This window comes from Stigmatopora argus, chromosome 20 (genome assembly GCF_051989625.1).
Source record: "Stigmatopora argus isolate UIUO_Sarg chromosome 20, RoL_Sarg_1.0, whole genome shotgun sequence".
Taxonomy (NCBI): Eukaryota; Metazoa; Chordata; class Actinopteri; order Syngnathiformes; family Syngnathidae; genus Stigmatopora; species Stigmatopora argus.
Genome location: NC_135406.1, coordinates 12,227,419 through 12,299,507, shown reverse-complemented (window position 1 = coordinate 12,299,507; position 72,089 = coordinate 12,227,419). Strand labels below are relative to the sequence as shown.

Sequence of the window (72,089 nt, the reverse complement as noted above, 5' to 3'; positions counted from 1 at the left end):
CACAGCAAATGTTTAATTAACAAGGAATAATTATAGCACTCGCGGGTGACCCGCATTGTAATCAACAGTTTGAGGAAAACAGAGTTCACCTTCAAAATTAAAGTACAATTAAGAGCACACCAACACATTTCAATGTATAAAAATGTGTGGTTTTATTAAACCCAAAGGATTCTTTAATCTCATCTCATTTTCTGAACCGTTTTATCCTCATCAGAGTCGTTGCTGGAGCCTATCCCAGCTGACTTTGGGCCAGAGGCGGGGGGGGATGGGGGGGTTGACCATGAACTGTTGGCCAGCCAATCGCAGGGCACAACAAGACAGACAACCATTCACACTCACACTCATACCTAGGAGCAATTTAGTGTCGAATCAGCCTACCATGTCTTTACAATGTGGGAGGAAGCCGGAGTACCTGGAGAAAACCCACACGCGTCAAAATAAAAAGGTAATTTTTTTTGAAAAAAAAAGCCTTTCTATAAATGGTCATTTTTTAAAGAAACTGATACTTTACTATACAGACGCTCCCCTACTTACGAACATTCAACTTACGAACAACGGTACATACGAACATGTCTGCAAATTGCGTTTAAGTCCAAAAATGTTCGCAAGTCCAATTTTGTATTTCGCGCCTTTTTCGGAGTAGTACTTCTTTCCACCGCTAATACCGACACCTGGCGCTGTGAGAGCTCAGCTCACCCAGCATCTACCTTCTTCTTCGTTGCAATGCGGAAGTGCGTGAATGTATCTCCAGTGTGCAAAGAACCTTTTTCATTTGTATCATTAAATATCTCATGCATCCAATATTGAATATGGTTGGTAAAAAGCTAAAGGCTTCTATTGAGGGAGTTGCAAGGAAGAGGCAAGCCATTTCATTTGAAACGAGTGGCAATAATAACGAAGCTTGATGCGCGTGAGAGTGGTGAGCGTTGCACATTCAACACCATTTATAAACAGAAAGATCGAGCAGCAGGACCCAAAGATTGAACGTTTCACAAAGTTTGCAAATCAATTGAATGATGCCATACAGTGCTACCGCATCATTTATGATGAAAAAAAGAAGAAAACTGTGCAATCGTCATTAGGTCGCTTCTTTTGGCCAGTTTCTAATACATAAATCTCTCTCTCTCTCTACAGTACTGTACATATTCTCTCCATTTTATTAAATGTTTTTTTTCAGTACAAAGCAACGCGTGTTACTTATACAAGCCTTAAACATACAAATGCACTTATATCAACCTTCAATATACTTATATCAGCCTTAAACAAATTATAATACAAAATATAGCACTGAATCAACTTACAAACAAATTCAACTTATTAACAATCGCTCGGAACCAATTGCGTTCGTAAGTAGGGGAGCGTCTGTACATCAGGGGTCTCAAACTCGCGGCTCGCGGGCCAACTGCGGCCCCCCGGACGATAATTTGCGGCCCCCGTCTTAATATGAAAGATTAATGTTCGTGCGGCCCGCAAGATTGAAATGAATGACATTTGTTGTGTTCGGAGCTGAATGAACCAATCACGGTGAGGTATACGGCTCTGGAGGGCGGGACATCGGCCGGGCTGTCCAGTGCGTCGCTCACTCACTCATTCATTCCTCCAATCAGCTGGGCGGAGGAGAAGCCGTGAAGCCGATCACTCTGCTCTGCGCGCACAGTCCTCCGCAGCTCTCAGCATAGAACTGAATGAGGCGCTATGATCCGTGATCCATCCTGTGTCTGTAGCCATCTCCACAAGTGAAACTGAAACTTAACAGTAAGTGCGTTAACATGACACTTGAGAAATTCTGAGAACTGCCTTAATCCAATATGATCGGCGAGCTGAAGTGCGCATGCGCCACAGACCCGTGCAACTAAAAGTTAAAGTTCCACCCGAGACTCATTCCAAGTGGAAACACATATTACAGAGCCCCAGAGATGTCTCTTTCAAAGCCTGCCGTGAAGAGAAAGGTCGGTGATGAGCACAGACAGTTTCAAGAAAAGTGGGGAGTGCAATATATCTTTGTTGAGCACAGGGGCACCCCGACGTGTCTCATTTGCACTGAAAAAGTTGCGGTGCACAAAGAATACAATTTGAAACGTCATTATACTATGAGACATGCTGAGGAGTACGAAAAATACCAGGGAGATGAGAGAGCCAACCAGGTTGCCGGTCTTAAAACACGTCTTCTGAGGCAACAGGATTTCTTCAAGAAGGCTACCAAAGACAGTAATGCAGCATTCAAAGCTAGCTACGCCATTTGTGAGTTCATTGCTAAAGCAGGAAAGCCATTCACAGAAGGTGAATTTATCAAAAAGTGCATATTATTATTATTATGTGAGAAAGCACAATGTTTCAGTGTATATTCAGTGGCTCTTGATGAGACCACAGACATCACAGACACTGCCCAGCTCGCAATATACAGACGCTCCCCTACTTACGAACGCAATTGGTTCCGAGCGATTGTTTAATATGGGGATGTGCTCTACTTCACTGAGGTACGTTGGCTCAGCAGGGGAAACGTGTTGAAGAGATCTTTTGAGTTGAGAGCAGAAGTAAAAGACTTCATGGAGATAGACGGGGTTGCTGTTCCTGTGCTAAGTGATCCCAAATGGCTCATGGACTTGGCTTTTCTTGTTGATATCACACATGAGCTTAATGTACTGAACAAGAAGCTACAAGGCCAGGGGCAACTTGTCAGTGCTGCCTATGACAACGTGAGAGCATTCTGCACTAAACAGCTCTCTCAGACAAACCTTTGCCATTTCCCAGCATGCAAGGCTCTCGTGGATGCAGGCACACCATTCAGTGGTGATAAGTATGTTGAGGCCATTTCGAAGCTACAGGAGGAATTTGATCACAGATTTGCAGACTTCAAGACACACAAAGCCACATTTCAAATTTTTGTGGACCCCTTCTCCTTTGATGTGCAAGATGCCCCTCCTGAGCTTCAAATGGAGCTCATTGACCTGCAGTGCAACTCTGCACTCAAAGCCAAGTTCAGGGAGGTGAGTGGAGAAGCAGACAAGCTTGGGCAATTTTTGAGAGAGTTGACCCCCAGCTTCCCTGAACTTTCCCGAATGTTCAAGCGGACCATGTGCCTTTTTGGGAGCACATACTTGTGTCTTCTCCACCTTGAACTTCAATAACTCCAAGTACAGGTCCAGACTTACTGATGAGCATCTTCAAGCTCTACTGAGGGTCTCCACTGCTTCCTCCCTCAAGCCAAATGTGACTCAGCTATGTGAGAAGAAGCGCTGCCAGGTCTCTAGCAGCAAGAAGTAGGCAAGAGAAGCCGTGTTCAGAATATTTCATGTTCAATGTTCCATTCAAGTTCAGAAAGTTAAAGGTTAAAGAGCTGTTAACAGACAATTGAAACGGAATAAAAATAATTCATTTTCTCTACTTAGCCAGTCAGTGTATATCTACTGTATGTATCTCATTATTATTATTTTATTTTTGTATTACTGATTGATTTATTTTTTATCAATCTTTAAGTTAATTTATTTAATTCATTATTTTTTGTTAAAAAATAAAGATATTTGATAACGTTGGAATGTTTTATCAGCGCTTTTCTTGTGGAAATCCTGATGCGGCCCAGTCTCACCCAGACTCTGCCTCTAGCGGCCCCCAGGTAAATTGAGTTTGAGACCCCTGCTATACATGGTCTTTTTTATTATTAAAAAAAGCCTTACTATGCAAGTCTTTGGAGTGTGGGAGGAAAACCGGAGTACCTGGAGGAAACCCACACAGGCCTGGGAAGAACATGCAAACTCCACACAGGTGGACTTGACCTGGATTTGAACCTAGGACCCGAGAGCTGTGAGGCCGATGCGCTAACCACTCGCTCCTCTGGGCCGGTTTTCACATTTTTATGAATTTATAATTTAAAAAAAATCTCGTGCTGAGTCCTAGTAGCAAGCGGAAGACATGGGAGTTGCTTCCGCTTGAAAAATTATTTAAAAAATAAACATTTTCCCCAGAAAAATCTGCGATGTAGTGAAATGCTGAGGGATTACTGTACTTGAATATGCAATTGCAGCGCACAAAAAAGCACTTCTACAATTACCATTAAGCCTTAATGATGAAGGGAATATATAGATATAAAAATGGACCCACCTTCTATTCTGTGAAGGACAACTTTTGCATGGATTATTTTGCAAAATGTCGAGTTTTCCTCGTGGAACTTTGCTGCTCTTTTCCCACACGTAAATTCTGATGGAGACGCCATTGATAGCTGCTAGCTAGGCTAAGTTAAAGAGGGCGCAAAGCTTCAAAGTTCTTCGACGACTTGAAGAGTTGATCCTTTGATATAACAGGCTGAGCTAAAGTAGGCCGCAAAGCTTCAACGAGGTCTTGAAAATGATTTTGGCTGATATTTAAGGTCATAAAGTAGCTGAAGCTAGACACGACGGGGACCCATAGGTTAAGCTAGTTGGCGAAAACTGCGCATGCGCGGTGGCAGCGTCACTTCCTTCGATTTATAAATGTAAGAGAGTCGGAAATAGGAAATAATTAATCTTCAAATGTTCTGACGTGTGGTTTGAGCAATAAATGTTTGCGCATGTTTTAATTAAATTGAAAATTAAATTAAACATAAATAACTTGAAGATTGCGTCTCAAAAGGAGGCGTCGCAAAACGCGCATGCGCAGAGAAAAATCGTCCTTGATAATGGAGCTGTTGCTGTTTCGCCGATTGGCATCATGGGAGAAGTAGTTCTTCAATGAAACGGTTTGAACTTCCAGGAATCAGTCTCTTATTTAGGTAACGCTCTCTCGTGGTCAGGAGAAAATTTGTTTAATTTTAATTTCAGTATTCGTGGACATTGTACACAATAATTAAGACACTGTCAATCACAAGTTATCGAAGAAGCGCAGAAATTATATCAGAAAATTTGCAATTTCTCAAAGGTGTCTTAAACCCAAAAGGAAAAGTTTGTTTTTTCTTTTATTAACATTATTCCCTCAATCTGGACCAACCACTAGATGTAAATTATATTTCTTGATTTTCCCACTTTTGACGAATATTTGCAATTTTTTCATCCTTATATTTTTCTTTGTGTTTTAGTTCAATGAGTATTTAGTAAAATGTAAAAATAACTATATAAAAATATTTTCTGTTTTCCACTTTAATTTTGAACATAAAAACATATTTCGTTTCCTTTTGAAATTAAATTATTAAAAGACATCTTCCCTCTGTAAGAAAAAAAGCTAAAATAAACATAGTTTTAGATCTATAAAAAATGTAAAATGCAAGGCTTGTCATTCAGTTCTTTGTTCATTTGGAATTAATAGGTAATGAAGCTATAATTTAAATTGTGCCATACTGTTTGGACCGAGTGCACTTTCCCCCAGTCTTCCTGTCGGGGCCAGTCAATTGTCTTCATAACTATGGACTGAACAGGACAACAAGTTCCAGGCCAGACGGATGATCTACAAGGACTCTTAAACTGCTTTGTCTCGGAATCTTGCAGATGGCGATAAATCGAAACAAACTTCCGAGAATACTCGCATTATTGTTCAAATATACTGTTGCTCTGTTTACCTTATAAAGAAATTATTATGCTTATTGGTGCAAATTCTAATGCCGTTGTTTTGATTTACGATCCGCTCGGGTCACTTTTTATGCTTATTGTGCAAATTCTTACGCAGGTGTTCCGATAAAAACAGATTGTTGTGACAGTTGTTTTTATAACCTTTATGATGTTATTCGGTTAAGCTTATACAATTGTTCAAAACAGTTGAGACAGTTGTTTTTGCTTATGCTATGTTTAAATCAGATTACCTTTGAATGTTTTGGTAATGTGCCGCTAAATGGACCGAAGAGTATGCCGCTCGTCAGAATCCTTTTGCGAACGCAGACGCGTTGGGAGTGATTTCTCCTTGCAAGTTGTAAGCAGTTATGTTGAAAGATGTCTTCCAATTTTAATTAAATATTACTAATAATGATTTAAGGGTATTAATCATTATTCCAACTATATATATATAAATATATATATATATATATATATATATATATATATATATATATATATAGAGAGAGAGAGAGAGAGAGAGAGAGGGAGGGAGGGAGGTAGGGAGGGAGGGAGGGAGGGAGGGAGGGAGGGAGGGAGGGAGAGGCAAAGAGGGTGAGGGAGGGAGAGATGGAGAGAGGGAGAGCAAGAGAGCGAGATTAAATCGGATTTAAAGAACTGGATATAAAGCCTTAAATATTTTTCATAGATCTAAAATAATGTTTATTTGAGCTTTTATTCTTTATAAGGGTGTTGGAGTAATCATTATTATAAATGTGTTTGCAATGGTTATTTAGGAATATAAAGCCTTCTAATATACATGCTCACTATATTAATCAATATAATGCTTATTAGGAATAGTAATGCTCATCCTAAATGTGTAACTATATTAAACAATATATATATATATATATATATATATATATATATATATATATATATATATATATATATATATATATATATATATATGTATATATTGTTGATCGCTTTTATGTTAGAGTTAGAATTAATATGTGTTTTCAACGAAGACAAACGCTTACTCCAAGGCCCACAGCTCGAGGACACATTGTTTTCGGACACTCTTCAGCAGAACCCAACGAGAATGTTTTGACGGGACTCCAGCAGCAGATTTGAAAATACTGCTTTGTTTACATTAAACTGCTTTGCTCTGTTTACCTTATAAAGAAATTATTATGCTTGCTGGTGCAAATTCTAATGCCGTTGTTTTGCTTATTGTGCAAATTCTTACGCAGGTGTTCCGATAAAAACAGATTGTTGCGACAGTTGTTTTTATAACCTTCATGATGTTATTCGGTTAAGCTTATACAATTGTTCAAAACAGTTGAGACAGTTGTTTTTGCTTATGCAATTGTTTAAATCAGATTACCTTTGAATGTTTTGGTTATGTGCCACTAAATGGACCGAAGAGTATGCCGCTCGTGAGAATGCTTTGTGGACTGAGACGACGTCACAAGGTATCTCCTTCGAAGTTGTAAGCAGCTATGTTGAAAGATGTTTTCCTATTTTAATTAAATATTACTAATAATGATTTAAAAGGTTTGAATCATTATTCCAACAAAGGGAAGAATCATTTGTTGAAAATATCTCTATATAGTTATTTTTACATTTTACAAAATACTTATTGAACTAAAACACAAAAAGAACAAAATTGGAGGGAAAATTGCAAATATTCGTTAAAAATGGGAAAATCAAGACATAATTTACATCTAGTGGTTGGTCCAGATTAAGGGAATAATGTAAATAAAAGAAAAAACAAACTTTTCCTTTTGGATTTAAGACACCTTTGAGAAATTGCTAATTTTCTGATATAATTTCTTAAAATGTGCTTCTCCGATAACTTTTGATTGACAGTGTCTTAAATATTGTGTACAGTGTCCACGAATACTGAACTTAGAATGAAACAATTTTTCTCCTGACCACGAGAGAGCAGTACGTAAATAAGAGACTGATTCCTGCGAGTTCAAACCGTTTCAATGAAGAACTACTTCTCCCGTGATGCCAATCGGCAAAACAGAACAGCACCATTATCAAGGGCGATTTTTTTCTGCGAATGCGCGTTTTGCGACGCCTCCTTTTGAGACGCGATCTTCAAGTGATTTATGTTTAATTTAATTTTCAATTAAATTCAAACCTGCGCAAACATTTTTTTGCTCAAACCACATGTCAGAAAATTTGAAGAATAATTATTTCCTATGTCCAACTCTCTTACATTTATAAACTTAATGCATCGAAGGAAGTGACGCTGCCACCACGCATGCGCAGTTTTCGCCACCAAACTTAACCTATGGGTCCCCGTCGTGTCTAGCTTCAGCTACTTTATGACCTTAAATATCAGCCAAAATCCTTTTCAAGACCTCGTTGAAGCTTTGTTCGCTACTTTAGCTCAGCCTGTTAGCATATATCAAAGGAACAACTCTTCAAGTCGTCGAAGAACTTTGAAGCTTTGCGCCCCCTTTAACTTAGCCGAGCTAGCAGCTATCAATGGCGTCTCCATCAGAATTTACGTGTGGGAAAAGACCAGCAAAGTTCCACGAGGAAAACTCGACATTTTGCAAAATAATGCATGCAAAAGTTGTCCTTCACAGACTAGAAGGTGGGTCCATTTTTATATCTATATATTCCCTTCATCATTAAGGCTTAATGGTAATTGTAGAAGTGCTACATCTGTGTGCTGCAATTGGAAATTCAAGTACAGTAATCCCTCAGCATTTCACTACATCGCGGATATTTTCTGGGGAAAATGTTATTTGTTTTTTAAATTATTTTTCAAACGGAAGCAACTCCCATGTCTTCCGCTTGCTACTAGGACTCAGCACTGAAGATTTTTATTTTATTCTAAGTTCATAAAAATGTGAAAAGTGGCCCAGAATTTACTTTTTTATTTTGACGCATGTGGGTTTTCCCCGGGTACTCCGGCTTCCTCCCACATTCTAAAGACATGGTAGGCTGATTGGACACTCTAAATTGCTCCTAGGTATGAGTGTGAATGGTTGTGTCTTGTTGTGCCCTGCGAATGAATCAGGGTGCCCCGCCTCTGGCCTAAAGTCAGCTGGGATAGGCTCCAGCACCCCCCACGACTCTGATGAGGATAAAGCGGTTCAGAAAATGAGATGAGATTAAAGAATCCTTTGGGTTTAATAAAACAAAACATTTTTAAACATTGAAATGTGTAGGTGTGCTCTTAATTGTACTTTAATTTTGAAGGTGAACTCTTTTTTTCCTCAAACTGTTGATTACAATGCGGGTCACCCGCGAGTGCTATACTTATTCCTTGTTAATTAAACATTTGCTGTGGCAGCCAGCATATTTCTGGAATACCTTGACATACGAGTGTCCCAATTTACGGAAAATTTAAGAAACGAGCTACATTCCGAGCAATTTTTTTCCTTGACATATGAGACAAATTGGAGATACGAGCTTATTGAGATGGTTCCGGGTGGTCAAATATGTGTGGGTGTGTATAGTCATTTGAGTTGATTTCAGTTAAATTTCAAGTTAATGTCATGTTACAAACCTAACCACCGCCGATATAAGACTTTACATTCCCAGTCTAACCTAAAGGACTTCTCGTCAGATAGACAGATTATGAAACATATCATTTATTTTCGTGTCTTTGCAGGTTTCAGAGAATATCTTGGTCCTGATGGGAAAGAGTCTGTTGGCCTTAAAAAGGAACTTGAGCTCCCCCAAATTAAAGAGGAGGGGCCAGAGTTCCCTCAACAACAAATGAGATACGAGCGACTTCCAATCAAGAAGGAGGAAGATGATGAAGAGGGAAGAGGATCTGGGCGTGACCAGCAGAGGGGCGGAGCCTGCACACACCTTAACATTACCCCAAATTAAAGAGGAGGAGCCAGAGTTCCCTCAACAGCAAATCAAAAAGGAGGAAGATGATGTCACTGTGTCAACTGGTGAGCCTTTCAAGAGTGAAGATGATCTGGGCGTGGCCGGCAGAGGGGCGGAGACTCCGAACGGCAGCTCAGCAGAAGGGCAAGCAGACAATTTAATTGCTCCGTTATCAGATACCGAAGACTTGCTTTATGACAATGAAGGTCTTAAGGGCGGCAAACTCTGGAAATGCTCTCAGTGTGGAAAAACCTTTGGGAAAAAGTCTACTTTGAAAACACACACAAGAACCCACACTGGTGAAAAACCATTCTCGTGTTCAGTTTGTGGTCAAAGATTCACACAGAAGGGACACGTAAATAGTCATGCAAGAACCCACACTGGTGAAAAACCATTTTCGTGTTCAGTTTGCGGTAAAGCCTTTTCTCAACAGCATTACTTAAAATCGCACACAACCACCCACACTGGTGAAAAACCATTTTCGTGTTCAGTTTGTGGTAAAATGTTTACACACAAGCAAAACATAAAAAGGCACACAAGAACCCACACTGGTGAAAAAACATTTTCGTGTTCAGTTTGCGGTAAAGCCTTTTCTCAACAGCATTACTTAAAATCGCACAGAAGCACCCACACTGGTGAAAAACCATTTTCGTGTTCAGTTTGTGGTCAAAGATTTACAGAGAAGGGATCCTTAAAAAAGCACACAAAAACCCACACTGGTGAAAAACCATTTTCGTGTTCAGTTTGTGGTCAAAGATTCACACAGAAGGGACACTTAAATAGTCATGCAAGAACACACACAGGTGACAAACCATTTTCGTGTTCAGTTTGCTGTAAAGCCTTTTCTCAACAGGCACGCTTAAATAATCATGCAAGAATACACACAGGTGAAAATACATTTTCGTGTTCAGTTTGTGGTAAAAGATTTACAGAGAAGGGATCCTTAAAAAAGCACACAAGAATCCACACTGGTGAAAAACCATTTTCGTGTTCAGTTTGTGGTAAAAGATTTACAGAGAAAGAAAGCTTAAAAATACACACAAGAATCCACACTGGTGAAAAACCATTTTCGTGTTCAGTTTGTGGTCAAAGATTTACAGAGAAGGGATCCTTAAAAAAGCACACAAGAACCCACACTGGTGAAAAACCATTTTTGTGTTCAGTTTGTGGTCAAAGATTCACACGGAAGGGACACTTAAATAGTCATGCAAGAACACACACAGGTGACAAACCATTTTCGTGTTCAGTTTGCTGTAAAGCCTTTTCTCAACAGGCACGCTTAAATAATCATGCAAGAATACACACAGGTGAAAATACATTTTCGTGTTCAGTTTGTGGTAAAGCCTTTTCTCAACAGCATCACTTAAAAATACACACAAGAACACACACTGGTGAAAAACCATTTTCGTGTTCAGTTTGTGGTAAAGCCTTTTCTCAACAGCATCACTTAAAAATACACACAAGAACACACACTGGTGAAAAACCATTTTCGTGTTCAGTTTGCGGTAAAGCCTTTTCTCAACAGCATCACTTAAAAATACACACAAGAACACACACTGGTGAAAATTAATTTTCCTGCTCAGTTTGTGGTCAAAGATTTACAGAGAATGGACACTTAAATATTCATGCAAGAACACACAGGTAAAAAGCCATACTCGTGTACAGTTTGCGGTAAAGCCTTTTCTCAAAAGCAAGATTTCCAAAAACACAAGAATCCACCCTGGTGAAAAAAACATTTTCGTGTTCAGTTTGTGGTAAAACATTTACAGATAAGGGAACGATAAAAACCAACAAAAGAACCCACACTGGTGAAAAAACAATTTCCTGCTCAGTTTGTCGTCGAACATTTTCCCAAAGGAGAAGCTTAAAAGAACACTTATTAACCCACACTGGAGAACAATGTCTTCCTGCTCAATTGAAAAACCTGAAAAGAAGACTTAACAACCCGCAGTGGTGAAAAGCCCTTTCTTTGCTCAATTTGTGGTTCAACACATTGGTTAAAAATACTTAATAATACAAAGTTTGTTGTCAAGGATTTATTCATAAGACTTAAAAGACACAAAGGTGTGTGTGTGAATGTTATCTATTAATTGGCAAAAATGACGAGAACTTGTGTCATTTTTGAATCATGTTGATAAAATTAGTCTGCTGTAAATTTGTGTCTGTTTGAAAAATAGAAAAACAAATCAAATGTTGTTTTATTTCATTTATTCTTCAAAAATTTCTATTAGCTTTTGTAAACTACATTATTTTCCTTTTTTAACTATAAGAACTGACTTTGGGTTCATTTTGGAGTAGTTTTCCATTTTATATTTATCCAAACTGATTTGATTTTTTATGTAAATAGACCTGGCAGTCGGTATATGAAGTCAAATGTGAATTGTTTTTTTTAATTTTATGTTAATGTTGAACAAACAGAAAATACTCAATATTCTTATGTATAATCATTAGTATGAAAAAAATATTGATGGCTTGAAACATATCGTTGTGATTGTACATTGCTTTCACCTGTGGTCGCTTCCCCTGTGTGTCACCCACCTGTTTTCCATGTCTTGTATACCCATGACTTACTGCGTCCTGCGGCTTTTTGTTTATTTTAATTTTTTGGGGTGTAATTTTTTATTTTGGGCTCAGGTTTTCAGTTTGCTTTTTGTGTTTTTAATTAAAACTCTATGTATACCGTAATGATTGTATTGACTCACTACTAGTGATGGGTTTGTGAGCATCACTTGTCGTTTCCATACACTGACCCACTGCTTCGCAGAATACTGACACCTGGTGGACGTTAAAAATCACTGCAAGGAAACAATACAAAAAGCCCAAGGGTGCATTAACGTCAACTCGATTTCATGTGGGCCGGACTATTTTAGATATAATATTCATATATATATATATATATATATTTATTATATATATAATATATATATATATATATATATATATATATGTATTGTATATATTATATATATATATATATTTATTATATATATAAATATATATATATATATATCAGTGGCGGGCGGTGCATTTTCTGGTAGCGCCTTCAACGTATCAATCCAACCTTTAAAAACTATTTTATGGCTATAAAACCTCTACTGCAGCTACAGCTGCAACACATAAAAGAAAAGACAGCGATGAACGTCAATGGCGTACGGGCAAACATTGCCCGAAAATGGGGTAATATCCAGCCGAAAACAGCATTTATTGATTAAATACAAATACTGGAGCTTTTTAGACATCAGAACCGGGCCCGGAGTATCATTTTCCCGGTAAAAAGACAGCGATGAACGTCGATACGTCCATACGTGAAATGACAAAAAATGCACTAAAATACTAAAATTAGGTAAAATCCACTTCCTAGCATCATTTATTGATTGAATACAAATACTGGAGCTTTTCTAGACATTACAACCAGGGCAGGGGGGTGATTTTTCCCGGGAAAAGACAGCGATGGACGTCAATGGTGAAACGCCAAAAATTCAACGGGTAAAATCCACTTCCTAGCAGCATTTTGTGATTAAATACAAACACTGGATCTTAAATACAAACGCTGGAGCTTTTCAGATATCAGAACTTGGCCCACAATTGAAATATTATTTAGGAATATAGCCATATTTTACTCACCAAAAATCATTTTTACACAATATCCATTATCCTTTCTTTCTTCCTTTTTTCCTATCGCCATCAATATGGTTGGTGCTCTATATATCTTTATCTATATTTATATATATATATATATATATATATATATATATATATATATATATATTTATATATTTATATATTTATATATTTATATATATGTTGGAATAATGATTAATACCCTTAAATCATTATTAGTAATATTAAATTAAAATTGGAAAACATCTTTCAACATAACTGGTTACACTTGCAAGGAGGATACCTTGTGACGTCGTCTTAGTCCACAAGGCATTCTAAATTGTAGTAACTGAATCATTGTATTTAATCGCGACAAACATGTTATGTAATCAGTACAATAACACCCTACATCAGGGGTCCCCAAACTTTTTCCTGTGAGGGCCACATTACTTTTCCCTTCTCTGATGTGGGGCCGGTGTCAGTTTGTAACAGAAAAAGTGTGACGATCGTAGGGGAGCTTAAAAAATTTATTGTTTTCCAGAAAGCCACACATAACCAAATAACCCTTTCCAGGTTCTTTACAGAAAAAAAGTCAGGAAACAAATAATAACACTATTAATGAAATAAATAATAACTAAATAACCCTCTCTGAGTTCATCACAGAAAAAACAGGAAATAAATAACACTTTGTGAAATAACTAATAACTAAATAACTCTCTCTGGGTTCTTCATAGAAAAAAAAGCCATGGAACATAAACTTTCTGTTGTGCCATGCACAATCTTCTCCCTTTGCTCTGAAGTTTATGCACGACACCACAACCGTCATTACAGAATCCCACGTCAACATTTTGCAGGACAGTGCTTGCTGGTGAATTCGGCAGTGGACTCGTAGCGGGGCGGTGAGACCCCTTTTTTCCAACTCCCGGTTCATGCGTCCCATTATTAGACCGCAAGTTTCGGCCACCATGCTAGGAGCCCCGTCAGTCGTGATGCTAGCTAGCTTTGACCAGTCCAGGTCCAACTTCTCCATGGTTTGGCACACTGTCAAAAATATCCTCTCCTGTTGTAGTCCCTTTGAGACTTTGGAGGGCTGCCAGATCCTAGCAAATCTCAAAGTTTGCGCTAACTCCACGAATAAAAATGAGCAGTTGCGCTGTGTCTTGCACGTCCGTGCTTTCATCCAGTGCTAATGAAAAAAGTCAAATTCTTTCGTCTTCTGCTGCAACTGGGCATATACATTACTCCCGATTTCTTCAACGCGTCTGGTCATTGTACTCACCGACAGACTTACGGCATTAAATGCATCTTTCTTCTCGGGACAGACTTCCTCCATGACAACATCCATACATTTCTTAAAAAACTCTCCGTCAGTGAAAGGCTTACCGTTGCTTGCTATCAGTTTAGCAACCCGAAAGCTGGCCCAAACGGATGCCTGGTTCAGCTGAGCTTGGCGTAGAAATGTAGTCTGCTGAGATAATAGTCCAACTTTTAGCTTTGCGAGTTTGTCTGCTCGTATTTGGCCTTGCACACTATCGTACTTGTCTTTGTGACAGGATTCATAGTGCCGGCGAAGATTGTATTCTTTGAATACTGCCACCGTCTCTTGACAGATGAGACAAACAGCCTTTTCTTTGCATTGAACAAAATAATAATTGTTTGTCCACTGCAGGTTAAATACCCTGCATTCTGAATCAATTTTTCTCTTAACTCACCTTTTCGCCATTATTCCGTTCTCAAACAAGTTCAGGTTGCACAGTTTTTATATGCTTGAATAGCATCGCAATAGCGATGGCCCCAGGGCTCCGCCCTCACCTGCGATCGTCCAGATGTCTCGCTAACACTCTGCTCGCGCATGCAACGGTGGAAGTGCCCCATGCATCAAAGGGAAACACTCTCCCCGCGCATGTCACCAAAGAAGCAATGCGAAGGCCCGCTTCACTGGGATGATTTGTGGACTCAGCAGGGGTGCAATGAACCAAACACAAGATTAAAACGTCCCAGTCTTCAAGGCCAAATAGGAAAAAAATCCGATAGCGTATCTGGTATTGTTCAGAGGGCCGGTCCAAATGTGCCGGCGGGCCGGTCCAAATGTGCCGGCGGGCCGTAGTTTGGTGACCCCTGCTGTACACAATAATTAAGACTCTGTAAATCACAAGTTATCAAAGAAGCGCATTTTAAAGAAATAATTTTAGAAAATTAGCAAGTTCTCAAAGCTGTTTTGAAACCCAAAAGGAAAAGTTTGTTTTTTTCTTTTATTTATATTATTCCCTTAACCGGGATCAACCTATAGATGTAAATTATATGTCTTGATTTTCTCATTTTTAATGAATTTTTGCAATTTTTCCATCAATTCTTTTCTTTTTGTGTTTTAGTACAATAAGTATTTTGTAAAATGTAAAAATAACTATATAAAAATATTTTCTGTTTACCACTTTAATTTTGAACTTAAAAAAATATTTGGTTTCCATTTGAAATGAAAAAGAAATGATTAAAATACATATTCCCTTACTAAGAAAAAAAGCTCAAATAAACATTGTTTTAGATCTATAAAAAATGTAAAATGCAAGGCGTGTCATTCAGTTATTTAAATCCGATTTAAATATATATATATATATATACAGTGGTACCTCGTCACACGACCGCTCGACATACAAAATTCTCGTCTCACGGCGGAAATTTCGCTCAAATAATTCGCCCGTCATGCGATCAAAATTTCGTGATGCGACCAAGCTTTTTTGCATATCTTTCGTGTATAACAATATCTACGAGCACTGAACGATTAATTCAGACGAGTTTTTCGTCCTACGCATCGACCAGGAAACGCACAACGCGCATGCGCGGGCAAAAAGAGGGCTTTCTGGGTAATGAAGTATACTCGTGCACACAACGCCGATAGGCAATGGCACTCTTTCTCAGAATTAAACTTCATTACCCACAATCAATACGTGGGTAAGCTCAGCTGTTGCATTTCCTGTTATTTTTATTATCTAATACGAGGAGTATTATATTACTTCTCGTTCGCTGCTCCTAAGAACATCAGCGGCACTGGCTCGCAATTCCCTCTTTGTAATATTTCTGGTCGCAACTCTCTCTCTCTCATAGGCGCTGTTCAAAGCGGTTGCAACCAGAGCCATTTCAACGAGGGAGTTGCGAGCCGGTCTTTATGAGCAGCGGAGCGATTGCTAAAATGTACTACAAGACTATTTCTCGTTGGCAAGTGGTCGTGGGTTATCCTATTGTGAGGACATTTGTGTGAATCATTTTCGGAATACAGACGCTCCCCTACTTACGAACATACGACTTACGAACAACGGTACATACAAACATGTCTGCAAATTGCGTTTATGTCGAAAAATGTTCGTAAGTTCGATTTTGTATTTTTTTCCGAGTAGTGCTTCTTTCCGCCGCTAATACACCTGGCGCTGTGAGGGCTCAGCTCACCCGGCATCTACCTTCTTCGTTGCAATGCGGAAGTGCGTGAACGTATCTCCAGTGCGCAAAGAACCTTTTTCATTTGTATCATTAAATATCTCGTGCATCCATTATTGAATATGGTTGGGAAAAAGCGAAAGGCTTCTATTGAGGGAGTTGCAAGGAAGAGGCAAGCCATTTCATTTGAAACGAGTGACAATAATAACGAAGCTTGATGCCCGTGAGAGTGGTGAGCGTTGCACATATACAACTTGAATCGTTCGACCATCAGTACCATTTATAAACAGAAAGATCGAGCAGCAGGACCCAAATATTGAACGTTGCACAAAGTTTGCAAATCAATTGAATGATGCCATACAGTGCTACCGCATCATTTATGATGAAAAAAGAAGAAAACTGCAATCGTCGTTAGATCGCTTCTTTCGGACAGTTTCTAATACATAAATCTCTCTCTCTATATATATATATATACAGTACTGTACATATTCTCTCCATTTTATTAAATGTTTTTTTCAGTACAAACCAATGCATGTTACTTATACAAGCCTTAAACATACAAATGCACTTATATAAACCTTATACCAATATACTTATATAGGCCTTAAACATAAATTGTAATACAAAATATAGCACTGAATCAACTTACAAACAAATTCAACTTATGAACAATCGCTCGGAACCTAACTGGTTCGTAAGTAGGGGAGCGTCTGTATTTTGAAGGGAATACGTAGTACAACAGCAAACAGCCCATCGATAGCGAACGTGAGGGTGGAGGCGTGGCAAATCGCCAACCCGGAAAACGAAGGTAACAAAAGATTACAACAAAATTAGATTTCAGTTTTGTGTAAAGTTACATTAAACGTATGTTTGAGTGTCTGTATATATTAATCCAAGTTAATTTAAATTTGTTTGTTCCGTTTACGAGTGCGTTGTCGTGGGAAAAAAAAGGAACCCCCCCACGCCCCCAAACGTCTCTGTCTCCCGTCGGCGAAATCTGCCCAATTTTAGTTAGATTAAACACATTTTATTACTATTAAACTACTAGTTATGTGTTACTTTGTTAATAGATGGCGAATTAGAAGAAATAAAACATTTTTTCCAATCCAATATCCTGTTTTTGGTGTTTTTTCAGAGAGTTGGAACGAATTAATGTGTTTCCCATTCATTTCAATGGGAAACGTCCGCTGGAGTTACGAGAATCTCATCATACGATCTCAGTCCCGGAACGGATTAAGATCGTATGTCGAGGTACCACTGTATATATATATGTATATGTGTATGTGTGTATGTGTGTATGTGTGTATGTGTGTATGTGTGTAGGTGTGTATGTATGTGTGTGTGTACATGTGTGTATGTGTGTATGTGTGTATGTGTGTGTATGTGTGTGTATGTGTGTGTATGTGTGTGTATGTGTGTGTATGTGTGTGTATGTGTGTGTATGTGTGTGTATGTGTGTGTATGTGTGTGTATGTGTGTGTATGTGTGTGTATGTGTGTGTATGTGTGTGTATGTGTGTGTATGTGTGTGTATGTGTGTATGTGTATGTGTATGTGTGTGTATGTGTGTGTATGTGTATGTGTGTGTATGTGTATGTGTGTGTATGTGTATGTGTGTGTATGTGTATGTGTGTGTATGTGTATGTGTGTGTATGTGTGTGTGTATGTGTGTGTGTATGTGTGTGTGTGTATGTGTGTATGTGTGTATGTGTGTATGTGTGTGTATGTGTGTATGTGTGTATGTGTGTGTATGTGTGTATGTGTGTATGTGTGTATATATGTATATATATGTATATATATATATATATATATATATATATATATATATATATATATATATATATATATATATATATATATATATATGAAGAATGTAGTTTACAAAGCTAATAGAAAATTCTGAAGATTAAATGAAATAAAACAAAATTTGACTTATTTTTCTCTTTTTCAAACAGAGACAAATTCACAGCAGACAAATTATATCAACATGATTCAAAAATGACACGGGGGATTCTCGTCATTTTTGCCAATTAATAGATAACATACACACACACACGTTTGTTTCTTTTAAGTCTGATGAATAAATCCTTGGCAACAAATTTAGTATTATGAATTAATAAGTATTTTTAACCAATGTGTTAAACCACAAATTGAGCAAAGAAAGGGCTTTTCGCCACTGCGGGTTGTTAAGTCTTCTTTTCAGGTTCCTTTCTGAGAAAATGTTGGAAAATTAACTGCACCTGGAAAAGGTTTTTGAATTGTGTAGCTTTTTAATTGGGCTGTAGTAGCGAATCTGTGGCCACAGACTGAGCAGGAAGACATTTTTCTCCAGTGTGGGTTAATAAGTGTTCTTTTAAGCTTCTCCTTTGGGAAAATGTTCGACCACAAACTGAGCAGGAAATTGTTTTTTCACCAGTGTGGGTTCTTATGTGGGCTTTTAACGTTCCCCTTTCTGTAAATGTTTTACCACAAACTGAACACGAAAATGGTTTTTCACCAGTGTGGGTTCTTGTGTGCCTTTTTAAGGTCCCCTTCTCTGTAAATCTTTTACCACAAACTGAACACGAAAATGGTTTTTCACCCGTGTGTGTTCTTGCATGAATAGTTAAGATGTTCTTGTTTGTAAATGTTTTACCACAAACTGAACACGAAAATGGTTTTTCACCAGTGTGGGTTCTTATGTGGGCTTTTAACGTTCCCCTTTCTGTAAATGTTTTACCACAAACTGAACACGAAAATGGTTTTTCACCAGTGTGGGTTCTTAAGTGCCTTTTTAAGGTTCTCTTCTCTGTAAATCGTTTACCACAAACTGAACACAAAAATGGTTTTTCACCAGTGTGGGTTCTTATGTGGGCTTTTAACTTTCCCCTTTCTGTAAATGTTTTACCACAAACTGAACACGAAAATGGTTTTTCACCAGTGTGTGTTCTTGCATGAATAATTAAGGTTCCCTTCTCTGTAAATCTTTTACCACAAACTGAGCATGAAAATGGTTTGTCACCTGTGTGTGTTCTTGCATGACTAATTAAGTGATCCTTCCGTGTGAATGTTTGATCACAAAGTGAACACGAAAATGGTTTTTCACCAGTGTGGGTTCTTGTGTGTATTTTTAAGCTTCCTTTCTCTGTAAATCTTTTACCGCAAACTGAGCATGAAAATGGTTTGTCACCTGTGTGTGTTCTTGCATGACTAATTAGGTGTCCCTTCTGTGTGAATCTTTGACTACAAACTGAGCACGCAAATGATTTTTCACCAGTGTGGGTTCTTGTGTGCCTTTTTAAGGTTTTCTTCTCTGTAAATCGTTTACCACAAACTGAACACGAAAATGGTTTGTCACCTATGTGTGTTCTTGCATGAATATTTAAGTTTCTCTTGTGTGTAAATGTTTTAACACAAACTGTACATGATAAGGGTTTCTCCCAAGTGTGGCTCCTCATGTGAGTTTTCAAAGTAGACTTTTTCCCAAAGGTTTTTCCACACTGAGAGCATTTCCAGAGTTTGCCGTCCTTAAGACCTTCATTGTCATAAAGCAAGTCTTCGCTTTCTGATAACGGAGCAATTAAATTGTCTGCTTGCCCTTCTGCTGAGCTGCCGTTCGGAGTCTCCGCCCCTCTGCCAGCCACGTTTAGTTCCTCTTCACTTTTGAAAGACTCACCAGTTGACACGGTGACATCATCTTCCTCCTTTTTGATTTGCTGTTGAGGGAACTCTGGCTCCTCCTCTTTAATTTGGGGTAACTTTAAGGTGTATGCAGGCTCCGCCCCTCTGCTGGTCACGCCCAGATCCTCTTCCCTCTTCAGGTTTTCACCAAGTGACCAGGTGACATCATCTTCCTCCTTCTTGATTGGAAGTCGCTCGTCTCTCATTTGTTGTTGAGGGAACTCTGGCTCCTCCTCTTTAATTTGGGGTAACGTTAAGGTGTGTGCAGGCTCCGCCCCTCTGCTGGTCACGCCCAGATCCTCTTCCCTTTTCAGGAATTCACCAAATGACCAGGTGACATCATCTTCCTCCTTCTTGATTGGAAGTCGCTCGTCTCTCATTTGTTGTTGAGGGAACTGTGGCTCCTCCCCTTTGATTTGGGGGAGCTCAAGTTCCTTTTTAAGGCCAACAGACTCTTTCCCATCAGGACCAAGATATTCTCTGAAACCTGCAAAGACACGAAAATAAATGATATGTTTCATAATCTGTCTATCCAAAGAGAAGTCCTTTAGGTTAGACTGGGAATGTAAAGTCTTATACTTATATCGGCGGTGGTTAGGCTCGTAACATGACATTAACTTGAAATTTAACTGAAATCAACTCAAAAGACTATACACACCCACACATATTTGACCACCATCTCAATAAGCTCGTATCTCCAATTTGTTTCATTTCTCAAGGAAAAAAATGGCTCCGAATTTAGCTCGTATCTCAAATTTCCCGTAAAATGGGACACCCGTATGTCAACGTTTTCCGGTAATATGCTGGCTGCCACAGCAAATGTTTAATTAACAAGGAATAATTATAGCACTCGCGGGTGACCCGCATTGTAATCATCAGTTTGAGGAAAACAGAGTTCACCTTTAAAATTAAAGTACAATTAAGAGCACACCAACACATTTCAATGTATAAAAATGTGTTGTTTTATTAAACCCAAAGGATTCTTTAATCTCATCTCATTTTCTGAACAGCTTTAACCTCATCAGAGTCGTGGGGGGGGGGGGGGGGGGGGTCGGGGGTTGGTGCTGGAGCCTATCCCAGCTGACTTTGGGCCAGAGGCGGAGGGGGGGTGGGGGGTGGGGGGGGGCACCCTGAATTGTTGGCCAGCCAATCGCAGGGCACAACAAGACAGACAACCATTCACACTCATACCTAGGAGCAATTTAGCGTCGAATCAGCCTACCATGTCTTTACAATGTGGGAGGAAGCCGGAGTACCTGGAGAATACCCACACGCGTCAAAATAAAAAGGTAATTAAAAAAAAAAAAACCTTTCTATAAATGGTCATTTTTTAAAGAAACTGATACTTTACTATACATGGTCTTTTTTATTATTAAAAAAGCCTTACTATGCAAGTCTTTGGAGTGTGGGAGGAAAACCGGATTACCTGGAGGAAACCCACACAGGCCTGGGAAGAACATGCAAACTCCACACAGGTGGACTTGACCTGGATTTGAACCCAGGACCCCAGAGCTGTGAGGCCGACGCGCTAACCACTCGCTCCTCTGGGCCGCTTTTCACATTTTTAAGAACTTAAAATAAAATAAAAATCTTCAGTGTTGAGTCCTAGTAGCAAGCGGAAGACATGGGAGTTGCTTCCGCTTGAAAAATAATTTAAAAAATAAAAAACATTTTCCCCATAAAAAATCCGCGATGTAGTGAAATGCTGAGGGATTACTGTCCTTGAATTTGCAATTGCATTGCACAGATATAGCACTTCTACAATTAGCATTAAGCCTTAATGGTTTAGGAAATATATAGATATAAAAATGGACCCACCTTCTAGTCTGTGAAGGACAACTTTTGCATGCATTATTTTGCAAAATGTCGAGTTTTCCTCGTGGAACTTTGCTGGTCTTTTCCCACACGTAAATTCTGATGGAGACGCCATTGATAGCTGCTAGCTCGGCTAAGTTAAAGAGGGCGCAAAGCTTCAAAGTTCTTCGACAATTTTTAAGAGTTGTTCCTTTGATATATGCTAACCGACTGAGCTAAAGTAGCCCGCAAAGCTTCAACGAGGTCTTGAAAATGATTTTGGCTGATATTTAAGGTCATAAAGTAGCTGAAGCTAGACACGACGAGGACCCATAGGTTAAGTTTGGTGGCGAAAACTGCGCAAGCACGGTGGCAGCGTCACTTCCTTTGATGCATTAAGTTTATAAATGTAAGAGAGTCGGACATAGGAAATAATTATTCTTCAAATGTTCTGACATGTGGTTTGAGCAATAAATGTTTGCGCAGGTTTGAATTTAATTGAAAATTAAATTAAACATAAATCACTTGAAGATCGCGTCTCAAAAGGAGGCGTCGCAAAACGCGCATGCGCAGAAAAAATCGTCCTTGGTCATGATGCTGTTCTGTTTTGACGATTGGCATCACGGGAGAGGTAGTTCTTCATTGAAACGGTTTGAACTCGCAGGAATCAGTCTCTTATTTACGTACTGCTCTCTCGTGGTCAGGAGAAAATTTGTTTCATTCTAAGTTCAGTATTCGTGGACACTGTACACAATATTTAAGACACTGTCAATCACAAGTTATCGAAGAAGCACATTTTAAGAAATTATATCAGAAAATTAGCAATTTCTCAAAGGTGTCTTAAATCCAAAAGGAAAAGTTTGTTTTTTCTTTTATTTACATTATTCCCTTAATCCGGACCAACCACTAGATGTAAATTATGTCTTGATTTTCCAATTTTTAGCGAATATTTGCAATTTTTCCCTCCAATTTTGTTCTTTTTGTGTTTTAGTTCAATAAGTATTTTGTAAAATGTAAAAATAACTATATAGAAATATTTTCAACAAATGATTAAGACATCTTCTCTTACTAAGAAAAAAAGCTCAAATAAACATTGTTTTAGATCTATTAAAAAAGTTTTAAGGCTTTTCATCCAGTTCTTTTAATCCGATTTTATATATATATATGTGTATATATATATAGATATATATTTATTTGTATATATATATATATTTATTTGTATATATATATATATATGTGTATATATATATATATATATATATATATATATATATATATATATATATATATATATATATATATATATATATATATATATATATATATATATATATATATATATATATATATATATATATATATATATATATATATATATATATATATATATATATATATATATATATATATATATATATATATATATATATATATATATATATATATATATATATATATATATATATATATAAGAGGGCGCCATACATCCATTTCGTCACAATGCAGTACTTATTACTGTAGTATTCTCGTCAACAGCAACATGAGTTGAAAACTGTTTATAGGTGCATTTTTCAAAGTATGGCACTATTGGTCAGAAAAGTTTCTTCACTGGTGATGTAGCTCCTTAAAATTAGTCAAATCTTTTTTGGAGCCTTTTCATTGTAAACATTTTCTTTTATGTTTTAGATTTTAATTTAGTTAAAATGCCTTCGCTAAAGGGGAGGCATTAAAAAAGCATTATCTTTTATTCAGTAGCAGGTCTATTATTATTTGGGGGATTGAGATTGAAATAGATGTATAGTCTGATTGGACACTCTAAATTGCCCCTAGGTATGAGTGTGAGCGTGAATGATTATTTTTCTCCTCGTGCTCTGCGATTGGCTGGCCACCGATTCAGGGTGTTCCTCGCCTCTGGCCCGAAGGCAGCTGGGATAGGCTCCAGCACCCCCTGGCCCGAAGGCAGCTGGGATAGGCTCCAGCACCCCTATACACGATGTAGCATATCAGAAAATGAATGAATGAATAGAATTTATTACGTCTTTTTTCGAATGGTGCTAGTGCAAATTCATGAAAATGTACGTACGCTACTATAGTTTGGTGTCAATAGAATACCTTTAAGGGAATATATGGAAATAAAAAGTGTACCCACCATCTAGTCTATGAAGAACAACTTTTTCGTGCGTTATGTTGCAAACTGTCGATTGCTCGTGAGTTGAATGTTCCTGTTTGACCTCAAAATGTTCCTCCTGGAGCTTTGGGCGTTGTGTTCTTGCCGACATTTCCACACGTGAATTCTGATGATGATGGCGGCGGCTTTGATAGCTGCTATCTAGGCTGAGCTAAAATAGCCAGGAAACCTACAACGAGTTCTTAGTCGATCCTTTCCTTTATAGCTGCTAGCTAAGCTTAAGCATAAACAAGCACTTCAACGACTTATTTATTTGATATCTGCTAGCTATGCTGAGCTAAAATAGCCAGGAAACCTACGAGTTCTTCGTCGACTTGTTCCTTTGATAGCTGCCAGCTAAGCTAAGCTAAAGCATAAACAAGCTCTTCGACGACTTGTTCCTTTGATAGCTGCTAGCTAAATTAAGCTAAAGTATAAACAAGCTAGTCAACGACTTGTTTATTTGCTAGCTGCTAGCTGGGCTAAGCAAAAGCAGGTTTTGCTAATAAATAGCGAGGGAACGAGCGACGCTGGTGCGTCAGCACTGTGCCGATAGGTCAAGAGAGAAAGCCCGTATTGGGGCTTGTAAAGCTTTAAGAAAGAATCACGTGACCGGAACAGGAACTGTATCGTTTGGCCAAAGTGTGATAATACACAGTTTAAAGAAATAAACTGTATCGAAGTGTCGTGGGTCTGTTGGACGGACTTTGGCGTAAATATGGCTCGCTCTAAGAAGTTTTCCCCAGTGTGGAATCATTTTGATCGTGTGAGGCAAAACGAAATAATCACTTTTATTTCACATGATTTACCAGTTAACAAAAATGTTGACATAAGTTAAAAAATGTAACTCAAATTTGATTTATTTTACTTATAAACTCGGTTTGGAATTTGAAAAAAAACATGGATTTTTTTTACCTGCAATAAATTTATAACTACTGCAGGGGTCACTACGTATTTGTTTGACCAACACGGTTTCAATACAGTGCCGGCACAATGTGTCAATACAATCCTTGAGATACCATCGTCCCATCACTAAGGTATATCCTTCCAAATTCAAAGGTGACAAAAAAGAGAAGCGTTATTTGCTAAGATTTAAAACTAAGAGGAAAATAAATATTAATTTGAACAATTTGACAAATTCATTTATAAAAGATTTTCTTTCTACAAGTGTGAAAATACGGTATCTTCATGTCTGAAATTAACGGTAAATTGTTTTTATCTCTTTGATGTTGAAGGGTATGATAATTGGTAGATATGTAACTAGATTTTTATTTTGTGTGTAACTATTGGAAAAAACATTAAGACAGTTTTATTGGAGATGACAGACAAACTACAAAGGGAATGTAATGTTAAATGTTTGCAAAAAACTACTAGATTGGGGTATTATTCATTTCAAACAACTGCGCAACACACATTATTGAATGAATTTGGAGTTCTTGATTAGCATGCATTTTATGTGGCTTAATTGCTGTAAAGGGTACAGGCTTAATATATTAATCCTTGCGAACAGGGGGGAGATGGTGGTTGAATTCTATTTAAAAATATACATTTATTCATTTGTTTCTGAATGTGAATGTAACTATTGCAGGGAACAAGAAATATGTTTATGCCAGGCTGGAGAGGTGGTTTTTAAACTCCCGTGTAGAATCCAGATTGGTTTTTCTTTTGTGTTTTTTCCCTTTTTTTGTATTAAGTTATCCAATCCTATATACAACCATACGTACATACATATATCTATATATGTACAACAAAGCAAAAGCACAAAGTACAAAGCAAATCAAAGTAAATGGGATCATTAAGAATCACCAAATCAGATCATTAAGACAGAAAAGCAGCAAAAACACAAAACGTGCAAGAGTGGACGGAGCTACCGCCGCCGGCTGCCACTTGAATGGCGCCATCTTGGTTGCGGTAGCTAAAACGGATACAGACTCAAAAAGACGTTGTAAAGTTGGACAAAAACTGGAACCACACACAGGAAGTCTTCCACAAGATGGGGAACTTCTGCAGACTGTGACCGAGGTAGAGAATATGCAGAGTCACTCTTCCAAGTTTATCCGCACAGTTCCTCAGTAGTCTGGAGCTGAAGACAACAGTAGTGGGGTAGAACTCCTCGAATCAGTTTCCGGCCTGGTAAGCGCCGACAGCTCTTCCATCTTATCCCATGATGGAATGGTTGGTCAGAAGCGTTGCTTCTTCTCCCGGCACTTTTGCCCAGCTCCGAATTTCCTGCGGTATTGAGGTGTTGCTCCTTCTGCTGCGTATTGTAACAGCTAGTCCCATGTGTATGACAGCATAGGCATGGTTGAATGGTTCCCAAAAAAGAAGTAGCCGAAAGAAGCCAGGCTCACAGAACAAAGAAAGTTGTAAAAACATTAATGTAAAAAATATAAAGTACAAAGTAAAGTAAAGACGAATGTATTAAGAAATATTAAAATGTAATTTAAAAAAAGATAGAAGGGCTGTAAAACACGAAAAACATAAGAATATACAGAGCTACTGTCACTGGCTTCCGCGTGACGACGCTATCTTGGGGAAAAAAATGTATGCTGAATGTAGTCAATGTAGCGCTTTGCTTTCATATTACAGCAAAAAGAGTGGCACCTCGACGCTGAGCAGGCATTTAAACAAGCTGTACTGGCAAAAATGATGATCGTCAATCGATATATTATTATATCAAATGTGAAGGTTTATACAGTCTTGTTTAACTTAGATTTTGTAACAAAAGAAAGGCTTTAATTTGATAATTGAAATCACCCCTCATCCTCATGAATAATATATGAAATTTCAGATTCGCTTCTGTCGTTTCAATCATTAAATTTAGGAACTTCAAGAGTTAGTATATGTATTTGGACAAATAGAGGGGTTTGCATCTCTCATGGAGATACTGCAATACCAGGATGATGCGTGGAGTGGAAGGATCAAGCTCCTATTCCATCACCTAGTCCCAAATATCAATTTAATATATGGTCCCCATTTAGGAGACATAACAGATATTAAACGGATAAGAACAGATACTACACTTGATCTTAGTCAAAAGGCCGAGAAGCGATATTCCTTAAACAGACGCGAAGGACAACTTCATTCCAGATAATTCAACCTTAAGTAGTGGAAACACACGTCGGATGTCAATAGTAACATACATTTACATATACAACAAACTACAACGACACACGTTTAGTGTGATAACAGGGAAACTCATCTCATCCCATTTTCTGAACCGCTTTATCCTCATTAGGGTTTGCAGGGGGTGCTGGAGCCAATCCCAGCTGTCTCCGGGCCAGAGGCGGGGGACACCCTGAATTGGTGGCCAGCCGATCGCAGGGCACAAGGAGACGGACAACCATGCACTCTCACACCCATACCTAGGGGCAATTTAGCGTGTCCAATCAGCCTACCATGCATGTTTTTCGGAATGTGGGAGGAAACCCACACAGGGAGAACATGCAAACTCCACACAGGTGGACGTTACCTGGATTGCTGCACTTGTCATAAAGCGAATTGGACGAGATTGATTTTGTTCTTTTTCATACCAACCTGCACAACCCCCCCCTGGTGGAATTATATTTGTCATAAAAAGGAATTATTAACATTTAGGCATAATGGAATTAGATTGTGTGCAAATATATTATAAAAAGGGGGAATGTCAGGATTATTTCATATTATAAGTTTGCTTGTGTGACATACTAGAGTGTTTGATCTATTAGTGTGACATACTAGAGTGTTTGATTTATTAGTGTGACATGCTAGAGTGTTTGATTTATTAACGATTGCATGTAAAGAAGCTATGACGAGTTTGGATTGAATGTGTGTATCGGTGTTCGATTGGTGATCCTTGGATCCACATGGCAAGTGTGGGGCATGTTAAAGTAGATCGGTATTCGATTATTGATGTCTTAGCAAATAGCTTGAAGCACGGGAGGTGTGTTGAATCATTACAGTAAAAGTTTGGATTGAAGTAACAACAACATCTCGCTGTTCTGATTATTTCCCCCTGTGTGTCAAGGTATGCTGTTTGTTGTAAAGGCTGTTTGAGTTTGGGGTTTGTAATATACACTGTTTAGCGTGTGAGAAAAGAGATAATGGTTATTAATGTTTATTTACGTTTGAATTACGGGCGTGAATGTGAGAGTCTCGGTCACGCACATGGAATAGCATTTAGCACGCTACCTTCGGCCACCATTATCGTTGACAGTGTCTATAACGGTCATAGAAAGGATGTTATATTATTGATATTGCATTGTTTGCCCTGTTGAATAATAGTAGGACTACTGGAAGTTGTAATGGGAAAAGATATGACAAGTTATGACCGTGTGTTGAACGAGTGTGTGTGTGCATTGTGTTTTGGGTTCTAAAGTGTTGAATATATATATATTTATATATATAGGTGTAATTGTACATTATGTTTTGGGTTCTAACGTGTTGATAATGTATATATATGGGTGTAATTGTATGTTATGGGTTTTTGTGTTAATTGATTACAGTAAAAGTTGGATTGAACTAACAACAACATCTCTCTGTTCTGATTATTTCCCCCTGTGTGTCAAGATCAAATGCAGGGTGTAACACTTGCAACAAAGAATATGCTTTGCTTTACCATTAAACTTACTTTGCTATCTTTGCTTAAAGTAAAATGATGTATAAATGCTTTGCTCCTGATAACCTAAGTTAGACTAAACAAAGAGAAGCCAAACGCCTTGGACTACTTGGAGCGGACTAAACAAAGATGATCCAGAACACCTTGAACTGCACCTGCATCCACCACAGACACACCCATAAGAATTCCAGACTTTCATTTGTCACCTCAACGGGAGAGCCTTGGCTCCAACTTCCATCGCAGCGAACCCCAAATCTGGCCTTTTGTTGGAATCTTTCGATTCCAAAAGGGGGATTGAAGGGTGCATTTGAAACGTAAGAAATTTTGGTACCATAAAAACACGTACAGAAAGAACTCTGGCCAGCGTGCAAAACTGCTGATAACCACAGCGTCAGCGGCTCCCCAGCTGTCTACAGGGTTGTGACAGCATGAAGATAACCCTGAGCCTCCCATAGATAAACTCTCTTCTTCCCATCTGGACCCTCAATGAGATAGAAGCCATTATTTGTATCGCATTGACAGTCACATAGCGCTATGTTTATTAAACTCGACGAGTTGTTGTCACATTTCTGCCTGTTTCCATTAATTAGCTCTTGAACAATTTGAACAAACATGCAAGAGATTAATACTAAGGCAGTGTGGCTGAGTGGTCCAAGTTGCTGGATTTAGGCCCCAGTCTCTCAGGAGGTGTGGGTTCAAATCCCACCACTGCCATTAACTCATGAGCTGAATTCTGTTCTTTCACTAATTTTGTTGTACGCAGCTGTGTATGATGACAATAAAGGCTTTTGATTTGACTTTTTGAACAATCAACAGACTTTTACTCTTCAGGCGGTATGGAAGATGAATGAATGATCGTGCAAATTGCTGCTCTACTTGTGAAAAATTCAGGTTACGAAACATCTTCTGGAACCAATTATATTTTCTTAAGTAGATGTAACACTGCATTGGTTTATCATGGTATTAAATTCCTTTATCTTAGATCCATCTAGTGGATGCATAGCACAACCCCAACCAGCACTACTACTACTACTACCACTACTACTAATACTACTACTACTACCAATACTACTACTACTACTACCACTACTACTACTACTACTACTACTACTACTACTACTACTACTACTACTACTACTACTACTACTACCACTTCTACTACTACTACCACTACTACTAAGACTACTACTACCAATACTACTACTACTACTACTACCACTACTACTACTACTACTACTACTACTACTACTACTACTGCGCCTTATATGTGCATAATATATAAAACCAATTTTAATAAAAGCCATTCTTTGAAGGTACGGCTTTTATGTTGATATTAGTACACATACACGACACCCTCTGATCTCGCCGCCAGGTGGTCACTTGGTTCACGGCGGCCCAGATAGTTCCAAACACAACCAGCTGTGCAGTGTATTTCTAAAGGGAGCAACAATTGCCACATTTCATGGTAAAAACATCTGACTTTGTTAAATGAAGTAGTGATAAAGTACCATGTAATATGTCAATTGAATGATCGATTAACACTTGATTATAAACCCACTGCTTATTTCATGAATGTTTTAACTTATATTACTCTGAAGATGAGATTTTTCTGTCAACAGGTTCCAGATGTTTGTTTCCCATTTTTAACTTTGTATTTAAAAAAAAAACATTCTATTTGGTATTCAGATTTTCAAAGCATCATTTTGTTAGAGATTATAAAAATGTGATTTGTAGAGAAGTGCTATTTTATTCTAGTATTATTTTGAGTTGTGCCTTTGTTCAGACCTTTTTTGTTTTGTAGTCACACTAGTGAGACAACTTATTCCTATTCTATTCGTGGTAAAAAAAATCAGGGCACCATGTGACTCCACACTGTTTTCATTAGTACTGTTTCACCAGATTTAATTCACCTATGAAGTTACATGCCTCGATCCTAGGCCTTCCTGCATGCAAATCTAGAATATACTTTTTACTTCATGCTGATGTAATCAATTGTCACTTTTCATGGGCAATATTTGAAGCAAATGACCAACAATGCAAGGAATTAAATATAATTAATCATTTATAGATTTTTAATCATTGGAATGAATATTGCAAAAAATAACTATAGCTCTATAGCTATCGTAAATTAAGGTGTGTTGTTGGAATTATGTTTAGAAAGTGCCGTCTAAATTATAGACCCCTTCAAGGATTTTTTTAATTTCCATTACTATTTATTTCAAATGTGCAGAAAGTCCAACTCCCTAAAACAAAAGAGCACACACATTTAAAACACATAATAAAAGTAGCTCCCATTTGTCAATACCACAAATCAATTTCACACAAAAACTCAATTCACATATAATAATCCTCTTTTTAAAAAAAAGTAAAACCCAGTAAATACGCTTCCTGTGTTCAATGAGTACTGTTGTGTTCAATAGATTCAGTTTTTCATTGAGTTACTTTAACTTGTACTATTAGAAAACTACTCTTGTTTCTCTTTAAATCAAACAAATCTTTCTTTCACCTTTTAAGATTTCTGTGGTTAAGAACTTCCAAGCGCCGAGTCTAGTGTGGCCGAGCGGCCCAAGGTGCTTGATTAAGCTCGAGTCTCTCAGGGGTGTGGGGTCAAATCCCACCACTGCCAATTGATTATTCTGCCAAATTCTGTCATTGACAACTTCAGACCTATTGGATTACATGTATATACCCTGAGCCTTTACCATGCATGCATGGTGCTCTTGCTTTTCGGATGGAATTTGATTTTAGACATCCTTTAACTGCTTCAATGTTTCTCCATGACAAAGCCTTAATTCTTTACATTCATGTCAAATTCATTCATTCATTTTCTGTACCCTCTGCCTCATTCACATTGAATGTCAGAAAATGATGCTCATAAATAATCATATAATCAATGTATTTTTAGTTTATGTAGAATAGTTTTTTACTGGACAGTATTTTCTTGGCTCCTTTTCTGAAGTTTCAGATGAGGAGTTGTGGTACAAGTTACATACATTGATGCAAAACAGAATCATCGTCTTCAACACAACAGTACTCAGTGAAAACATTTGAAGTTTATTTACTAGATTTTGATTTATGAGAGAGGAGGATTGTTGTGATATGGGAATCGAGTCTGTGTGTGAAATGGGCTAGTGATATTTTCAAATGGAATGTAGTTTTATTCTATGTCTTTTAAATGTTTGGGTCCTTTTGGTTTGGGGAGTTGGATTTTCTCTTTTAGCAATTGGGAAAAACAACTGCAATGTGTCACTGTCAATCATGAGTTACTGAAAATGCACATTTGAAATAAATAAATCGTACTGGAAAATGAAACATTTCTCGAAGGTGTCTATAACCCAAAAGAGACTTTTTAAACCATTTCCAAAACGGGCCGTAATTTGTGACACATAGTCATGTTTTAGTATACACTTCTGCAATATTGAATATTTAGTGAAAGTATTGCTAAATGTCTGATAAACATTCATAATTATTTAGTTACATTTACATTTACTAACCGAGTGGTTAGCACGTTGGCCTTACAGTTCCGAGGTCATGGGTTCAAAATACACACAAGAACCCACACAGGTGAAAAACCATAGTCAGGACGAATGTACTCAATGGACGTTTTCCCTTTTAGTCCTTTGCGTGTGATTTTATCTAATCCAAGAGTGTTGGCTCAGCAGATTTAACTCGTCAGTGACGTTAAATGGCGATCTGACAAAAGTAAACACATTATAAGTTATTTTCCCAGTTAATTTTCGTTCATTTTCACTTTTTGAACTTGTGTTTTCTGTTTATTTCTTAACTACTATCGCCTTTTTTTAAATAAAAGAAAATGTGAAATGTGAATTTCATTGCAGGGTTCAAACTTAGTCAGGACCACCGCCTTTTCTTCTGTTTACAACTAATTGGGATAGGGCCCAACAACCACACGAGCCCCATGAGGATAAGCAATACAGAAGATGAACAAATGAACATTTTACACCCCCCTCATGTAATCAAAAAGTTCCCTTTTTAACAAGACATGCAACCATTCCATAAACGTGTAGGCAAATCCAATCATTGTAACAACCAACCACATCTACTCGAATGTAAAATAATAAAAACTAGCTTCCAAGATATTGCAAGGCTGGCGAAAAAGACACAAAGAGCCAAATTTTTAAACTGTCTGACTGAACCCTTATGGTCCCCTTAAATTATAAACGCGTTGTTGATTCGTTTCCTGTCTCTTATGTCTTACACTCTACTGGGACCATGAAAAAAGTGCTAAAACAGTGAATTTCACTGGATTCATCTGTTGAAGGCATTTTTTCATTGATAATACGGTTCCAGACTCTGGGTTAAAAGTTCTCTTTAGATTTTTTGTCCGAACATTGTCACCTACCGGAAATGTATCTTGATGAAAATATTTGGAAAAACTCAAATCTGGTGCTGTGGTTTTTGCTTGTTTAAGCATGTGCTGCTCCCGCTCTGACAAAGAAGTGGGTTGTATTTGAAGGAGTTCTTCAATTGCACAGTCATCACTGACATTAAAGTTCGCTGACCAGAATGTCAGATGTTTGATGTTTGATATAGCTTTCGCGAAAATGTATAAACTACCATTTCAGATGATCATGCTAGATCAAAATGATAGTGCATTTTTTTTTAATCTCAGCTATGATTTTGCATTCAAATATTTTTTTTCTTTGATTGAAGAGTTTTTTTTATTATAGTGAGGTTATGAATTGTTTGAATGCACATCAATATTTAGACCAAGGGATTTCTTTTTATTGAATAATAAGACAATAATTACAAATAGAATCAATGTACCTCCATTAAAGTAGTTTAACAATATACTCGTGATGAAAAAAATAATCCAGAATTATCAGAGAAGAGTTATTTTTTCAATGATCCACAAACTGGTTCTTTTTAATTCTGCTGGCCAAAATGCCACCCACCTACTACTTCATGTTTGGCAACTAGCACCTTCTTAGGCTACTGTAGCACCATCTTTGCAGTGATGTGAACGACTGTTGAAGGAAGAGCACTCTGTCTTCCTTCTCGGGTACGATTAATTTCGGATGTGGAAGATGTTGGGTGTCCAAATACAGGCTGGAGGCGAGAAACAGTGACTTCAAAGCTTTTATTACAGAATATTCTGAGCACAGGTGAACCACAGGCAAAGCTGTCGTCCACAAATGCGCCGAGACAGACAATTTACATTCATTCACCTTTATTCTCTCAAGAGGGTGGTACCGAAAGCGAACAGGGATGGGATTTTCCCCTACTTCAGACAGTAAGCTATTTGTTATGAACTGGCAAATAGAAGATAACGACAATGTTGGAAGTCTTCCAGGATAAGCCATTTGTTATGAACCGGCAAATAGAAGATAACGACAATGTTGCAAGTGTTCAAGGACACATCTGGCTACAGGACAGAGCTCTACAAAGGAGAAGCTTGAGACTCATGGAGTCATGACTAGAAACAGGCAAAATACACATTTCAATATGAGACCCACTTCACGACCCAGCTATTTGCAAAGCCCCTCTTTTTAGGCAATGAATCGAATATTTGTCCCAATAATATTGGGACAAATATTCGATATATATATATATATATATATATATATATATATATATGTATATATATATATATATATATATATATATATATATATATATCAGTGGCAGGCCGTTAGGGCCTTCAAGGCCTTCTCTGCTGGCCTAAGAAATATCTGAATCATATTATATTTTGTCCATCAATACTTATTATTCCAAATGGTCTGTTAGCTTCCTTTCATTGCTTTTCCCCCTAGTTAAACTGCTTCCAGATGTGTGTTTTCATATTGAAGCATTTAACCAATCACATTTCGAGTTGGCAACCCCACAATGATTTTTCATAGGCGTTAGCATTTTGCTGGCTGGGACATGTCATTGCTTTCACAAACTATGATTGGCTAGTAGGCGGGCCAAAGCAGTACCCAGGCAGCCGAGATCGCAAACTCCACAAGTCGTCGAAGAGCTTGTTTATGCTTTAGCTTAGCTTAGCTAGCAGCTATCAAGGGAACAAGTCGACGAAGAACTCGTTGTAGGTTTCCTGGCTATTTTAGCTCAGCATAGCTAGCAGCTATCAAAGTCGCCGCCATCATCAGAATTCACGTGTGGAAATGTCGGCAAGAACACAACTGCCAAAGCTCCAGGAGGAACTTTTTGAGGTCAAACAGGAGCATTCAACTCACGAGCAATCGACAGTTTGCAACATAACGCACGAGAAAGTTGTTCTTCATAGACTAGAAGGTGGGTACACTTTTTATTTCCATATATTCCCTTAAAGGTATTCTATTGACATGACACTATAGTAGCGTACGTACATTTTCATGAATTTGCACTAGCACCATTCGAAGAAAGACGTAATAAATTATATTTCTATTTAAATATAACCACTCTAGGAGGGAACGAATAAGTCTCAACGCGTGTTAATACTTAACAACGGCATTAAACAGTAGCTTTCCTTTTATTGTATCCTTATCACAAACAAACAATGTATTTTTCAAATTACGCAAAGCGCGAGCGCCCCCCAGAGGCGTTCAAGAGTCATCCCTGCTACTCGCCCTCCATTTTTGGCTACATGCTTGAGAGACATAACACTTATTTGCATGCTCTTAATTGAAAATTCAAAAAATAGAGATGTAGATGCACTAAACAACAACGAGAGCAGCCTTCAAACAATGGTGTCAAAGTTGCGGCCCGAGGTCCAAATCTGACCCACTGCTACTCCGTGGTGCGGCCTGCGAAAGTACTTCATATTTAATGCTAAAATTCAAATGCAGCTTATAAATAAACAGAATGTTAACTATCATCAGAGATCATCACTACATCACTGTGCACAGACATTGAGGTATGGTCCTCCAAGGCAAGAGCGCTTCACCTCATACCAGTACCATCAGAGGAGGGGATCGAGACCACCTTCGAGCGCAAGAAGGCCGAATACTTGAATCTGGCAGCCGAGTGCCAGAAAATTGTCTGGATATGCACCATCCACCCAGTCGAGGTTTGCTGCCGAGGCTACGTTGGGCTTCTCCCACTGTTTTTAATCCCAACATTCATTCATTCATTTTCTGATATGCTAAATCTTGTGGAGGGGGTGCTGTAGCCTATCCCAGCTGCCTTCGTGCCAGAGGCGAGGAACACCCTGAATCGGTGGCCAGCCAATCGCAGAGCACGAGGAGAAAAACAACCATTCACGCTCACACTCATACCTAGGGGCAATTTAGAGTGTCCAATCAGACTATACCTCTATTTCAATCTCATTAATCCCCCAAATAATAATAAACCCGCTACTGAAAAAAAGATAATGCTTTTTTTAATGCCTCCCCTTGGGGAAAGCATTTTAAAAGAATTAAAATGTAAAACATAAAAGAGAATGTTTACAATGAAAAGGCTCCAAAAAAGATTTGACTAATTTTAAGGAGCTACATCACCAGTGAAGAAACTTTTCTGACCAATAGTGCCATACTTTGAAAAATGCACCTATAAACAGTTTTAAACTCATGTTGCTGTTGACGAGAATACTACAGTAGTAAGTACAGACACTCCTCAACTTACGAACGCAATTGGTTCCGAGCGATTGTTCATAAGTTGAATTTGTTTGTAAGTTGATTTAGTGCTATATTTTGTATTATAATTTATGTTTAAGGCCTATATAAGTATATTGAAGGTTTATATAAGTGCATTTGTATGTTTAAGGCTTGTATAAGTAACACGCATTGGTTTGTACTGAAAATTTTTTTTTTTAATAAAATGGAGAGAATATGTACAGTACTGAAGAGAGAGAGATAGATTTATGTATTAGAAACTGGCCAAAAGAAGCGACCTAATGACGATTGCACAGTTTTCTTCTTTTTTTCATCATAACTGATGCAGTAGCACTGTATGGCATCATTCAATTGATTTGCAAACTTTGTGCAACGTTCAATATTTGGGTCCTGCTGCTCGATCTTTCTGTTTATAAATGGTACTGAATGTGCAACGCTCACCACTTTCTGACGCGCATCAAGCTTCGGTATTATTGCCACTCGTTTCAAATGAAATGGCTTGCCTCTTCCTTCCAACTCCCTCAATAGAAGCCTTTAGCTTTTTACCAACCATATTCAATATTGGATGCATGAGATATTTAATGATACAAATGAAAAAGGTTCTTTGCACACTGGAGATACATTCACGCACTTCTTCTTCGTTGCAATGCGGAAGGTAGATGCTGGGTGAGCTGAGCTCTCACAGCGCCAGGCGTCGGTATTAGCGGCGGAAAGAAGTACTACTCCGAAAAAGACGCGAAATACAAAATTGGACTTGCGAACATTTTTGGACTTAAACGCAATTTGCAGACATGTTCGTATGTACCGTTGTTCGTAAGTTGAATGTTCGTAAGTAGGGGAGCGTCTGTACTGCATTGTGATGAAATGAATGTATGGCGCCCTCTTCCGTTTGGTTTCATTTCTGTGAACAATAAATTTAGTTATGTTATAATTAGAAAATTGTTAATCAATTATCTTTGTATCTTTGCAGGTTTCAGAAATGATCTTGGTGCTGATGGGCAGGAGTCTGTTGACCTTGAAGGGGAAGTTGAGCTCCCCCAAATCAAAGAGGAGGAGCCAGAGTTCCCTCAACAACAAATGGGTGACGAGGAACTTCCAATCAAAAGGGAGGAAGATGATTTCACCTGGTCACTTGGTGAGTTCGTGAAGAGGGAAGATGTTCTGGGCGTGGCAAGTGGAGGGGCGGAGCCTGCAAACACCAAAACATGGCCCCTAATTAAAGAGGAGGAGCAGGAGTTCCCTCAAAAACAAATGGGAGAAGAGCAACTTCCAATCAAAAAGGAGGAAGATCATTTCACCTGGTCACCAGGTGAGTCCGTTAAAAGGGATTATCTGGGCGTGGTCAGTGAAGGAGCGGAGCCTGCAAACGCCTCAGCATGGCCCCAAATTAAAGAGGAGGAGCAGCCAGAGTTCCCTCAACAGTGCAAAAGAGAAGAGCAACCTCCAATCAAAAACGAGGAATGTGTCAAATGGTCAACTGGTGAGCCTTTCAAGGGTGAAGATGATCTGGGCGTGGCCAACAGAGGGGCGGAGCTTCTGAACGGCAGCTCTCCAGAAGGATGGCGAGCAGAAAATTTAATTGCTCCTTTATTAGATGGCAATGACTTGCTTTTTGACGATGATGTTGAAGATGTTAAGAAAATTCCCAGTGGCGACAAACTTTGCAAATGCTTTCAGTGTGGGAAAACTTTTGGTAAAAAGTCTTCTTTGAAAACACATATGAGGAGCCACACTGGGGAGAAACCCTTATCATGTACAGTTTGTGGTAAAACATTTACACACAAGGGAAACTTAAATAGACATGCAAGAACCCACACGGGTGAAAAGCCATTTTCGTGTCCAGTTTGTGGTCAAGCATTCACACAAATGGGAAGCTTAGTTTGTCATGCAAGAACCCACACTTGTGAAAAACCATTTGCGTGTTCAGTTTGTGGTCAAACATTCACAGAGAAGGGACCCTTAATTAGTCATGCAAGAACACACACTGGTGAAAAACCATTTGCGTGCTCATTTTGTGATAAAATATTTACAGAGAAGGGAAGCTTAAAAAAACATGTAATAACCCACACTGGTGAAAAACCATTTGCGTGTTCAGTTTGTTGTCAGGCATTCAAACACAAGGTACACTTAATTAGTCATGTAAGAACACACACAGGTGAAAAGCCATTTTCGTGTTCAGTTTGTGGTCAGACATTTACACAGAAGGGACACTTAAATAGGCACGAAATAATCCACACAGGTGAAAAACAATTTCCGTGCTCAGTTTGTGGTAAAAGATTTACACAGAAGGGAAACTTAAAAATCCACATAAGAACCCACACTGGTGAAAAACCATTTGCGTGCTCAGTTTGTGATAAAAGATATACAGAGAAGGGAAGCTTAAAAATCCACATAAGAACCCACACTGGTGAAAAACCATTTTCGTGTTCAGTTTGTGGTCAAGCATTCGCAGATAAGCGAATCTTACGATGCCATATAAGAACCCACACTGGTGAAAAACCCTTTTCTTGCTCGAATTGTGGTCAAGTTTTCTCTCAAACGCACCAGTTAAAAAGCCACACAAGAACCCACACTGATGACCCGCCCAGTTAATGTTCAAACATTTTCACAGAAGGGAATCTGAAAAGAAAACTTAACATCACACGGATGGCATACTTAAAAAGTCATGCAAGAACACACACTGGTGAAAAACCATTTGCGTGCTCAGTTTGTGGTAAAAGATTTACAGAGAAGGGAAGCTTAAAAAACACGTAATAACCCACACTGGTGAAAAACCATTTTCGTGCTCAGTTTGTAGTCAAACACACAAGGAAAGCTTAAAAAGGCACACAAGATTCCACACTGCTGAAAAAACGTTTTCGTGTTCAGATTGCGGTAAAGCCATTTCTCAAAAGCAAGATTTACAAAGACACACAAGAACCCACACTGGCAAAAAAAAAAATCCTGCTCAGTTTGTGGTCGAACATTTTCCCAAAGGAGAAGCTTAAAAGAACCCATTAACCCACACTGGAGAACAATGTTTTCCTGTTCAGTCTGGCCACAGATTCGCTGCAACGGCCCAATTAAAAAGCTACACAATTGAATAACCTGAAAAGAAGACTTAACAACCCACACAGGAGAAAAGCCCTTTTTTGCTCAATTTGTGGCAGGAATATCTTAAAAACACAATTACCCACGTTGGTCAGAAACCCTTTTGCTGCTCAGCTTCTTGCCAGAGATTTAGTCGTAAGGATAGACTTTAAAGACGCAAATGTGGTGTGATAAGCAGTGGCCAATGACGGCTTTGCTTGCTTTATCAATTTCTGTATGAAAGATCATTGTAATTGCACTAAACAGTGGTACCTCGACATAAGATCGTAATCCGTTCTGAGACTGAGATCGTATGAAGAGATTCTCGTAACTCGAGCGGACGTTTCCCATTGAAATGAATGGAAAACAAATTAATTTGTTCCAACCAACTGAAAAAACACCAATAACAGGATATTGGATTGGAAAAAATGTTTTATTTCTTCTAATTCGCCATCTATTAACAAAGTAACACATAACTAGTGGTTTAATAGTAATAAAATGTGTTTAATCTAACTAAAATTGGGCGTTTTTCGCCGACGGGAGACAGAGACGCACAAAGGGGGCAGGGGCGTTCGTGTTTTTTTCCACGACAACGCACTCGTAAACGGAACAAACACATTTAAATTGACTTGGATTAATATATACAGACTCAAACATATGTTTAATGTAACTTTACACAATAATGAATTCTAATTTTGTTGTAATCTTTTGTTACCTTCGTTTTCCGGGTTGGCGGTTTGCCACGGCCCCACCCTCACGTTCGCTATCGATGGGCTGTTTGCTGTTGTACTACGTATTCCCTTCAAAATATTCCGAAAATGATTCACGCAAATGTCCTCACAATAGGATAACCCACGACCACTTGCCAACGAGAAAAACTGCTCATAAAGACCGGCTCGCAACTCCCTCGTTGAAATGGCTCTGGTCACAGCCGCTTTGAGAGAGAGTTGCGACCAGAAATATTACAAAGAGGGAATTGCGAGCCAGTGCCGCTGATGTTCTTAGGAGCAGCGAACGAGAAGTAATATAATACTCCTCGTATTAGATAATAATAAAAAACAGGAAATGCAACAGCTGAGCTTACCCACGTATTGATTGTGGGTAAAGTTTTATTCTGAGAAAGAGTGCCATTGCCTGTCGGTGTTGTGTGCACGAGTATACTTCATTACCCAGAAAGCCCTCTTTTTCCCGCGCATGCGCGTTGTGCGTTTCCTGGTCTGAATAACTCATTCGGTGCTCGTAGATACACGAAAGATATGCAAAAAAGACAGTGCCATGGCCACCTGGCTTGGCTTCATAACAAAATTTTGATCGCATGACGGGCGAATTATTTGATCGAAATTTCCGTCGTAAGACGAGAATATTGTATGACGAGCGGTCGTATGACGAGGTACCACTAATTGTATTTTGCATTCTGAAAATCTTGTTTACACTTTTTAATGTGTAATATCGATCCACACTATTCAAATACAGTAAAACCTTAAGATACGAGCTAACTGCGGGATCGAGTTTGTATGTCAATTTACTCGTGTCTCAAGTGAATTCTTCCCATAGAAATGAACAAAATACAAATTAATCCGTTTCCATCCTAAAACCCCCCCACCAAAATTGGTTCTAATTAACTACCGACTCACAATTGGGAACCATCTGGTATGCTCAGATCTCAAATTTATCTCATATCTCAAGGCAAAAAAATTGCTCAGAATTTTCCTCGTATCTCAAATTTCTCGTATGTTGGAACACTTGTATGTCAAGGTATTACTTTTTAAGAAAAATGAGTGCCGTTGAAAATTTTATTGACTTCACAATTCTATCCGAAATAGTAGAGCCTAAATTAGGAAATTACAAAATAAATGATCAATAATGTGATCTAATTAATATGGAAAATGTCTTCACAGTTAAAGACATGCCTAAGAAATTTGAAAAAATGCAGTTTTTGTCTATTGAATTTGCTAGCAAATCCAATAAGAATATTGAGTGTTATTCAAACATTGTACATTTTACTGACAATAATTGATATATTGAATCTAGGATCTAAGAAACATTAGTAGAAATATGGTGTGAAAGACGATGAATTTGCTCAAAATAAATAAGTCTTCCCAGCCTTCCTGGTGTTCACAGACCGCATTACCAGTCTCACTTCCTGTTCCCGGAACGTCAGTGTATTGCTGCACGGTGGTTGGGGTGTTGAGACTGGGTCTGATTTGTCAGTCTCAAAGCGGACAAAAAAAACGGTTCAATTCCCCCGCTAGTGAGGCATCTGCATTAACAGACATATTATTGTTATTGTAGTTGGTAATATATATATATATATATATATATATATATATATATATATATATATATATATATATATATATATATATATATATATATATATATATATATATATATATATATATATATATATATATATATACCGTAATTACTCGAATATAACGCGCACTCGAAAATAACACGCAGGTAATTTTGGGCCAAAAAAATCTGGAAAAACGCAGTACTCGAATATAGTGCGCACCTAAAATTTCCCGCTGACGAAAATCAGAAATCTTACCTTTTTTTCTTAGTTTCACGATTGTTTTGTTCAAAACCGTTGAACATGCGTTTGAATTTTAGGGCAATAGATGATACACAGAGTGGACAAACATATCATGTAGACATGTTATGTTGCAATACCTTTTAGACTTCCTTGAACATTGACTACATTTCAATTGACAATACCATGTTTTAATTCAAATATCTATTGTCATTCTCAAACAAGAAAAGGAACATACAAATTGAATAAATAAATGATTTGAAGATATGCACAATGGAAAAGACTATCACATGTAACAAGGGAATCTACTGCCCCCCGCTGGACATATTTCTAAATACAAGTACGTACTACACTACATTTCCAGCTTATTAATGCAGGATTGTGATGTTTGTGAGGCTTGACGATCTTTAATATGCGTGTATTTTGAATTAAAAGTTGGAAATTGCACAATGTCCGTGCGTCAAAGTGAGTTTGACAATGCTTTTTTCGATCGAAAATTTGTAATTTATTTTAGTTATTGATTATAACACGCACCCCCAACTATTGGAATTAATTATATAGCAAAAATATGCGTGTTATATTCGAGTAATTACGGTAGTACAATGTCCTTATACTTTTGTCAAATTATAAGATGAATCACGTTTTTAAACCGATTTAACGTGTCATCTTTTGTGTAGTTCCATTAAAGCTCTTTTTGGTGAAAAATACTTTTTGGGTCTTTTTGTTGACAAAATCAGCCTTCCAAATTCCACGGTGACAAAAGAGAAGCGTTATTTGCTAAGATTTAAAACTAAGAGGAAAATCAATACATTAATTTGAACAATTGGATAAATTAATATATAAAAGATTGTTTTCTTTCTACAGGTGTGAAAATACGGAAACTTCATGTCTGAAATTAACGGTAAATTGTTTTTATCTTTTTGATGTTGAAGGGGATAATTGGTAGAAATGTAACTGAGTTTTTATTTTATGTGTAACTATTGGAAAAACATTAAGACAGTTTTATTGGAGATGATAGACAAACTACAAAGGGAATGTAATGTTAAATGTTTGCAAAAAACTACTAGATTGGGGTATTATTCACATTATTAAATGAATTTGGAGTTCTTGATTAGCATGCATTTTATGTGGCTTAATTGCTGTAAAGGGTACAGGCTTAATATAGTAATCCTTGCGAACGGGGGGGGGGGGGGGTTCAATTGTATTTAAAAATATACATTTATTCATTTGCCAGGCAGGAGAGGTGGTTTTTAAACTCCTTTGAAGAATCCAGCCTGGTTTTCCTTTTGTATTTTTTTTCCTTTTTTTTAGGTTACACAGTCTTTCTATTGTTTTGGAATCAAGCCGAACATCTTATGTTCACTTGTGAGAAGTAAGTAAAGTTTGTATATGGAGGAAGCCAGTCTAGCTATGTATTACAGTACAGTAGTACCTCGACATACGAGTGCCCCGACATATGAGCAATTTGAGATACGAGTAAAATTTCGAGCAAATATTTATCTTGAGATATGAGACAAATTTTGATATACGAGCATACAGCGGACCCGAGAGGCTGCTCATAAGTACATCATGGGCACTGTTTTTCCCGTCGCAAGTCCCTCGTGTAATGTCTCTACAAGCACTGTGTTTTTTTTTTCCGTTAGTCAGTGCGAATGGCGGATCGATCGCTAATACGAGAGGAGTATACTAATTCTCATTGGCAAGTGGTCCTGCGTTATCCTATTGTGAGGACATATGTGTGCATCGTTTTGGGAATATTTTGAAGGGAAGACAAAATCAAACAACAGTCGATATTGAATGAAAGTCAGTTTGGAGGCGGGGCAAATAGAGCCAACCCGGGAGAAGAAAGGTATCAAATGTCAAACTAAATTAGAATTAAGTTTAGTGTTAGGTTCGATTAAACTTATTTTTGAGTGTGTCTGCAACGTAATCTAAGTTCATTTAAGTTTGTTTATGTTATGTTACGACCGTCTTGCCGTGCAAAAAGTCTCTCCGTCTAATTTTGGTACTATTATACACATTTTAGTACTTTTAAACCACTAGTTATTTGTGACTTTTTTAAAAGATGTCGAATTAGAACAAATAAATGTTTTTCCAATCCAATATCCTGTTTTTGGTCTTTTTTCAGAGGCTTGGAACGAATTAATTTGTTTTTAGTTCATTTCTATGGGAAACGTTGATTTGAGATACGGGTAAATCGACATACGCGTTCAGTCCCGGAAGGCATTAAACTCGTAGTCTACCTACGTCTCTTATGACTTAACAGTTAAGTCATAAGAGACGTAGGGAGACTATCTTCTTGTGGAAATTATTGGTATTGCCACCACGGGGAGTATCTTTTTTCTTTCATAATGACATAATAAAAATTTTAAAGGGCTGATTTGAATCACGTTTCAGCAATTTCCTGTATTTTAAAACAAGGTTCATGTCTTATTTAAATTGATTAATGTGATTTTTCAGTTTTAAAATGAGTTTAAAATAAAAGCAAAATGGACTGCTGAAGCCCAGGGTTGATTCAGGGACCTTAGAATCTTCAGTTTAACAGTCTCCCATCTGAGCTACTTCAGCTGGCAGTCTGCTCAAAACCTCAACTGCAGATTGACTATTGGCCTAATTGTACTATAAGAGCTCGAGTTGTTCCTTTTTGTTGCAAGTATTTTTCAGTCCTGTTTGTATTCAATTCATTGATGTATTTCCTTGTCAGCTGATTGGAAATTGGTTCCTTTATCAGAATACATCTCTGTTACGTGTCCGCCTCTGGCAAGAAATCTTCTGATTGCGTTGAGCCGAGCATCAGTGTCATGGGAAGACAACACTTCCAATGAATCCATTCAGTCATCATGGGTCCCGCGGATCTTCGTAATGGGTTGTTGGAGCATGTACTTGCGGACTTTAGACAAAAGGCAGACTCCACCCTAGACTGGTCACCAGACTGCCTTAGGGCACACAGAGAGACATAATCATTTGCACTCACAATCATACTACCATCAGGAATCGAGCCCACAACTCCCCACATTGTAGTCAGGTGAGTGAACCAACACACCATTCGGCAGTCTCCAATTAACTTTGTGTATTCCAAATGTATTGTTCTTATCGCAAGGCATGCGAAGTTTACGCAGTGGTGGACTGTCAGGGCCTGCAAGGCCTTCTCTGCTGGCCTAAAAAATCTGAATCGCAGACTGATGTTAATTATGTTTTGTCTATGAATACTTAATAAATAATTCCAAATTGTCTGTCAGGTTCCTTTTATTGCCCATCCCCTGGTTGCGCTGCTTCCAGATGTGTGTTTTCATATTTAAGCATCTAACCAATCACGAATAAGGACAACCTTATTCCAGCCAATACGACCTAGAGTAAAAGTAACACTAATATAAAATGAAAGAAAATCAGCACACCTAAATCAGAAACTACCACTCCACACATTTTGGGTAAAAACCGGGAAAACAACATTGGTTTTGTACCTAAAAATGAAACAAATTCTTCGAAAAATATTGGGTCTTGTAGGTCATGTGACACACATTGGTCCAATCAGAATTGCGGCTTCCAGCAGTAAGGCAACTCACCTGTACTTAATAACAATACGTAAAGTCATTCATTTCAAATTCACTCTGTTGCGTTATTTTCTCAAATACAAAGGAAGAAGAAACTTGAAGTTTCTATTTGGATTTCTAAGACTTTGACGTAAAATAATATTTGGTGTTATCCTGGGGAGACCATGTCCTTATAATATGTGGTGTATTCCAACCTATTAGGGATAATTTCGTTGAGTCCACCTGTTGAACTGTGGCGCATCCATACATGGGTATCAGCATTGTTGCACTCTTGGTTCAAGGTAAAAGACGTCAACGGATGACTGTGTCCTGGCTCTCTTCTTAAATACAGTACAACTGGCGATGTGGATTAATTGCGGAGGGAAAAAGGCAAAAGAGACACTGTCAGTAGTAGTGAGTACAATGGCCCAAATCGGCAAGGTTGATGAATATAAGACTGAAAAATAGCCGTGGACCACATATATCGAGTGGTTGGAGCAGTTCCTTGATGCGAACGACATCGACCCGGCGAAGTATGTAGCCATGTTGCTATGCGTAATGGGAGCTATCATATACGGACTTTTGAGGAACTTGGTCCAACCTGACAAGCCCAAAGATAAATCTTTCGACGATGAAGAATGTGACATATTTTACTCATTCATTTTATTGTAGCTGTTTCATTTTGATATATCACCACTGTAGGATTAAAACTCTTGTTCTTGACTCGATTACAATGTACAAAGGCTCTCTGTCTGAGATTCTTCTTTGAGGTTGATTTCACGCTGATAAGAAGACAGATGGTGGGCTTCCAAAAGACAGTGGAGACAAGGTGCTAGACAGATGGTGCGGACTTCAAAGGACAGTGGAGACAAGGACTTAGACGATGTGGATTCCAGGGCCAGCAGTTACGGAGACAAATGTACAGTGGAAAATCCCAGGGAGGATACCCCTCAAGACCGTCGTGGACCAGTCCGCATCTCATTGGAATCAGCGAATGAATATTCATTTTTGTATTATACTATAACTGGGAAAACTCAGGTTTGGACTTTTGTCTTTTCTCATCCTCCACTATGCACGGCGATGCTCAGCTGGTTTATATTTGGGAGGGGGACCTGCAGCTCTGTAAGGATCAATTTGTCTGGAATAAATCATCTGTGGATTAAACCGCTCAACCCTGGTCTCTTTCCTACGATGCTGAACATGCACAATTGTTAGACGGGATAAGACTGAGTTAAGGAATTAGGGTCAGGTGCTAAAACTTTACGTCTAACAACGACAATGTGAGGATTTTGAAGGAACATTTTGAGCCAAAGCCAATATTGGTCGCAGAAAGATTCCGCTTTAACAAATGTAATCAAAAGAGGAATCAAACTGTGGCACAGTATGTAGCAAAACTAAAGCAACAAGAAGCAAATTGTGAGTTTGGCACTAATTTGGATTCGGCACTGCGAGACAGGTTCGTGAGTGCACTCAAAAAATGAAATGTGCCAAAGAAGATTGCTTTCTGAGGCAGAACAAGAAGAGTTTGCCATCATGACAGTCAGTAGTGATAATGATGAGCTATACAGGGCCACATTCACTATTAATGGGGTGTCTCTTGACATGGAAATAGACACTGGAGCAGCAAGAAGTGTCATTTCACAAGCAACCTATAGCAGAATGTTTGCAGATTTGCCTTGACAGCCCACAAAGGTGAAGCTTAAAGCTTACAATGGGGGCAGCATTCAGGTTTCTGGACAGTTCATGACCAAAGTAAAATATGAGGATCAAGAAGTGGAAATGCCACTGTTAGTCGTGAAGGGAAAGGGAGCATCCCTCTGTGGAAGAAACTGGCTCAGACAGTTTAATCTGAACTGGAAGTGCATCAAATACGTACGTACAAAGCAAACTGTTAAAGACATTTTGGACTGTTAGACGATAAGTTTTGGCATCTGACTCCAACAACGTTTGTCTATCTGAAACTACGGCTTAACGACCTAACAATAGTGCATGTTTAGAATCCGGAGAGAAGACCAGGATTACTCCACAGATGATTTATTCCTGACAAGGAGATCTAATACAGAGCTCTGGGTCTCGGGTCCCTAACACAAACAGCTGTGCGTCTTCGTGACCATCGAGAGACAACACCAAAACCGAGTTGCCCAGTTTTCATAACACAAATATGAATAACGCATTAGCTGATTAAAGGTATGATGTTGACCGGTCCACGACGGTCTCGAGGGTTCCACCCTCTCTTGGGATTTTCCAGTTGCCTCTGTATCAGTTGGCCTTGGGTGAAGCCATCAGTAATCAACCTCAAAAGAATATCTTGTACTGAAAGCTTCCTTTATTCCTTGTGCAGGCATTAATATAAGGGAACATTCTGTTTGCGTGCGTCATCAACCTGAAAACATGTGTTTAATCATACAGTAGTAATATATAAAAATAAAGCCTTATGTTTTGTTGCAATGATTCATCTGTAATAAAATATATGATTAAAATATGTCGTAGTCTTCATTATATATAACCATTGATTAAAAAAAACAATTGATGGCTTGAAACTTGTCATTGATTGTCCATTGCTTTCACCTGTGTGTCACCCAACTATTTTTCCATGTCTCATTAACCCATGTCTGTATTTATTCTTGTGTTCTACCTCTTTTGGTTCTTTTTTGTAATTTTTGATTCAGGGCTTTTATGTTTTCAGTTTGCTTTTGGTGTTTTTGATTACCTAAAACCTTTTGATATACCAAGGATTGTATTGACACACTGTGTCGGCACTGTATTGAAACCGTGTTGGTCATTCATTAGTGACCCCTGCAGTAGTTATAAAATCATTGCAGGTGAAAAAAACCCTTGTTTTTTATATTCCAAACGGAGTTGATATGTAAAATAGATCAAATTTGAGTTACAATTTTTAACTTATGTCCACATTTTTGTTAACTGTTAAATCACATGAAATATAAGTGATTTCGTTTTGCGTCACACGATCAAAATGGTTCCACACTGGGGAAAACTTCTTAGAACGAGTTGTTTCTTTGATATACATATGACAATTACGCAAAAGCCCATCCAACAGCCCTACAACACTTTGATACAGTTTATGTCTTTAAACTAAACACTTTGGCCAAACTATACATTTCCTGTACCGGTCACGTGATTCTTTCTTAAAGCTATACACGCCCTACTTCCGACTTTCACTCTTGAATTCTCGGCACAGTGCTGACGCAATAGTGTCGATCGTACCATCACTACCAGCAAAACCTTCTTTAGCTTAGCCTAGCTAGCAGATACCAAAGAAACAAGTCCGGTTCGTCCAAGAACTCGTTGAACCTTTGCGCACTACTTTAGCTAAGCCTAGCAGATATCAAAGGAACAAGTCGTCGAATGCTTGTTTATGCTTTAGCTTAGTTTAGCTAGCAGCTATCAAAGAAACAAGTCACCGAAGAACTCGTTGGAATTTTCCTGGCTAAGTTAGCTTAGCCTAGCTAGCAGCTACTGAAGGAAAACGTCGTCGAAGAGCGTGTTTATGCTTTATCTTAGCTTATCTTAGCTAGCAGCATCAAAGAAACAAGTCCTCAAGTCGTCGAAGAACCCGTTAAAGTTTTGCGCCCTACTTTTTCTTAGCTTATTTTAGCTAGCAGCTATCAACAAAGGCGCCGCCATCATCAGAATCCACGTGTGGAAATGCCTGCAGGAACGAAACGGCCAAAGTTCCAGGAGGAACTTTTTGACCTCAAAGGATACAGACTAGGAGGTGGGTTGACTTTTTATTTCCATTAATTCCCTCAATGTTTAATGGAAAAATACCGTTAAGGCTTAAATGTATTCTATTGACGTAAAATTATTATAGCATTCGTATTTTTTCACGAATTCGCAATAGCGCCGTTCGAAGAAAGACGTAATAAATACTATTTCTATTTTAATGTGACCACTCTATGACGGAAAGAATAAGTCTCAACGTGTTTATCCTTTAACAACGGCAGAAAACAGTAGCTTTCCTTTTATTGTATCCTTATCACGAACAAACAATGTATTTTTCTTTATCACGCAATGCGCGAGCGCCCCCAGAGGCGTTCAAGAGCCATTCCTGCTACTTGCCCTCCATTTTTGGCTACATGCTTGAGTAACATAACACTTACTTACATGCTGTAAATTTAAAATGCAAAAAATGAAGATGCAGATGCACTAAACAACGAGAGCAGCGTTCAAACAAAGGTGTCAAATTTGCGGCCCGAGGGCCAAACCGCCATGGTGCGGCCTGCAAAGTACTTCATTTTAATGTTAAAATTCAAATGAAATTATAAATAAATTGAATATGTACTCTTTTACCCACTTTTTTTCTAGAAAAAAAATAACATTTTTATTTTAAAAATCTAATATTGAGTTGTTTTGTTTTAATAAAAATATAATATAAAAATAACAAAAATGTAAAAATAAGTGATTTAAACCATTTTGCTTTTTTAATTTAATTTTAATTTATTTTTCTCCATGAAAAACTACAAAAAAGGAAATATTTGATGGTTTCTTTAAATAAAAATCCCCCAAATTAATGATAGACTAGCTTGACTAAAAGACAGTGGCCTTCTCTGCTGGCCTAAGAAATATCTGAATCATATATTATATTTTGTCCATCAATACTTATTAAATAATTCCAAATTGTCTGTTAGCTTCCTTTCATTGCTTTCCCCCTGGTTGCACTGCTTCCAGATGTGTTTTCATATTGAAGCATTTAACCAATCACATTTCAGCCATTATTTGTTGCCAGGGTCAGAAATCTGCTCTACTGCATTAAACAAGCGTCGATAAGACTGTTGCTTTAACCAATCAGATTTCGAGTGGGCAACACCACAATGTCTTGTCGCAGGCGTAGGGATACGTCATTGCCTTCTCGCAGGCGTAGGGATACGTCATCACTTTCACCAGGAGGAAAACAAACCGATTTGGTTGCAGATTTGCTGATAAAGCCATTTTCCAGACGGACTTTTCCAGAAAAAAAATGGAAATCATTAAGAAAGGGTGGCCAACTCCAAAGCTAGCTAGCCTGTTACAACCAAGAAAAGGGTTTGTCCGCCTCTTTCAGTTCGCTAACTACGAGCACTACCCCTGGCTCTCGGGCTCCGAGGAACACTGCAAATTGTATTGCTGGGAATGCTTGTTATTTGCCACCGGTCGACATGGTGTTTGGAGCAACATTGGATTTGCAAATTTGACTTGTTTAACTAAAGCACTGCCGGACACTTACAAGCAACGGTGCTCTCCAAAACTTTTGGCGAAACCCGAGTGGTGTTACAGTTCAGCGAGCAAGTGCGCGGGGAAACGCAGCGCCACAACGAAAAGGTAAAGAAAAATAGGGAAATCTTAAAAAGTTCAATAGACTGTGTAAACTTTTATTTCGGGGACACGATGAAAGCGCTGCATCCCCAAACAAAGGTAATTATGTGGAACTTCTTTCTCTCATTGCTGAGAGAAACACGGATTTACATTACCAGTCGTCCACTAATAAAGTGTTTAGTGGCAGGTCGGGCAAAATACAAAAATACCTGATCACTGGTATTGCTGATGTGATGGATGAAGAGATCAAAAGGGGAAAAAGTACTGTTTGTCTCTGTAATGGTGAATGAGTCTGTGCGGTGTGGATTTAAAGCACATCTGGATTATTTTGAATTTAGTTTTTTTGCTTCACACATTTAATGGCATTTTTAAGCATTCAGACGTGCTTTTTCTATAATACTGAACAACAAACTGGATGTACAGTTTTGTCTTGCTAGAGTAAAGGATTTTTGTGGCACAGTTGAGCGCGAAAGGAGCCGATATGAGGAAATCTACGAGGCCACTGAATGCAGTGCGGGTGCTCCAAGCGCACAAAAGAGGTCAAGCGCAAGATTATCGCGTGCACTACCTTCAACTCCACAACAGGATTCTGGACAATATTATTTGCCAGACGCGGACCAGATTTCAAGAACACGAAAGACTGATGTTTCTCTCTCTCCTCGACCCACAGAAGTTTCGGGAATACCAGAAAACTTTGCCACATGCAGCTGTCCCATCTTAACGCAGAGCCACGGAACACTTTTCGATCTGCCTCGGCTAAGAACAGAACTGATTGTTATGTATGCCACAGATTATTTTACAGGAACATCTCCCACTGATCTCCTTGACTTCCTTCGGCAGAAAAATCTGAGTGAGAGCATGGGGTGGCTGTACACAGTGGGTTTGACAGTGACCACCGTGTCCACTGCTTCTGTCGGACGAACATTTTCAGCGCGAAACAGAATCAGAACTTATGCCAGAAATACAACAGGGCAGACTCGACTGTCAGCATTAGCTTTGATGGCGATAGAAAAGTACTTCTTGAAGGACCTGAAACGCACGTGTAATCTGTACGACAGAGTAATTGAAATATTCTTGAGGAAAGAAAGGAGGAGGGCTTTTGTGTATAAATAAAAATAAGTGCAATATTCATTGTTATATAGGGTATTTATGTTTCGTGACCGGACGATTCGCCGAAAGACATTTCGCAGATGGATGTCTGGCCGACGGACAGTTCGCCGAACGGACGTTTCGGCGAAACGGGATTCACGCGCTCGCCCCGCCCCCGGATCGTGTGTAATTGTTTTTCAACCTCGGGCCGCGGGCCATATACGGCCCGTTACAGATAACATTCATTTAGGAATAACAAGGGCATGTACTGCCCCCCGCTGGGCATATTTCTAAATACAAGTACATAATACAATGTGCTGCCTTTTTTTTAAAATTATTTTTTACTTTATCCTTGCGTTTAAAGTAGTAGCCATTTGGACACACAATGTAATTTATCAAAGCTGGGGATTGATGTCTGACACAGAAAAAACAACACTAGAAGACTTCTGTGAAATTCTAAGTGCTTTGGACATACTAGAGGGCGTAGAGAATACCTGAAAATGCCATGGAACACACTTTTACTTCTAGTTTAATTTTAAATAATTTCCCATTATTTTAGGAAATATATATTCAAAATGATTTGCTGAGAACCTTAATTCAGAGATTAATCTCAACGTTTTCTATGCTGGTGTAATTTTTTTGGAGTAGGATTTATGGATTTACAATTTCATTACAGTAGTACTTACTGTTACTACTACTTTATTTTCTCTATTTCTTCTGTCACTTACTGATCTGCGTGATCTCCAAATATATATATATATATATATATATATTACCAACTACAATAATATGTCTGTTAACGCAGATGCCTCACTAACGGGGGAATTGAACCATTTCTTTGCCCGCTTTGAGACTGACAAATCAGACCCAGTCTCAACACCCCCACCACCCTGCAGCAATACACTGACGTTCCGGGAACAGGAAGTGAGACTGGTAATGCGGTCTGTGAACACCAGGAAGGCTGCTGGCCCAGACGGAGTACCTGGGAAGGTGCTCAAAGCCTGTGCTGACCAGCTGGCTGGAGTCTTCACAAAAAATTTCAATTGTTCCCTGCAACAATCCATCATTGCATCCTGTCTGAAATCTGCCACCATTATCCCTGTCCCCAAAAAGCCAACCATTGAAGCATGAATGATTATAGGCCTGTTGCACTCACGCCTGTGATCATGAAGTGCTTTGAAAAGTTGGTTGCCCGCCATATCAGGAATACAATCCCACCCTCAATTGACCCTCACCAGTTTGCTTATAGAGCAAACAGGTCCACTGAGGATGCTATTGCCATTGCTCTACATACAGCACTGAGCCACCTGGAACACCATGGGAACTACGTGAGGAGGCTCTTCATTGACTATAGCTCAGCCTTCAACACCATAAAACCGGACATTCTGACTGACAAACTCTCCCACCTTGGACTATCCTCTTCAATCTGCTGCTGGATAAAGAACTTCTTGACCAACCGACCACAAACTGTTAGACTTGGTCACCACCTCTCTTCCTCCATTACACTGAGCACTGGCTCCCCTCAAGGCTGTGTACTGAGTCCTCTTCTGTACTCCCTGTACACATACGACTGTACACCCACCCAACAGTCTAACGCCATCATCAAAATCGTTGACGACACCACTGTGGTCGGACTCATCTCAGGAGGGAATGAGTCGGCCTACAGAGATTAGGTCAACAAACTGTCTTCGTGGTGCTCGGTGAACAATCTCACACTGAACACCACTAAAACTAAATAAATAATCCTGGACTTTCGCAAACACGGCACAGATCTGGCCCCACTCCTCATAAATGGAGTATGTGTAGGCAGGGTCCAGTCCTTTAAATTCCTGGGGGTCCACATCATGGATAAGCTCTCATGGTCTACAAACATCACGGCAGTAGTGAAGAAGGCTCAGAAACGACTCCATTTCCTCAGGGTACTTAGGAAGAACAACTTGGGCACCAAGCTTCTGATAACCTTCTATAGAACCACTGTAGAGAGCATCCTGGTGTACTGCATCAGTGTGGTATGCTGGAAGCACGGCGGCAGACAAAAAGGCCATGCAGAAAGTGATTAACACTGCCCAGAGGATTGTCGGCTGCTCTCTGCCCTCACTGGAAGACATTGCCAGCCCTCGTTACCTCAGCAGAGCCAGGAACATCATAGGGGACCCTTACCACCCTGGTCACAATCTGTTCCAGCTGCTGTCCTCTGGCAGACGCTATAGGTCCCACAAAGTATGGACAAATAGGCTTAAGGACAGTTTTTCCCCACATCCATCAGAACTCTAAATTTGCGGTAACACAACACACATTCCCTTCTGAGGTAATATGAAAAGATGTTTGGGTGGTGATCTGCCTCCTACTAGCTGACTGAAGGTAAGTGAAAGACAGTGAGAGGTAAGTGACCTGTATCCATAACAGCAGAATGCCAAATTACAAGTCCGTAACTATCACTTATTTAGGTCTTTTGCCGAGTAAACGCAGCGTATGGAGAAGCACCACCAATTTCGTCATACGCAGTTTCTGGGTGTGATGACAAGTAGGCTTTTTTGTTGTTGATGATGACGGCAGGGCCTATGTCTGATTATTATTATTAGTATTATTATTAAATTTACTCTCTTTAGAACAAAGCCAAGACGCCATGCTTTTTTTGTAACTAAATGGAATTTTCCAGTAACGCCGCCTATGGAAATGTCCACTACACCGCCTGTGTTAAGGCGTGGGCGTGGAGGAAGTGGGAGAGCGGAGAATGCTGTTCAGGATGATGTTCATCATGGACAGCACCTCCCACCCCCTGCATGAGTCTGTGGAGTCCCTCCGAAGCTCTTACAGCAATAGACTGCTGCACCCTCACTGCAGGAAGGAGCGCTTCCACAGATCCTTCCTCCCATCAGCTGTCAGGCTCTTTAACAAAAAAATGGCTGTGTTAAGACCTAACGTATGCATGTATATACATCTATGTGCATCTATGTATATATGTGCTTATATATGTATGTGTATGTATGTGTATGTGTATGTACATGTATGTATATACAGTGGTACCTCGACCTACGATCAGCTTTACCTACGACATGCTCGAGGTACGATGAAATTTTCGATCGAATAATTCGCCCCCGATACGATCAAAATTTCGAGATGCGACCAAGCCAGGTGGCCATGACATAAGAGGCTGTTTATCAGTGTAGCGCACTGTCTTTTTTTGCTGCATCTCTTTCGTATATAACAGATATCTACAAGCACTGAACGAATTATTCAGACTCGTTTTTCCCACACATCGACCAGGAAACGCACAACGCGCATGCGTGGGCAAAAAGAGGTCTTTCTGGGTAATGAAGTATACTCTTGCACACAACACCGATAGCCAATGGCACCCTTTCTCAGAATATAACTTCATTACCCATAATCAATCCGTGGGTAGGCGGTTGCATTTCCTGTTTTCCCCCCTTAGCCTGTTAGCTCCCGTTGGCGGAGCGATCGATAATTCAAGACTACTTCTCGTTGGCAAGTGGTCGTGTGTTATCCTATTGTGAGGACATCTGTGTGCATCATCTTCGGAATATTTTGAAGGGAATACAACAGCCCATCGATAGCGAACATGAGGGTGGTAGCGTGGCAAACAACTAACCCGGCCAGAACGAAGGTAAAAAAATATATAGAATTCAGTTTTGTGTAAAGTTACATTAAACATATTTTTGAATGTCTGTATATATTAATCCAAGTTAATTTAAATTTGTTTGTATATATATGTATGTATTTCAGCAACACGCTTCTTTATTTATATATTTATTCATGTATTTATTTATTAACGTATTACTGTGATAGCTTTGCACTTTTATATAACTGTTAATATATCCATAACAGAATTAGACGGCGGAGCCAACTTGTACCCGTGTGTAGCTCTTTATTGCAACACTCAGACCACCTTCAAAACATGTCAACATCCAGGTCACGTTGTACTACACAATGGCCACTAGGTGGCAGTGGTTAAACACTTGTTTAACCTGATGCAACTAACAGTTATAATATCAATATACTACAATTACCTATCTATTTATGTCTAAAATGCCTTTCCTATTTCTACATCCTCACTCTCTTGCTACTGTGACAACGAAATTTCCCGAATACGGGATAAGTAACGTTATCCAATTCAAGGACTCCACTGCCTTAGCACCTGCATGCCAGACGGTACTCGGACGTTGGGTCGACCGGACGTTTGGTCGCCGGGTTGTTACTGTTGAAACCAGCTCTCAAAATTATAATCATGAGAGAGTTTAATATCTAATATCAAAATTTGAACAGTAAACTGTCATAATTTGACAGCGAGCTAACCCGGCGACCAAACGTCCATTCTACCAAACGTCTGTTCTACCAAACGTGCGGTCGACCAAACGTCCGGTAGACCAAATGTCCGGGGACCAAACGTCTTTTGACGAAACGTCCGGTCACGATGCCAGACAGGCGAGCCCAGAACTGCAAAATAGGAGGGTTTAAGTACGGGCAGGATGTGGACCGTGATTGGAGGAGGGATAAGTGGGAGATCGTCACAGCTTTGTTGGCCTGGGCAGTGCTCTGCCACAGCTAAACAGATAAAGGCAACTGCAAAACAAAACCAATACAACCCAGGACATAATGTATACCCAGGCTGACAGCCGTAACAGTGACGAAATGAATGTATGGTACCCTTTTCCGTTTGATTTCATTTCTGTGAACAAGAAATTCAGTCATTTTAATTGGAAAATGTTTCATCATTTATCTTCGTGTCTTTGCAGGGTTCCCTCAACAAAAAATGAGAGATGAGCAACTTCCAATCAAAAAGGAGGAAGATCATTTCACCTGGTCCCCAGGTGATTCCATGAAAAAGGAAGATTTGGGCGTGGCCAGTGAAGGGGCAGAGCCTGCAAACGCCTCAGCATGGCCCCAAATTAAAGAGGAGGAGCCAGAGTTCCCTCAACAACAACACAAGAGAGAAGAGCAATCTCCAATCAAAAAGGAGCAGCAAAATGTCACCGGGTCAACTGGTGAGCCATTCAAGAGGGAAGATAATCTGTGCGGGGCCAACAGAGCGGCGCAGACTGAACTGCGGCTCAAAAGGAATGCAAGCAGACAATGTCATCGCTCCACCAGATGGCGACAACGTGCCTAATGACGATGAAGGTCTTAAGAAAACTCTGTGTGGGAAAACCTTTGGGACAAAGTCTACTTTGAAAACACGAGGAGCTACACTTGTGGGAAACCATTTTTGTGCTCAGTGTGTTTGTAAAGACTTTTCTCAAAATGAACACTTAAAACCCACATAAGAAGCCACACTGGTGAAAAAGCATTTTCATGCTCGATTTGTGGTAAAATGTCTCTCAAAAGAACTACTTAAAAGGCCACTTAAGAACACACTGGTGAAAATCCATTTTCTTGCTCAGTTTGTGGTCAAGCATTCCCATTTAAGAAAAGCTTAAAAACGCACCTAATGGCCCACAATGGTGAAAGACCAATTTCATGCTCAATTTGTGGTCAATCCTTTCCGCATCAGCAATATTTAATATCCCACTCAAGCACCCATACTGGTGAAAAACCATTTACCTGCTCATAAAATAATGCAATTAAAAACACTACTTATTTTTGCATCACTCGAACCGGAAGCCGTTTGGTGAGATTAGGTCAGTGTGCAAAACTAGATTATTTAATCATTTTTGAGGTTTATGTGATGAATAACAATAAATGAAGAGGATAATATATTTTAAATAATCAACATAATCTGATTGTCACCACTATTTTGTCTTTAAATTGTGTACCGGATGACTGAATCAAACCTAAAATGTGACTTTTCTGGCATATCTTATTGTGAAATAATCAACCATGCTGTGATAATAAATTTGTAAAAGTAAGAAAAAAATATTTCCCATTTTCGACTACATGTAGTGATACATATCTTTTTGTCTATGCAGGTGTCAGGGAATATCTTAGTCCTGATGGGCAAGAGTTTGTTGGCCTTAAAGAGCTCCCCCAAATCAAAGAGGAGGAGCCAGAGTTCCCTCAACAACAAATGAGAGAAGAGCAACTTCCAATCCAAAAGGAGGATGATGATGTCACCTGGTCACCTGATGAGGCCTTGACGAGGCAAGATGATCTGGCCTGGGCCAGTGGAGGGGTGGAGCCTGCAAACACCTCATGGCTCCAAATTAAAGAGGAGCCAGAGTTCTCTGAACAAACAATGATAGATGAGCAATTTCCAATCAAAAATGAGGAAGATTATGTCACCTGGTCACCTGGTGAGTCCATGAAGTGGGGTGATCTGGGCGTGGCCAGCGTAGGGGTGGAGCCTGAAAACGCCTCAACATGGACCCCAATGATAGAGGAGGAGCCAGAGTTCCCGCAACAGTGCAAAAGAGAAGAGCAACCTCCAATCAAAAACGAGGAATGTGTCAAATGGTCAACTGGTGAGCCTTTCAAGAGTGAAGATGATCTGGCCGTGGCCAACAGAGGGGCGGAGCTTCTGAGCGGCAGCTCAATGGAAGGATGGCGAGCAGAAAATTTAATTGCTCCTTTATCAGATGGCAATGATTTGCTTTTTGTCGATGATGATGTTGAAAACGTTAAGAAAAATCCCAGTGGCGACAAACTCTGCAAATGCTTTCAGTGTGGGAAAACTTTTGGGAAAAAGTCTACTTTGAAAACCCATAGTCGGAGCCACACTGGGGAGAAACCATTATGTACAGTTTGTGGTAAAACATTCACACACAAGGGACACTTAAATAGTCATGCAAGAACACACATTGGTGAAAAACCATTTTCCTGCTCAGTTTGTGGTCAAAGATTTACACGGAAGGGACACTTAAATAGTCATGCAAGAACACACACTGGTGAAAAACCATTTTCGTGTTCAGTTTGTGGTCAAAGATTTACATGGAAGTCAAGCTTAATCTATCATGCAAAAATACACACTGGTGAAAAACCATTTTCGTGTTCAGTTTGTTGTCAAAAATTCACACGTAAGGGAAACTTAAATAGTCATGCAAGAACACACACTGGTGAAAAACCATTTCCGTGTTCAGTTTGTGGTCGAAGATTCACACAGAAGGGACACTTAATTTATCATGCAAGAACACACACTGGTGAAAAACCATTTATTTGTTCAGTTTGTGGTCAAAGATTCACATACAAGGAAGGTTTAAAAACCCACATAAGAACCCACACTGGTGAAAAACCATTTTCGTGTTCAGTTTGCGGTAAAGCCTTTTCTCAAAAGCGCCACTTAGAAAGACACACAAGAACCTACGCTGGCAAAAAATACATTTTCCTGCTCAGTGTGTGGCCCAACATTCACACAGAAGGGAAGCTTAAATAGTCATGCATGAACAAACACTGGTGAAAACCCATTTTCCTGCTCAGTTTGTGGTCGAACATTTTCCCAAAGGAGAAGCTCAAAAGAACACTTATTAACCCACACTGGAGAACAATGTTTTCCTCCTCAGTCTGTGGCCACAGCTTCGCTACAACAGCCCAATTAAAAAACCTTTCCCAGGCCTAGTTAATGTCCCAACATTTTCACATAAGGAAACCTGAAAAGAAGATTTAACAACCCGCACAGGAGAAAAGCCCCTTTTTCCTCAATTTGTGGCAGGAATATCTTAAAAACACAATTACCCAGATCGGTCAGAAACCCTTTTCCTGCTCAGATTCTTGCCAGTGATTTATTTAGTTCTAAGGATAGACTTAAAAGACGCAAATGTGTTGTGATAAGCAGTGGCCAATCACGGCTTTGCTTGCTTTGTCAATTTCTGTATGAAAGATCATTGTAATCGAAGTATAATTGTATTTTGCATTCTGAAACTCTTGTTTACACTTTTTAATGTGTAATATCGATCCGCACGATGCAAATACAGTAATACATTAAGATACGAGCTTACTGCGTGATCGAGCTAATATGTCAATTTACTTGTATCTCAAGTCAAATCTTCCCATAGAAATGAACAAAATACAAATTAATCCGTTTCCATCCTAAAAAAAACAAAAACAGGATGTTACAACGGAAAAACAGCTTTATTGTTCTAATTTACCACCGACTCACGATTGGGAACCATCTGGTGTGCTCATATCTCAAATTTGTCTCGTATCTGAAGGCCAAAATTTGCTCAGAAATTTCCTCGTTTCTCAAATTTCTTGTATGTTGGAACTTGTATGTCAAGGTATTACTGTTATAAGATAATTGAGTGTCGTTGAAGATTTTATTTACTTCACAATTCTATCCAAAATAGTAGAGCCTAAATTAGGAAATTACTAAGTAAATAATCATTAATGTGATCTAAATAACATGAAATGTCTTCACAGTTAGAGACATGCCTAAGAAATTTGAAAAATAGCAGTTTTTGTCTATTGAATTTGCTAGCAAATCCAATAAGAATATTGAGTCTTATTCAAACATGATACATTTTAATGAAAATAATTGATATATTGAATCTAAGTTCTAAGAAACATTAGTAGAAATATGGTGTGAAAGACAATGAATTTGCTCAAAATAAATAAGTAGTACAATGTCCTTATACTTTTGTCATATTATAAGATGAATTGTGTTTTTAAACCGATTTACTGCAGTATATATAACGTGTAATCTTTTTGGTAATTCCAATAAAGCTCTCTTTTTGGTGCAAAATACTTTTTGGGTCTTTGTGTTGACAAAATCAGCCTTCCAAATTCAGAGGTGACAAAAAAAGAGAAGCGTTATTTGCTAAGATTTAAAACTAAGAGGAAAATGAATACATTAATTTGAACAATTTGACAAATTAACATATAAAAGATTGTTTTCTTTCTACAGGTGTGAAAATACGGTAACTTCATGTCTGAAATTAACGGTTAATTGTTTTTATCTTTTTGATGTTGAAGGGGATAATTGGTAGAAATGTAAATAGATTTTTATTTCATGTGTAACTATTGGAAAAAATGGGTAAGAAACTTTTATAGGATATGATAGACAAACTATAAAGAAAATGTAATGTTAAATGTTTGCAAAAACTACTAGATTGGGTTATTATTCATTTGAAACAACTGCGTGATACACATTATTGAATGAATTTGGAGTTCTTGATTAGCATGCATTTTATGTGGCTTAATTGCTGTAAAGGGTACAGGCTTAATATATTAATCCTTGCAAACAGGGGGGAGATGGTGGTTCAATTCTATTAAAAATATAGTGTTAGGGTTATTAGTCTTACATTATTATATATTTGCTCGCAATGAAGAATGCTTTGCTTTACTTAGCTTGTTAACATTAGAAAAGTCATTTTAGTACATCTGCTTGCAACGGAGTAAATGCTTTGCTCCTTAGTTAGACCAAACAACCGGAAGGTCGAATCCTCTTGGACTGCTGGAATGTGGAGAAGAACGTTCGTCTCTACATGACCTTCATTTGTTTTGAGAGCTAAAACTTCTATTGTAACTAGGGTCCTTTACATCTCACTCCTATTTTCCCACCCCTCCCTTGAGAGCTGAGACGTCCATTGTAACTAGGGTCCTTGAAGCTAAAACAGGGGAAAGATGCGTGTAACGTGAGAATGAACCTGGACAGAGATGAGTCGGTTCTATTCTCTTGCAAGAATTTCACAGAGGATTGTCCCGTCTCTTTATTTGTGCGTGCATTTGGGAAAGTCAATTGGTGAACTTATACCACTACTAGGATCCAAGGGTGAAGAGGTCATCCTGCCTTTAACTTCCCTGGTAGCCACTAAGTGTGACTCACTGACTCTCACTCATTCCTTCATCTATGCTCCGAAGAGCCCTGTCAAATTGATGGGCCGGGACCTTCTTATTAAGATGTGTCCTGTCATCAAATGCAGCCCAGACGGACTAAATCTACACTTTCCAGATGGGCTCTCATTCTTTTGCAATCCCGATTGGCGTCCAGAGTTCCAGCTTCCACAACTCCAAGACTCTCCTGCAAGGCACCAACAAGCAACTGCCCCAATCTTTGCTGACATCTACTGGGCTCGCATTGACACAGACGGCTGGAAACAAGCCGAACACTACTGGCCTTTGTGACTGCCCTGGGTACGGCACCTACGTACCTATGACTTGGTTTCTGACTGCTTGCATTGCACGCTCTACGATGATAGGCAAGGTAATGAGGTCTATACTAATTCGTTCCAAACAATTGAAGGACACACTTGGAAAATACATTGTGGCGATTTGTTTATTGGTAACCCGGAGTGGCTTTCAATACACATTTGTCTGATGAACAATTAAAATGGTACATAAAGGATAACCCACCAGATCCCACCATATCACCATCTCATCCACGTTTCCATGATATCTCCTCACTCAGCAAAAGGCTTTGGACCCTTTGTACGAGAATACATGTTGGCCAAGGATTGGAAGCCCACCATAACTCAATCTTTGTTTTATTCTCCATCACTTGATGTTTATTGTGTCCAATCTGAAAAAGTCAAACCATGCTCTGTTTTGGACCATCGACTGTTAGAAGACACCATGGTTGCGAAACAATGGACAGCGACATGGGCTCAATGGTTCTCGCTTACCTGCCGGACACAATTTGTTCCGTTACTCCTATAGACATGGGCTTGTGTAATGTTGCTTTTGCACTTTTCACATGACTTCCAATCCAGTGCACGTCGAATGTAGTCTTTATAATTCAACTGTTCATTTCAGTAAATATTACAATGACATTGAAAAAGACTTTTTTAAAAAGGTACTTAGTCAAATGAAAACTGGCTGAGGATGCCAATCACATATTTGGATTATTATTCATTATAAAAGCAATTCTTTTTGTCACTTGTCTTGAACCAAGATGCCTCTTGAATTGTATGAAGTTTTCCTGCTTCCTACCTTGGCGTCTTGTGGAGCTTAGCTGTCTTGGTATTTGTCTCCTCAAGGTTGTCTGCCATCTATAGAAGAAATGGCATGATGAACATTTTTATGGGGGACATTGCATCGGTCCGATGTGGTAAAGGATGACTCACATTGAGTTTTTTTCTTGTAAATGTACTCATTCCATAACCCAGAGGTCAATGGATCGAAACCATTCTCTGCTACTCACATCAGTTCTTTTTTTGTAGAAGCAAACTACCCCGCTTCCAAATGTTACCATTGCTGTGAAAAAATTGTTCTCGAAATTTCCCCCGTAAGACGAGCATTTTGTATGACGAGCGGTCGTATGACGAGGTACCACTGTATTCGCTTTTAGGAATTAAATAAGGTACTCGGATGATACGCTGAAAGATGTTTCGCCGACAGACGTTTGACAGACGGACAGGTCGCCGAATGGACGTTTCGCCGACGTACATTTGACAGACGGACAGGTCGCCGAATGGACGTTTGGCCGAACGTTCATTCGGCCGAATCAACGTTTGGCCGAACAGTGGTTTCGCCGAAACTGGATTCACGCGCTCGACCCACCCCCGGATCGTGTGTGTACAAGTTTATCATCCTCGGCCCATTAGGATTTTTAATCCGTCCCGCCGGCGTTGTCCAAATTATAGTAAATGTTTTCGCCTGGATTTGACCCGATTGCTGTTATTTTACGGCTCGGTTCTGCTACATCTGCCCGCCCAAGAGTGCTTATTCCCGGGCTGCCATGCCCGCCCAAGAGTGCTTATTCCCGGGCTGCAATGCCCGCCCAAGAGTGCTTATTCCCGGGCTGCCATTGACGGTAGACTAATACATTGAGTGATGAGCGGCAAATGAATCATTGAGTTTTACTAAAATTTGGACAACGCCGGCGGCGGGCCGGATTAAAAATCCGAACGGGCCGTATATGGCCCGTGGGCCGAGGTTGAAAAACATGTACACACTCGATCCGGGGGCGGGGCGAGCGCGCGAATCCAGTTTCGGCGAAACCTCCGTTCGGCCAAACGTCCATTCGGCGACCTGTCCGTCTGTCAAACGTCCGTCGGCGAAATGTCATTCGGCGAATCATCCGGTCACGCTTTTCTAATGTCAATAAGCTAAGTAAAGCAAAAATAAAAATCTAGTTACATTTCTACCAATTATCCCCTTCAACATCAAAAAGATAAAAACAATTAACCGCTAATTTCAGACATGAAGTTACTGTATTTTCACACCTGTAGAAAGAAAACATTCTTTAATATATTAATTTGTCAAATTGTTCAAATTAATGTATTCATTTTGCTTAGTTTTAAATCTTACCATATAACACTTCTCTTATTTGTCACCTTTGAATTTGGAAGGCTGATTTTGTCAACAAAAACACCCGAAAAGTATTTTTCGCCAAAAAGAGAGCTTTATTGGAACTACCAAAAAGATGACACGATAAATCGGTTTAAAAACGTGATTCATCTTATAATATGACAAAAGTATAAGGACATTGTACAACTTATTTATTTTGAGCAAATTCATTGTCTTTCACACCATATATCTACTAATGTTACTAATGTATCATTTAGATCACATTATTGATTATTCACTTTGTAATTTCCTAATTTAGGCTCTACTATTTCGGATAGAATTTGGAAGTAAATAAAATCTTCAACAACACTCTTTTCTTATACAGTATTACCTTGACATACAATTGTTCCAACATACAAGACAAATTTGCAATATGAGCATACCAGATGTTCTCAATTGTGATTCGGTAGTAAATTAGAACATTTTTTTGTGTTTTTTTAGGATGGAAACTGATTACCGTATTTTCACGACTATAAGGCGCACTTAAAAGTCTTAAATTTTCTCCAAAATAGACAGGGCGCTTTATAATCCAGTGTGCTTTATATGGGAAAAAAATTAAAATGTGTCAATCATTGAGGGTGCGCCTTATAATGCGGTGCGCCTTATAGTCGTGAAAATACGGTAATTTGTATTTTGTTCATTTCTATGGGAGTAATTGACTTGAGATACGAGTTAATTGACATACTAGCTCGATCCCGCAGTAAGCTTGTATCTTAAGGTATTACTGTATTTGAATAGTGTGGATCGATATTACACATTAAAAAGTGTAAACAAGATTTTCAGAATGCAAAATACAATTATACTGCGATTACAATGATCCCTCATACAGAAATTGAAAAAGCAAGCAAAGCCGTCATTGGCCACTGCTTATCACAACACATTTGCGTCTTTTAAGTCTATCCTTACGACTAAATCTCTGGCAAGAAGCTGAGCAGGAAAGGGGTTTCTGACCGCTGTGGGTAATTGTGTTTTTAAGATATTCCTGCCACAAATTGAGCAAAAAAGGGCTTTTCTCCTGTGCGGGTTGTTAAGTCTTCTTTTCAGGTTTTTCAATTGTGTAGCTTTTTAATTGGACTGTTGTAGCGAATCTGTGGCTACAGACTGAGCAGGAAAACATTATTCTCCAGTGTGGGTTATTAAGTGTTTTTTTAAATATTGCTTTTGAGAATAGGCTTGACCACAAACTGAGCAGGAAAATGGTTTTTCAGTTGTGTGGGTTCTTGTGTGAAGATTTAAGTGTTCCTTCCGGGTAAATGTTTTACCACAAACTGAGCACGCAAATGGTTTTTCACCAGTGTGGGTTCTTATGTGAAGATTTAAGTGTTCCTTCCGTGTAAATGTTTTACCACAAACTGAGCACGAAAATGGCTTTTCACCCGTGTGTGTTCTTATGTGGATTTTTAAGTGTTTAGTTGTAGAAAAGGCTTTACCGCAAACTGAACACGAAAATGGTTTTTCACCAGTGTGGGTTCTTGTGTGTCTTTTTAAGCTTCCGTTCCCTGTAAATCTTTTACCACAAACTGAACATGCAAATGGTTTTTCACCAGTGTGGGTTCTTGTGTGTATTTTTAAGTTTTGCTTGTGTGTAAATCTTTGACCACAAACTGAACACGAAAATGGTTTTTCACCAGTGTGGGTTCTTGTGTGTCTTTTTAAGCTTCCGTTCCCTGTAAATCTTTTACCACAAACTGAACATGCAAATGGTTTTTCACCAGTGTGGGTTCTTGTGTGTTTTTTTAAGCTTCCTTTCTCTTTAAATCTTTTACCACAAACTGAACACGAAAATGGTTTGTCACCTGCGTGTGTTCTTGCATGAATTGTTAAGTTTCCCTTCTGTGTGAATGTTTGACCACAAACTGAACACGAAAATGTTTTTTCACCAGTGTGTGTTCTTGTGTGCCTTATTAAGTTTCCCTTCTGTGTGAATCTTTGACCACAAACTGAACACGAGAATGGTTTTTCACCAGTGTGGGTTCTTGCATGAATATTTAAGTTTCTCTTGTGTGTAAATGTTTTACCACAAACTGTACATGATAAGGGTTTCTCCCCAGTGTGGCTCCTCATGTGTGTTTTCAAAGTAGACTTTTTCCCAAAGATTTTTCCACACTGAGAGCATTTCCAGAGTTTGCCGTCCTTAAGACCTTCATTGTCATAAAGCAAGTGTTCGGTATCTGATAACGGAGCAATTAAATTGTCTGCTTGCCCTTCTGCTGAGCTGCCGTTCGGAGTCTCCGCCCCTCTGCCGGCCACGCCCAGATCATCTTCACTCTTGAAAGGCTCACCAGTTGACACACTGACATCATCTTCCTCCTTTTTGATTTGCTGTTGAGGGAACTCTGGCTCCTCCTCTTTAATTTGGGGTAACTTTAAGGTGTGTGCAGGCTCCGCCCCTCTGCTGGTCACGCCCAGATCCTCTTCCCTCTTCAGGTTTTCACCAAGTGACCAGGTGACATCATCTTCCTCCTTCTTGATTGGAAGTTGCTCGTCTCTCATTTGTTGTTGAGGGAACTCTGGCTCCTCCTCTTTAATTTGGGGTAATGTTAAGGTGTGTGCAGGCTCCGCCCCTCTGCTGGTCACGCCCAGATCCTCTTCCCTTTTCAGGAATTCACCAAATGACCAGGTGACATCATCTTCCTCCTTCTTGATTGGAAGTCGCTCGTATCTCATTTGTTGTTGAGGGAACTCTGGCTCCTCCTCTTTAATTTGGGGGAGCTCAAGTTCCTTTTTAAGGCCAACAGACTCTTTCCCATCGGGACCAAGATATTCTCTGAAACCTGCAAAGACACGAAAATAAATGATTTGTTTCATAATCTGTCTATCCAAAGCGAAGTCCTTTAGGTTAGACTGGGAATGTAAAGTCTTATACTTATTTCGGCGGTGGTTAGGCTCGTAACATGACATTAACTTGACATTTAACTGAAATCAACTCAAATGACTATACACACCCACACATATTTGACCACCCGGAAGCATCTCAATAAGCTCGTATCTCCAATTTGTTTCATTTCTCAAGGAAAAAAATGGCCCCGAATTTAGCTCGTATCTCAAATTTCCCGTAAAATGGGACACCCGTATGCACTGTTCCCTCTAAGCTGCGCGCGTGCGCAATTGCGCACTACTCTCGTCTTCTCTGCGCAGCAGCAATCATATGGCGCGCAGTAAAAAAAAAAAAGCGGATTTTTTTTAAAATTTTTTTTTTTACCCCTTTCCCCATGATGGCGCCGTTTAAGCGGCAGCCAGTGCAGTGGCAGTAGCTCTGTCCACTTATGTTTTTCGTGTTTTACAGCATGTTTTACATGAAAAATTAGAGGGAACATTGACATGCACCTGCTTGTGGCAGGTGTGATACTGGTGTGCCCATAGCGAGCAATGATGATGTCGTGACCGGATGATTCGCCTAAAGACGTTTCGCCAACGGACGTTTGACAGACGGACAGGTCGCCGAATGAACGTTCGTTCAAACAGCGTTTAATGATTAAATACAAATACTAGTATTTGTTAGTTTAATGATTAAATACAAATACTAGTATTTGTATTTAATCATTAAACGCTGTTTTCAGCTGGATTTGACCGAATTTCAGCCGTTTGGCGAATGGACGTATATGGACATTATTTTGCCTCCATCGCGACATCATCGCAACATTTTACCGAGGAATTCACTTCCCTGGGCTCGGTTCTAATGTCTAAAGAGCTCCAGTATTTGTATTTAATCATTAAATGCCGTTTTCGGCTGGATATGACCGAATTTGAGAGCGTTTTGAGCCGTTTGGCGAATGGAGGTATATAGACGTTTTTTTGCCTCCATCGCGATATCATCACGACATTTTACCGAGGAATTCACTTCCCTGGGCTCGGTTCTAATGTCCAAAGAGCTCCAGTATTTGTATTTAATCATTAAACGCTGTTTTCGGCTGGATTTGACCGAATTTGAGAGCGTTTTGAGCAGTTTGGCGAATGGAGGTATATAGACGTTTTTTTGCCTCCATCGCGATATCATCACGACATTTTACCGAGGAATTCACTTCCCTGGGCTCGGTTCTAATGTCCAAAGAGCTCCAGTATTTGTATTTAATCATTAAATGCTGTTTTAGGATGGATTTGACCCGATTGCTGTCATTTTACGGCTCGGTTCTGCTACATCTGCCCGCCCAAGAGTGCTTATTCCCGGACTGCCAAGCCCGCCCAAGAGTGCTTATTCCCGGGCTGCCATTGATGGTAGACTAACATTGATTTTTACTATAATTTGGACAACACCGGCGGCGGTCCGGATTAAAAATCCTAACGGGCCGTATATGGCCCGCGGGCCGAGGTTGAAAAACTTGTGCACACACGATCCGGGGGCGAGCGCGCAAATCCCGTTTCGGCGAAACCTCCGTTCGGCCGAATGAACGTTCGGCGGAACGTCCATTCGGCGACCTGCCCGTCTGTCAAACGTCCGTCGGCGAAACGTCTTTAGGCGAATCATCCGAGTACCGATGATGTCGCTCACACTGGTACTCAGTGCGCTCAGGGAGGTTGACTTTCTGCTCAGACCAACGAAAAATTAGAGGGAACATTGCCCGTATGTCAACGTTTTCCGGTAATATGTTGGCTGCCACAGCAAATGTTTAATTAACAAGGAATAATTATAGCACTCGCGGGTGACCCGCATTGTAATCAACAGTTTGAGGAAAACAGAGTTCACCTTCAAAATTAAAGTACAATTAAGAGCACACCAACACATTTCAATGTATAAAAATGTGTTGTTTTATTAAACCCAAAGGATTCTTTAATCTCATCTCATTTTCTGAACAGCTTTATCCTCATCAGAGTCGTGTGGGGGGGGGGAGCTGGAGCCTATCCCAGCTGACTTTGGGCCAGAGGGGGGGCACCCTGAATTGTTGGCCAGCCAATCGCAGGGCACAACAAGACAGACAACCATTCACGCTCACACTCATACCTAGGAGCAATTTAGTGTCCAATCAGCCTACCATGTCTTTACAATGTGGGAAGAAGCCGGAGTACCTGGAGAAAACCCACACGCGTCAAAATAAAAAGGTAATTTTTTTTGAAAAAAAAGCCTTTCTATAAATGGTCATTTTTTAAAGAAACTAATACTTTACTTTACATGGTCTTTTTTATTATTAAAAAAAGCCTTACTATGCAAGTTTTTGGAGTGTGGGAGGAAACCGGAGTACCTGGAGGAAACCCACGCAGGCCTGGGAAGAACATGCAAACTCCACCCAGGTGGACTTGACCTGGATTTGAACCTAGGACCCGAGAGCTGTGAGGCCGATGCGCTAACCACTCGCTCCTCTGGGCCGGTTTTCACATTTTTATGAATTTATAATTTAAAAAAAATCTCCAGTGTTGAGTCCTAGTAGCAAGCGGAAGACATGGGAGTTGCTTCCGCTTGAAAAATTATTTAAAAAATAAACATTTTCCCCAGAAAAATCTGCGATGTAGTGAAATGCTGAGGGATTACTGTACTTGAATATGCAATTGCAGCGCACAAAAAAGCACTAATACAATTACCATCAACAAAAACCAAAAATCGGTCAACAAATTGTCTTCGTGGTGCTCGGTGAACAATCTCACACTGAACACCACGAAAACTAAAGAAATAATCCTGGACTTTCGCAAACACGGCACAGATCTGGCCCCACTCCTCAAACATTTACACAGAAGCGAGCCATAAAAGGCCACACAAGAACCCACACTGGTGAAAAACCATTTCCGTGCCCATTTTGTGGTCAAGCATTCAGAGAGAAGAAACATTTAAAAATACACACGAGAATCCACACAGGAGAAAAACCATTTTTGTCCGTGCTTTGTGGGACCTATAGCGTCTGCCAGAGGGCAGCAGCTGGAACAGATTGTGACCAGGGTGGTAAGGGTCCCCTATGATGTTCTTGGCTCTGCTGAGGTAACGAGGGCTGGCAATGTCTTCAAGTGAGGGCAGAGAGCAGCCGACAATCCTCTGGGGAGTGTTAATCACTTTCTGCATGGCCTTTTTGTCTGCCGCCGTGCTTCCAGCGTACCACACTGTGATGCCGTACGCCAGGATGCTCTCTACAGTGGTTCTATAGAAGGTTCTCAGAAGATTGGTGCTCAAGTTGTTCTTCCTAAGTACCCTGAGGAAATGGAGTCGTGTCTGAGCCTTCTTCACCACTGCCGTGGTGTTTGTAGACCATGAGAGCTTGTCCGTGACGTGGACCCCCAGGAATTTAAAGGACTGCACCCTGTCTACACATACTCCATTTATGAGGAGTGGGGCCATATCTGTGCCGTGTTTGCGAAAGTCCAGGATGATTTCTTTAGTTTTCGTGGTGTTCAGTGTGAGATTGTTCACCGAGCACCACGAAGACAAATTGTTGACCTCATCTCTGTAAGCCGACTCATCCCCTCCTGAGATGAGTCCGACCACAGTGGTGTCGTCAGCGAATTTGATGATGGCGTTAGACTGGTGGGTGGGTGTACAGTCGTATGTGTACAGGGAGTACAGAAGAGGACTCAGTACACAGCCTTGAGGGGAGCCAGTGCTTAGTGTAATGGAGGAAGAGAGGTGGGGACCAAGTCTAACAGTCTGTGGTCGGTTGGTCAAGAAGTTCTTTATCCAGCAGCAGATTGAAGAGGATAGTCCAAGGTGGGAGAGTTTGTCAGTCAGAATGTCCGGTTTTATGGTCTTTTAAAGTCTTATAGAGCCATACGTCTACTTACAAACTTTTCAGATGCAAATGAGTGCCTCAAGATACAAAAAAAACATCCAAGTTACGAAAACGTCGATACATTTCCTGTATCTGTTATTTCATTTTGACATTTTCACGGATACACTGCTTGCTTGACATGTTCACTCCATTCTACTGGGCTCTCATTGGCTCTCTCACAACAACCGTGCATGTTTCTTTGACTGCCGTTGTGTGCTTGACCTGATGCCTAGAAGAAGTTTTAATGGCTTATGAAATAATTTTATGATCATTTTCTCTCAATTTTGTGTCTTCACACTTTTCCTACCAAGTTGGGACACTTTGATGATTTTTTTTAAGGATTTAGTTGGTAGTTTTGTGAGGACCATGGAACGAATTAGAGTATTTACATATAAAGTACAGACGCTCCCCTACTTACGAACGCAATTGGTTCCGAGCGATTGTTCATAAGTTGAATTTGTTTGTAAGTTGATTCAGTGCTATATTTTGTATTATAATTTATGTTTAAGGCCGATATAAGTATATTGAAGGTTTATACAAGTGCGTTTGTATGTTTAAGGCTTGTATAAGTAACACGCATTGGTTTGTACTGAAAAAAACCATTTAATAAAATGGAGAGAATATGTACAGTACTGTAGAGAGAGAGATTTATGTATTAGAAACTGGCCAAAAGAAGCGACCTAATGACGATTGCACAGTTTTCTTCTTTTTTCATCATAAATGATGAGGTAGCACTGTATGGCATCATTCAATTGATTTGCAAACTTTGTGCAACGTTCAATATTTGGGTCCTGCTGCTCGATCTTTCTGTTTATAAATGGTACTGAATGTGCAACGCTCACCACTCTCACGCGCATCAAGCTTTGTTATTATTGCCACTCGTTTCAAATGAAATGGCTTGCCTCTTCCTTGCAACTCCCTCAATAGAAGCCTTTAGCTTTTTACCAACCATATTTAATATTGGATGCATGAGATATTTAATGATACAAATGAAAAAGGTTCTTTGCACACTGGAGATACATTCACGCACTTCCGCATTGCAACGAAGAAGAAGGTAGATGCTGGGTGAGCTGAGCTCTCACAGCGCCAGGCGTCGGTATTAGCGGCAGAAAGAAGTACTACTCCGAAAAAGGGGCGAAATACAAAATTGGACTTGCGAACATTTTTGGACTTAAACGCAATTTGCAGACATGTTCGTATGTACCGTTGTTCGTAAGTTGAATGTTCGTAAGTAGGGGAGCGTCTGTACTGCTCTACTTACGAAATTTTCAACTCATGAAAAATGTTCGCGAACCAATTAATTTCGTAAGTAGAGTTACGACTGTACTCTTGTCGTATTTTATTTTGAAATTCTAGAGTTAGGTGTTGCAGATCTATGTATATTTTCACAAAAAGCTTATTTCGCCCTGAAATTGTTTTTTTGGGTGAAATTTACCAATGCCTAAGACTAAAGAAAAGAAAAGAGTAGAAATCACTCATTTCCTGATGAAAGATTAGAGCTTACTCTTGGTATTGGTAAATTCTGTATTAT

The 72,089-nt window shown here is 39.2% G+C and overlaps 5 protein-coding genes and 2 non-coding genes across 10 annotated transcripts in view; 4 read left to right on the top strand and 3 right to left on the bottom strand.

The window, feature by feature from the left end:
• The first annotated feature begins 9,279 nt into the window (after positions 1–9,279).
• LOC144066168 (uncharacterized) lies at positions 9,280–12,047 on the top strand. The gene has a single exon (XM_077589513.1). The coding sequence runs from the start codon at positions 9,280–9,282 to the stop codon at positions 10,930–10,932; it is 1,653 nt and encodes a 550-aa protein (XP_077445639.1). The 3' UTR covers positions 10,933–12,047.
• Positions 12,048–18,539: 6,492 nt separating this feature from the next.
• On the bottom strand, positions 18,540–20,063 carry LOC144066167 (uncharacterized). Its single transcript, XM_077589512.1, has 2 exons — positions 20,046–20,063; positions 18,540–19,761 (listed from the first exon to the last, which is right to left on the bottom strand). Exons 1-2 carry the CDS (start codon positions 20,061–20,063, stop codon positions 18,661–18,663), a joined length of 1,119 nt encoding a protein of 372 aa, XP_077445638.1. The 3' UTR covers positions 18,540–18,660.
• Positions 20,064–26,873: 6,810 nt separating this feature from the next.
• Positions 26,874–27,064, bottom strand: LOC144066369 (U2 spliceosomal RNA). Its single transcript, XR_013297543.1, has one exon. It is a non-coding gene; the product is annotated as a U2 spliceosomal RNA (small nuclear RNA).
• A 2,176-nt stretch (positions 27,065–29,240) lies between these two features.
• Positions 29,241–29,322, top strand: trnal-uag (transfer RNA leucine (anticodon UAG)). Its single transcript has one exon. It is a non-coding gene; the product is annotated as a tRNA-Leu (tRNA).
• Positions 29,323–37,407: 8,085 nt separating this feature from the next.
• On the top strand, positions 37,408–38,753 carry LOC144066124 (uncharacterized). Its single transcript, XM_077589470.1, has one exon. The coding sequence runs from the start codon at positions 37,413–37,415 to the stop codon at positions 38,751–38,753; it is 1,341 nt and encodes a 446-aa protein (XP_077445596.1). The 5' UTR covers positions 37,408–37,412.
• A 9,714-nt stretch (positions 38,754–48,467) lies between these two features.
• On the top strand, positions 48,468–60,327 carry LOC144065566 (uncharacterized). Of its 2 annotated transcripts, none has more exons than XM_077588538.1 (3): positions 48,468–49,032; positions 56,453–56,701; positions 57,623–60,327. In XM_077588538.1, the coding sequence occupies exons 1-3, from the start codon at positions 48,963–48,965 to the stop codon at positions 59,020–59,022; spliced, it is 1,719 nt and encodes a 572-aa protein (XP_077444664.1). In that variant the 5' UTR covers positions 48,468–48,962; the 3' UTR covers positions 59,023–60,327. The 2 variants fall into 2 exon arrangements, with proteins under 2 accessions (XP_077444664.1, XP_077444665.1); XM_077588539.1 differs by lacking the exon at positions 48,468–49,032 and adding an exon at positions 53,940–54,222.
• A 3,578-nt stretch (positions 60,328–63,905) lies between these two features.
• The window catches only part of LOC144065569 (uncharacterized), a 9,100-nt gene continuing 916 nt past the window's right edge, over positions 63,906–72,089 (bottom strand). Inside the window, exons 1-2 of one of the 3 annotated variants that reach the window (XM_077588544.1) lie at positions 69,012–69,497; positions 63,906–66,646 (exon numbers count right to left, since the gene is read on the bottom strand). In XM_077588544.1, the coding sequence (XP_077444670.1) occupies positions 64,989–66,539 (1,551 nt within the window). In that variant the 5' untranslated portion in view covers positions 66,540–66,646; positions 69,012–69,497 and the 3' untranslated portion in view covers positions 63,906–64,988. Of the gene's footprint in view, positions 66,647–69,011; positions 69,498–72,089 lie in introns of those variants that run through there. The other 2 variants (XM_077588542.1, XM_077588543.1) reach the window with 2 other exon arrangements.

What these genes read in the sequence shown, in the direction of transcription:
- LOC144066168 (XM_077589513.1), top strand. Translation starts at nt 9,280, where the DNA reads ATGATGAAGAGGGAAGAGGATCTGGGCGTGACCAGCAGAGGGGCGGAG.
- LOC144066124 (XM_077589470.1), top strand. Translation starts at nt 37,413, where the DNA reads ATGGGAGAAGAGCAACTTCCAATCAAAAAGGAGGAAGATCATTTCACC.
- LOC144065566 (XM_077588538.1), top strand. Translation starts at nt 48,963, where the DNA reads ATGCCTGCAGGAACGAAACGGCCAAAGTTCCAGGAGGAACTTTTTGAC. An exon ending in CAAAGGATACAGACTAGGAG is followed by an intron (nt 49,033 to 56,452) that starts GTGGGTTGACTT and finishes GTGTCTTTGCAG; the next exon opens with GGTTCCCTCAACAAAAAATG. An exon ending in AAATGTCACCGGGTCAACTG is followed by an intron (nt 56,702 to 57,622) that starts GTGAGCCATTCA and finishes TTGTCTATGCAG; the next exon opens with GTGTCAGGGAATATCTTAGT.